General features: G+C 38.7%; 1 protein-coding gene across 1 annotated transcript; it reads left to right on the top strand.

The window, feature by feature from the left end:
• The first annotated feature begins 26,847 nt into the window (after nucleotides 1-26,847).
• Nucleotides 26,848-39,440, top strand: UFM1 (ubiquitin fold modifier 1). Its single transcript, XM_056126289.1, has 6 exons — nucleotides 26,848-26,924; nucleotides 27,004-27,060; nucleotides 30,007-30,064; nucleotides 31,049-31,088; nucleotides 32,522-32,554; nucleotides 36,873-39,440. Coding segments are annotated over exons 1-6 (258 nt in total). The 5' UTR covers nucleotides 26,848-26,922; the 3' UTR covers nucleotides 36,941-39,440.
• Nucleotides 39,441-72,089: the final 32,649 nt, after the last annotated feature.

Genomic DNA, 72,089 nt, shown 5'->3' with positions numbered 1-72,089 from the left:
ATAGTTCTAATATCTCAGATTGGAATGCTTAAATACAAACTTTAGACTTGAAGTTAAACTAAATTTATCTGTAACAAAGGTAAAGGTAAAGGCCCTCCCATTGATCGTCGATTTTTCTCGAGCGGGCCCAGTAATGTCTCCATTGGAGACTTTGTTGTTACTGTGTTTGGCATATCGAATACTCTCGGTAGCTTGCCAGGCTCTCCGAGAGGGGCGGAGGAATCGAACTCGGGTTGGCCATGCTGGCCACTTGTAAGGCGAACGCCCTACCGCTATGCTACAAATTTCAATAATATTTTCAAAGTGCGGGAGAAATTTTCCAAGTTCAATATCCAGGGCCAGAGAGATAGTGCAGCAGGTAGGGCACTTGCCTTATGCGCCAGACCTGAGTTTGATGCCTGGCACCACAGATGGTCTTGCAAGTCTCCCTGGAGTGATCCCTGTTCCGCAGCCAGGTATAAGCCCTCAGCACAGCCAGACGTGACTCCCAAACAAAAATAATAATAATACTACCCAGAATTCGTAAGATTCATCTTAGACTTTATGTCTGTATTTAAATGTGTCAGAACTTAATCAATTTTAGTCACAATAGAGGAATTCAAAAACAGAATGTTTAAATGTTGTCAAGTATATAATCTTGTCCTGATTCCAAGAGAGCTATGAAGAATGGAAGTTGAATGAGGCATCATGATCAAGGAAGCTACCACTTAATTAGTTCATGTCCTTCATATCCATGAATTTAAATTTGGACTGGACTTTTTTTCTCATATCACTTAGCTCAGATAATTCTCACAAGTTTAAACACCTGCCAGAGGAGTAGAAATATGGCTGGTCAGCTTGGCTAGCTTTTGTGTCTTTGCTCTACATGACTTCCAATTTTCTACAGCATAATATCTGCTTATTCATATGAGTATTTATATTGAATATGATAAAAATAGAAAGAGAGTAATATGGAAATCATCTGCCCCACAGTTAGCGGGAAGGTGTGGGATGAGGGTATACTGGGGTTTTTGGTGGTGGAGAATGGGCACTGGTGAAGGTATGGGTGTTTCATTGTCTGACCGAGACTTAGACCCGAAAGCTTTGTAACTGCTCTCATGGTGATTCAATAAATAAAATTATAAAAAATAAAAAAGAGTAAGGTGGAGTTCATGCCCAATTCAATCAGCTAATCAGTAGCTGAATAAATAGCAGTACTCCTGCATAAAAAAAAAGAGTGGATATTCTAAGAGCATAAAATGATACATGACAATCTCTTTATAATCCAAGTCCAAAAATTATAGGTCTTCAATTTTACAACATTTTATTGTTCAAATCTACTACACAAGGCCAATATAGTAAGTTAATGGAATTTGCAAGATATTTCTCATTAAAGGAAGTAGCAAAAAGGGGCTGGAGCAATAGTACAGCAGGTGTGTGTGTGTGGGGTGGGGGGCATTGCCTTGCACGTGACTGCCCCGATTTTAATTCCCAGCATCCCATATGGTCCCCTGAGCACCACCAGGAGTAATTCCTGAGTTCAGAGCCACAAGTAACCCCTGTGAATTTCCAGGTGTGACCCAAAAATCAAAAAAAAAGAGAGAGAAGTAGCAAATAATTTGTAGTAGTTCCAAAAAGTCTAACAGAGAAGTCCAAAATCAACTCATTCATTTAAAATACAGGTAACCGCTATCAAACTTTAATATTTCTAAATTTTAATATTTCTTCCTGAAGCTTATAGGTTTTGAAAATGTCATGATGAGCTTCCAGTATGAATTTAACTCAGACATCTCCTCATAACTATGTTTCAAGTGAGAATGCAAATAATCTTGCTACAGCTATTTTATGCGTGTGTGTGTGTGTGTGTGTCCTGCAAAAGCTATAAAAAGTTCCTGAAATTCTTAATGATTCTAAAATTTAACCTATAGGTTGTGAATAAATTGTGAATAAATTTTCAGAATGGCATTATTTTAGTCTACTCGGGCTGCTATGACAGAATATTACAAAGTGGGTATCTCAAACAACAGATTTTTATCTCTTATAGATCTGTAGTTTCGGAAGTTGAAATTTTAGGGACTTGGCACATTCAGTATCTGCTGAGAGTATGCCTCCTACTCATCTTTTTACTGTGTCCTCACATGGCAGGGAGCTTTCTGAGGGTTCTATGGTAAGTGCACTTAATGCCATTCATGGGATTTCTAGTCTGTCTGTCAATGCTCAAAGGTCCTAATTTTCAATACCATTACTACCGTGTTGATATTTCAATAGTTGAATTATTATTACAAATTTTCTATCTATCACTTAATCACTTAACTTCCCGTTAGTCGTCGATTTGCTCGAGCGGGCGCCAGTAACGTCTCCATTTGTCCCTGTCGTGTGCTAGTGCAGCCCAATGGCATCTGTTAGCTCTGGGAACATGAAGAGCCTCAAACCAATCATTCATGATCTTGATGAAGAAGTCTGACCATCTGGTAGGTGGGCAGCCACGCAGTCTTTTGACATCCCGTGGAATCCAGTCGGTAACAACTCTAGTCCAGCGGTCGTCTTTAAATCTCATTACGTGACCAACCCATCTGATTCTTGACACCTTGGCAAATGAGACAGTGTTCCTGATTCTCGATCGTCGACGGATGTCAGAACTCCGGATTTTTTCTCTCATTTGAGTGAAACGTGATATTCCAAGCATAGCTCTTTCTATTCTTCTTTGGGAGACCTGAATAGCATTCTCATCCTGTCTGCGTAGGGCCCAGGTCTCTGAGGCATATGTTAATGCAGGAAGAACAGTGGAATCAAAGAGATGTGCCCGGAGCTGGAGGTTCTTCGTCCTCTTAGCCATTTCTTCGACGTTCTTGAAGGCGTTCCAAGCCACTCTCTTCCTCCTGCATAGCTCAGGTGCCAGGTCATGTTGACTTCTAGACCTAGGTACACATAGCTGTTGCATTCGGAGATGGTCGTTCCGCTGAGAGCGAATGGGGCATCAGGAACGAGGCTGTTTCTCATAAACATTGTCTTCATAAGATTCAGCTGTAGTCCTACCTTTCCACACTCACGGTCAAAGTCGGCCAGCATTTGCGCCGCTTGACTGATGTTTGGTGTTATTAAAACAATGTCATCAGCAAAGCGGAGGTGGTGTAGTTGCCGACCATCTATTTTCACTCCCATTCCTTCCCATTCCAGTCGTCGCATGATGTTCTCGAGGGTGGCACTGAAGAGTTTCGGTGAAATGGTATCACCCTGCCGCACCCCTCTCTTGACATCAACGATCACTTCTTTGTAGAATGGTGAGATCCTGGTAGTGAATCCGCAATACAGCTCACGGAGGATCCTGATGTATTGGGCTTGAATGCCCTGATTGGCTAGGGCTTCAATGACCACTTCCGTCTCAACAGAATCAAAGGCCTTCTTTAAATCAATGAACGTTAGACAGAGCGGCATCTTGAACTCCCGAGAAACCTCAATGAGCTTGTACCAGTAACTACAACTGGTTGAACCAGTAACTACAATTGGTCTCATTCACCTGACCCTGAAGGCTTCTATCTATAAGTAACTATAATCAAGCCACATCAGCAATGTTTGAGGGCTTTCATGGCTGCACCCCAGAGTGCTCAGGAGACAGAGATCAAACTGCAGTTGATCACCTGTAAAACATGTACCTTAACTCCTCTTCTATATATTCTGGCACTCAGACCTTCTTTTGTGACTTTTTTTTCTTTTGCTTCTTTATCCCTTTTACTTTGGGTTGTGACATTCACATGGACTCATTCTTGTATTTGCAGTTGATCGAGTCAGAGAAAAAAATAGACAAAATCTGTGCCATTTGATTTCTCTTTCCTAGAAATTGAGAGAGGGATTTTGACCTGATTTAAAACTGATTTGTTCACTCTGACTTGTTTTTCAAAGAGATATAATGCTGTGACTGAGGTTCCTGGTATAAAAGATAAAATTTATTGTCAGATTGAAAATTTATTTTTCTGAGAAAAGCAGGAATGAAAGCCCATTTATAGAAAGAAAAGCTATTTGGAGGAAGGGATCCTTAGAACATTTTTAATTCCTTTTCTATTCCCTCTAGTGAAAGCATTTTTAATAGGGCCACTATAATTCACTAAGGAACTATCAGTTCTCAATGGTTAAGAGGCATCAAAAGAATCTTAGATTTTGCAATGATATTTGGCTTTTTAAAACTCAACAATAAATGGTAAAATCTTTAGTGCTAATATTTTAGAGATGGCTGGAGCGATAGCACAGCAGATAGGGCATTTGCCTTGCACGCAGCCAACATGGCCGACCCAAGTTCAATTCCTCTGCCGCTCGATAATTAACTGGCATCTAAAATACTCCTTATGAGGATCAAAATAAAAATTGGAATTTAGGAGAGATGAAGTCATGAATTTTGCTTATAAATGGATAGACATGGAGAGTATCATGCTAAGTGAAATGAGTCAGAAAGAGAGGGATAGATATAGAAGGACTGCACTCATTTGTGGAGTATAAAACAACATAACATGAGTCTGACACCTAAGGAAAGTAGATACATGGACAGGTAGATTGGTCCATAGCTGGAAGCCTGCCTCATGAGCAAAGGGGAGAAGGCAGCTGGAATAGAGAAGGGATCACTAAGAAAAAGATGGCTGGAGGAATCGGTCGGGATGGGAGATGGGTGCAGAAAATAGATAAAGGACCAAACATGGTAACCTCTCAGGGTCTGTATTGCTAACTATAATTCCCAAAAGTCGAGAGAGATTATGGGGAACCATATCTGCCATAGAGGCAGACAGAGGGTGGGAAAGGGAAGTTAATACCAGGAATATTGGTGGTGGGGAATGTGCACTGGTGGAGGGATGGGTGTTTGATCATTGTGTGATTGTAACCCAAACATGAAGGCTTATAACTATATCATGGTGATTCAATAAAATTTTTAAAAAATTGGAATACACTAAATTAATAATATGCAGTTAATTAACAATAATTATTAACTTAGAGTATATATCAAGTCCATTTCCTGGCACTGGAGATTAAAATAGTTAAGAATAAAACAGGAAATTTATGGTTCCCGGTGAAACCATCAAATTCTGTAAAACATTCTTGATCACTTGATCACTTGGTCACTTGATATCCTGTCACTCATCGATTTGCTCAAGCGGGCGCCAGTAACATTTCCATTCGTCCCTGTCATGTGCTAGTGAATCCCAATGGCGTCTGCTCACTCCAGGAACAACAAGAGCCTCAAACCATCTGTTCAGGGTCTTGACAAAGAAGTCTGACCATCTTGTAGGTGGGCGGCCACGCGTCCTTTTGATGTCCCATGGAATCCAGTCAGTAACAGCTCTAGTCCAGCGCTCATCTTCAAATTGCATTACATGTCCAGTCCATCTGATTTTTGACGCCTTGGCAGAGACAGCATCCCTGGTTCTTGATCGTCGACAGAGGTCAGAACTCCGGATTCCTTCTCTCACTTGAGTGAAGCGTGATACTCCAAGCATAGCTCTTTCAGTTCCTTTTTGGGAGACCTGAATAGCGTTCTCATCCTGTTTTCATAGGGCTCAGGTCTCTGGGGCATATGTTAATGCAGGAAGAACAGTGGAGTCAAAGAGATGTGCCCAGAGCCAGAGATTCTTCGTCCTCTTAGCTATTTTTTGAAGGCGTTCCAAGCCGCTCTCTTCCTCCTGCACAACTCAGGTGCTAGGTCATTGTTTGGGTTAGGAAAAACTTTATGAACAAAGTTTGTTTTGTGCCATATATATATTTAGTCTAAGCTATACTATTTAACCAAATATTTAATCTATTTATAGTCTCGGGACGGAGCGATAGCACAGTGGTAGGGCATTTGCTTTGCACACAACCAACATGGCCAACCCGAGTTTGATTCCTCCACCCCTCTTGGAGAGCCTGGCAAGCTACCGAGAGTATCTCGCCCGCATGGCAGAGCCTGGCAAGCTACCCGTGATGTATTCAATATGCCAAACACAGTAACAACAAATTCTCCAATGGAGACATTACTGGGCCCGCTCAAGCAAATCGATGAACAACGAGAGGACCATGACCGTGACTCTATTTATAGTCTCAGATTTTTTTTTAATATTTGAAGCTATTACCCAACAATTGCCAAACAGCTAGTCAAAAAAAGCAGCTTAGTAGTCGTAAATATTTCAATTATAGAAGTTCACTTAATCACTTAACTTCCCGTTAGTCGTCGATTTGCTCGAGCGGGCGCCAGTAACGTCTCCATTTGTCCCTGTCGCGTGCTAGTGTAGCCCAATGGCATCTCTTCGCTCCGGGAACATGGAGGGCCTCAAACCGATCGTTCATGATCTTGACAAAGAAGTCTGACCATCTGGTAGGTGGGCGGCCACGCGGTCTCTTGACATCCCGTGGAATCCAATCAGTAACAGCTCTAGTCCAACGGTCGTCTTTAAATCTCATTACGTGACCAGCCCATCTGATTTTCGACACCTTGGCAAATGAGACAGCGTCCCTGATCCTTGATCGTCGACGGATGTCAGAACTCCGGATTCGTTCTCTCATTTGAGTGAAACGTGATATTCCAAGCATAGCTCTTTCTATTCTTCTTTGGGAGACCTGAATGGCATTCTCATCTTGTTTGCGTAGGGCCCAGGTCTCTGAGGCATATGTTAATGCAGGAAGAACAGTGGAATCCACTGGATTCAGTGGATTCCACTGTTCTTCATTATAGAAGTTATTCTTTTCAAAACCATTGCCTTAGGGATTTAAACATATGTGGAAAGTGTCCCATCAATGAAACCTTATTTGGGTTAGGAAAAACTAATCTCCACCTGAGGACTGCAGTCTGAGACATATAGTGAGATGTCCCCAGAAAGGCCACCTTTTAAGCTTAATATATTTCTTACTGTGTCTATACAAAATGACTAGAAATATTATTAAGAAGTAAATTTAAGATGACTGTTTAAATGGATTACTAGCTAAGGAGAAAGCAATACACCCGTAGATGGAATTCCACCATTTGGTGGATCTCCTTATAGGGATCTAGAGTGCTTTGTTCATAGATTACATAGATTAGATTTTGTCTTTGAGTAAATCTCTTAGAAGAATTTATCCTGAAGGAAAAGCTTTACATCTCTTTATTGTTTATGCTAATATTCAACCACACCCATGTGTAATTGCTAACCAGAACCCTTCATGATTTCTCTGTAGTTAGGACTGTGAAACTTGAAAAAATAGCCACTTATTAACAACCAGCCTGGTGGCCCTCATTCCTTAGTTCATCCATCGCCACTGGTCAGCTTGGGCATGGTGATTGGTTCCAAATGCACCAGGAAACCTTCAAGTCACCGCTGGCAGACTGGTGTCCCCGTCCCCCACCACCCTTGAAAAGTCACAGATGTTGAATCCTAGTCTCTGGGACTCTCACGGAACATTTGGTTTTGATCGAGTTATGTGGGTGATTCTGACGCACATTCACATACATAAAGGTTTGTAGTGTTTTCTTTTTGTATGTGTTGACCCTTACATAAAACAATAATTTTAGATTATATTACTTCAATATATATACCAAGACCCAGAGACTATAAAAGCCAGCTCCTGGAAGTGACATCTGATTATCTCATTCTTCCTTTGGACAACCTGGCAGGCTACCGAATGTAACCTGCCCACACGGCAGAGTCTGGCAAACTTCCCGTGGTGTACCCAATATGCCAAATACCAGTAACAATTATGAGTCTCATTCTTCTAACCCTGAAAAAGCCTTGAATATGGCACATTTTTAAAATCTCAGGGCTAGGGCGAAGGAGACGTTACTGGTGCCTGCTTGAGGCAATGATGAACAACAGGATGATCATGATGGTGATTACTTCGGTGGTGTCAACTAAAAGCTTATTATGCAGGCTTTTATAAACATTATTGATAAAGAAATTCTCCGTAATGTTTTTATAAACAGGAACATGAAGAGCCTCAAATAGATTGTTCAGGATCTTGATGAAGAAATCTGACCATCTCATAGGTGGGTGGCCATGCAATCTTTGATGTCCTATGGAATCCAGTTGGTAATGGCTCTAGTCCAGCGGTCATCTCCAAATTGCATTTCGTGTCCGGCCCATCTGATTTTCGACGGCTTGGCAAACAAGACAGCGTCTCTGATCATGGATAGAGGTCAGAACTCCGGATTGTGTTTCCCTTAATGCTGCCAAAAGCAACTCCCAAACACTAAAATAAGACCAGCTCCTAAGTACCTGCAACTGTGAAGCCATAACTAAAATGAGGAAGAAGGGAAGGAGAGAGGGGAGAGAGAGAGGGAGGGAGGGAGGGAGGGAGGGAGGGAGGGAGGGAGGGAGGGAGGAAGGTGGAAGAAGGAAGGAAGGAAGGAAGGAAGGAAGGAAGGAAGGAAGGAAGGAAGGAAGGAAGGAAGGAAGAGAGGGAGGCAGGGAGAGAGGGAGGGAGGGAGGGAGGGAGGAAGGGAGGGAGGGAAACAATGTTTGCTACTTTTACAAGCAAACAAGAATTTGGTAGCTCATTATTTAAACAATTACTGTGTGAATTATGAAAATTTGAGTCAATTACTACTGCAGTTATTAAAGACATAAAGTAAGACATGGCCTCTGTTATTATATCATAAATATATGCAAGTTGCTGTAGAAATATAAAGTGTACTGTTGTCTCTTTTTTTTATCAAACGAGTTCAAACTAAATGGCGGTCTTCAATTTAGTTAAGACAAGTCAAGGACTTAAGAGCCAACACAGCGAAAATTGCAAGAAATGGCTGATTCGACTGAAAAATCATCTCTCCTTTTGGGTCTGTATGAGAACTGGGACTCCAGTATAAATTGCCAAAATAAAATACAGTCTCGTTAGTGTGGGACATGGGTTCATTAGAGTTCAGCTCTATGCCTACCCACATGCAGTTCATCCATTAGACAGATGAGATTACTCTATGAACATGAACATAATTTAATATACTCATTCATGAAGAATTAATTCGCCTAGAGTAAGCACACACTTGACTCACCTCTTGTCACAAATGACATATTTTAAAAACACTCTTTTATATATTAAAAAAAAACCTTATAACATTCCAAAGCGACTTGAATATTTTCATCCTTAAGCAGATGTAGAAGTGAAGGTTAATATTCCAGTGAGAGGATCATTCTAAGATGACTTGAAAATGTCTCACTGAATGTTAGGAAAATTTTCACAATGAGATGAGATAAGATAATTTCAAAACTTTTATTATTTCATTATTTGGTCACAAGGAGAGACAAACTTCGAATTTTGTTTACATAATTCTAGATTTTAAAAGTCTTTGGAGAGTGGGAATAAAATTGATGGAGAACACTGAACACTGATGAAGGGACTGGTGGTGGAACATTTTACACCTGAAAATCATACAGATCTTTGTCACTTTCTAATTCATGGTAATTCAATTAAAAAAAAAAACAAAATAAAAATCTGGGAAAAAGTTGCTAGATTTTCAAATGAGGAGGACCACTTGGCAAATCTAAGATTGTTAAAATTGAGTAATTAATTACATTGAGTCAATAACAGAAATGCTGTATATATAAGAATTTTGAATGAAAAACCATTCGTAGCAGGATACACAAGGTAAAACTCTCAGATATTTCCTAAGAGGTAAAGAGAAATAAAATGGCCCATCCAAGAGATAGTAATGGAGCCACAAAAAATCTTGTCACAGAAACAGATGAAACTGATTAAGGTATATTTGGTTAGTGGTGTAAATTGAGAGCAGAGATCAGCATGAGATTGAAATTGACTTTAACTCTCAGGAGTAATGTGAGACAAATATTTCTCCACCTTGCAAGCATTTTGTTTCTAGTTTGGTTGGGGGAAGATACACTTTACATATATTCAGCTGTATTCTGTCTTTGGGTTACAAATAGAATTTACTCTCAATTTCACCCCCAAGTCTTGGCTTCCATCAATGTTTTCAAAAACAGCTACACGAATTGATTTGAACCTTGAAATCTCCTCTTGCAACTCTAGATGTCATCAAAAATGAGATTTTTTTCTTCCTCTGGGATTCGAAGGTTGCAAAGGCATTGTAAATTGTGGTATGTCAGGTATCACCTTGCCACAACATAAAGAAACATTTTCTGAGAATGAATACATTTCAACCCTGCTCTATCCTTCAGTTTTGCAGATTTATTTTAGACAAAAACAGTCTCCATATCATACAACAGAAGACTTAGTAAAACAAATCATTGCTTTACTTCAATAGGAGAGTTTCAACAGAGTAGCTAGAATGAATTATTGATAGTTGTTGAAGAATGAGCCAAAAAACAAAACTAGTAAGCATCTCTAACTCTTTAAAGATTGTACAATAAGTAAGTGAATTTTTTTTTTAGAAAAAAATTATGCTCTGTGAAATTTTAAAGAGCACCATTCTCTTCTTTTGGTTGTGGTAGGGCTGGTGTGGGGGAGGAGGGCGGGGGACGTCTGGAGTGAAGTTTGGGCCTCTCCTAGTGGTGCTCAGTACTTACTCCTGGCTCTGGTTCTGTGCTCAGAAAGTTCCTTTTGGGGTGCTAAGAGGACTATGTAAGTTCTCTTCAAACCAGGGTCAGCAATATGAAAGGCAAGTGCCTTAAAACCTGAATTATCTCTGCACCTTCAAGAATATTTTCCTTAAGAAAATAAATTTAAATAAAGGGAATTGAGAACACTTACAAACTAGAAAGAATTTTATCAAAGCTGCAAGAAAGAAAGAGAGTCAGTGTAATTATGTTTATATTATCTCAAAATGCTTTTTTGAAGGCAGAAGCTTTTGATAGAAAGTTCTAGAACCCTTTTCAGAGTGACAGTCACCTTTCTCAGTATGATTAATGGAAACAATTTCACAACTAAATGTTAACAGAAAAGAAAAATTGCAATTCAGGAAAAGGTGAAATATATTAAAGTGTCAAATAAAAACAACGGGTCCATAATTTTAAAAGCACTGTTTTATTGTTTAGTTTGCCTTTGATTTTCTAATTATTAATGATGTTTTAAGTTTAGGAACCTAAACTTATCTAATAATTTATTTGTTCCAGAAAATAAGCAGCCATTTAATACAAATTTTTAAAGAGTACACAATATAAAAGGCTAAAAACAATAAATAAAATATAAATAAAATAAAAAATAAAAATATATAATATATATTAATACATATACATAAATATAAAATGGTGCCTATGAAGACTGTATAAAATAAAATTATATGTAAGATATATAAGTAAAATAATAGTTATTGAATATAAATAATTTATGTAATTCTTTCTGTCATTCCCTTTTTGCTTGATTTTTGAAACATGTACTTCTCATTCTTTTCATAAGCTAAGTATGACTTATTCAGAGAGTACTAAGCCAAAACTACTCTTTTGTAACTTTAAAATATATTTCACTATGCTAATGGATTCTATTTAATAGTTCAAATTGACTTGTTTTTATAATGTTTAAACTGTATTTTTGAATGTGTGTATATATTTGTGTGTATGTCGGCTCAAGTTCGATTCCTCCACCCCTCTCAGAGAGCCCAGCTAGCTACCGAGAGTATCTCACTCGCACAGCAAAGCCTGGCGAGCTACCTGTGACGTATTCGATATGCCAAACACAGTAACAAGTCTCACAATGTTACTGGGCGTGCTCGAGCAAATCGATGAATAACGGGAGGTCAGTGCTACAGTGCTACATATACAATGCTTTTATTTTATATCTGCCCTCTTCATCTCTTATTACCACATCCTGAATTTATCTCTGAATTGCCAGACTCTACTGTTGGATGAGAAATGGTCACGAGATCATATGAATTAGAGGATCATATGAATTATAGCTCTTAAAATACTAGCTCCCAACCAATTTGAAAGGGTAGATGGTAGAATGAATTATGTCCTGGGATGGTTCTGCCGCAGGAGAGGACCCAAGTATTCCGTTATGAACTCTGTCTAGTCTCTTATCAATCCAAAGTTATTCTTTTCATAAAATATGCACATCAAGTTTTGTGAGCAAAACAGTCTAATGTATACATATATATGTATATATATAATTCAATATATGTTATTTATATGTAATGTATACTATATAATTTCAAGGGCTGGAACGATAGCACAGCGGTAGGGCATTTGCCTTGCACACAGCCAGCCTGGCCAAGCCGGGTTCAATTCCTCCGCCCCTCTCGTAGAGTCCGGCAAGCTACCAAGAGTATCTTGCCTGCACAGCAAAGCCTGGCAAGCTATCCGTGATGTATTCAATATGCCAAACACAGTAACAACAAGTCTCAATGGAGACGTTACTGGGCCCGCTCAAGCAAATCAATGAACAATGGGAGGACAGTGCAGTGCAGTGCTATATAATTTCAAAAAGATTTCAAGCACACTTTATTCTAAAAAACTGATTGACAGAGCTGAGCTCAGCACAGTCAAGAGATTGGGCCACGGGTCATTGAGGCAGTGGTAGAGGGGAGCATACTCTGGTAGGGGTGTGCTGTTGGCATGTTGTATGCATGGAGCCCTATCATTGATAGTGTGAATTATGGCTTTTCAAATTAAAAAAATAATTCAGTTGGGGAAAACATAATTACCTGATTATAACAAAAATCTTTATTAAAGAAAGGGATACCTAGGGTACATTAAATAAATAGAAATACAGATATTATAGTACATAGAAGAACTTATTAGCATAACTTTGAAAATTGGATACACATGACTAACAGAACACAAAAACAAATTGAATTGGATGCCCAACATTCCATGAATGTTATTTTGTAAAGCTTCCATTGTTTAATGTACATTCATATTCCTCAACTTGTGGATTAAACTGTATAGTGCTAAGACAATATCAGTTAAATCATGAATCATTAGGCTTAACTTTGTAGGAATTAAAACAACTCTTTTAATATGATAAATATAAAAATGTGGATTAAATGAATAAATGAATGTGGATTATTTTTGTTATTTTCAGCATTCTAATTTGTTAAAGACTGGGTGCTAATCATTTTCTAAAAATTTAGATTTTGCCTGTAGCTAAGCAGGAAAAAATAATTCATCTGTTTCATTGATGGGACACTTTCCACATATGTTTAAGTCCCTAAGGCAATGGTTTTGAAAAGAATAACTTCTATAATTGAAATATTTAGGACTACTAAGCTGCTTTTCTTGACTAGCTGTTTGGCAATTGTTGGGTAATAGCTTCAAATATTAAAAAAAATCTGAGACTGTAAACAAATTAAAATATTTAGCTAAATAGTATAGCTTAGACTAAATATATATGGCACAAAACAAACTTTGTTCACATTCTTGGATCAATTTGGAAGTGTGATCTATAGAAAAACAGTAAGAATTGTTTCAATCCAATCATACTTAGCACAGAGTACGACTTTTTTCTTTCTAATTTTTTTTATTTGCTTTTTGGATCACACCCGGTGATGCACAAGCGTTACTCCTGGAACTGAACTCAGGAATTATTCCTGGTGGGGCTCAGGGGACCATATGGGATGCTGGGAATCGAACCCATGTAGGCTGTGTGCAAGGCAAATGTCCTCCCTGCTGTGCTATCGCTCCAGCTCCTCCTTCTAATATTTCTTACTTGCATTTCTTTATTTTCATCTTTGCCAAATACTACAGTTAATGTCTTTCTTGATTACTTCTTTTCATTATTATTATTATGGTAACATTTTAATAGTGATATTGATGCCATTGTCCTCCCGTTCATAGATTTGCCTGACCGGGTACTAGTAACGTCTCCATTGTGAGACTTGTTGTTACTGTTTTTGGCATATGGAATATGTCATGGAAAGCTTGCCAGAGTGATAGCACCGGGTAGGGCATTTTCCTTGCACGTGGTCAACCTGGGTTCGATTCCTCCATCCCTCTCTGAGAGCCCGGCAAGCTCCCAAGAGTATCCTGCCTGCATGGCAGAGCCTGGCAAGCCCCCCGTGGTATATTCAATATGCCAAACACAGTAATAACAAGTCTCACAATGGAAACGTTACTGGTGCCCGCAAGAGCAAATCGATGAACAACAGGAGGACAATATTAAAGTGCTATTGATGCTATGACCTTGATATCCACAGTTCAAACCTCACCAAGGATCTCTGCCAATGACCCAGTCTTGTTTCTAATTCACCTGATCCTTCCTACCCTAATTGGTATTCTCTGTTTGGTATTCCAAGACAAAGCGTTTGTCATTATTTGGTTCATTCCCTGTTCTATTTCACTATATTCCACAGATGAGTGATGTCATATTCTACTTGCCCTTCTCCTTCTGTCTTATCTCAATTACTATAGTGCCCTTAAGTTCCATCCAATTTTCAGAAACCAGCATAATTTCATTTTTCTCTTAGCATTCCTGTGTGTGTGTGTATGTGTGCATCACAATTTCTTTATCCATTTATTTGCTGTTGTACATTTGTGTTTCCATACCCTGGGTCCCATATCCATTTTTTACTAAGTAGTATTGCAATGAACAAAGATATGCATAAATCTTTTATAAACAGTATTTTTGGGGTAGATGTCAAGAAGTAGAATAACTGGGTCATACAGAAACTCTTATTTTTTGAGAAAGCTAGATACAACTTTGTAATTAGGCTAAGTCAGAGAATATACATTTTATATCTTAATAATAATCAATGCTCGGGGGCATGGTGCCACCAACAGATCAACCTGTACCTGTGGGGCGAGTGCATCAGCAGCCTGATGTTGCCTTCAAGCTTCCTGATACCCTAACATTGCTGCTGTGCCTTTGACCAGACCCCAACAACTTGGGAAGAAGTTTACCAAGAAATTAAACAGCCAAAAGTTAAGTATGTGGGAGTTGCACCCAAAAACCACTTCAGCTATACAAGCTCACTCAACAGTTGGGATGGGCTACCTCCCCCACTACTCAATAAACATGGAAGAACTGGCAGTCAACCCCATGAACCAACTCCAGTGCCACCCTTTAAACTCTACTATTGGCCTTGTCTCAGAGACCCCTAAATAAATCTTGAAGGAGATCAAAAGCTGCAGTTAATCTCAGACCCTTACATGGCTGAACAGTCTGGAGTTAATTGGAGGGGACAGGTTGGCCTGTGCTCACCCAAGCAGAGTCCCCGGCAGCAACTTGCTTCCACAATCCAAAATTGCCGCCATAGCCCAAGTCTGAATCCACCATCTCAGGATGGACCTCACCGAGGTATAATCTGCTGAAAATTTTGTAATGTGGATCTTAGCGTACCAACAGCCCTAGCCCAGAGACACAGCAGTAAGTCCCAGAAGACACTACAGTGGCAGAGATCTCTCCAGGCCCCATACCGAACCAATATCACTGGAACATGGAGCAGGTGCAGTCTCCCCACCTACTCCAGATGGTATCCCAGTGACCAAGAGCTTCCGAACAAGGCCCAGGTATGTGGGTTCCAGGAGTACATCTCCAGGCAACATGGCGGCAGAGGACCCAGGCTGTCTCTCCCCAGGTGCCTGCCCGCCCAGAAGACTGGCTGTCATCTCCACAATTAGCATCTGGGCACCATATTAGTACACTTGGCCCAGAGACACAGTAGCAAGTCCCAGATGACACCACTGAAACCACAGTGCCAGAGATCTCTCTGGGCCCCATACCAAGCCAATATCACTGGGGGACCCCAGATGGAGCAGGTGCAGTCTCCCTGCCTACTCCAGATGGAATCCCAGTGACCAAGAGCTTCCACAAGCAAGGCCCAGGTATGCAGGTTCCAGGACCACATCTCCAGACCGCATGGCGGCAGAGGACCAGGGATGTCCCTCCCCAGTCCCTCCCCTCCCAGAAGACTGGCTATTATGCCCACAATTCACCTCCAGGCACCATCTTAGCATACCAACAGCCCTGGCCCAGAGACACAGCAGCAAGTCCCAGATGACACCACAGCACCGGAGATCTCTCCGGGCCCCATACCTAGCCAATATCACCGGGATACCCCAGGTGGAGCAGGTGCAGTCTCCCCATCTACTCCAAATGGAATCCTGGTGACCAAGAGATTTCAAAGCAAGGCCCAAGTATGCAGGTTCAGGACTAAATCTCCACGCCGCATGGTGGCAGAGGACCTGGGCTGTCCTTCCCTGAGTCACCACCTGCCCAGAAGACTAGCTGTCACACCCACAATTTGCCTCTACATGCCATCTTAGTGCACCAACATCCCTGGCCCAGAGGCTTTCAATTGGATCCCAAAATGAGTTACTGCCATACAGAGATGTCTCTGGAACCCAACCATTTACAATTTCGAAATTTACATTTACAATAGCGCCTGTGGTGAGCTCTCATGATATCTGAAATGAGCTATGGAAAATGTATTATCTAGTGTCTACCCCTGGCAGGTAGGCTTGAATGGTGGTGGGAAAATTTGAGCAAAAATAATGCCCCAAATTAGAAAGAGAGAGAGAGTATTGGGGAAGTTGTCTGCCATAGAGGCAGGGTGAGGACTACGATGTGTATGTATGTGTGTGTGTGTGTGGGGGGGTGATACTTGAGACATCGTTGGTGAAAAATGTGCACTGGTGGAGGGATAGGTGTTTCATCATTGTATGGTTGAATATCAAACATGAAAGCTTTGTAACTCTATCTCACGGTCACGATCACGGTCACAGTCCTCATCAATTTACTCGAGCGATCCCAGTAACGTCTCCATTGTGAGACTTCTTGTTACTGTGTCTGGCATATTGAATACGTCATGTGTAGCTTGCCAGGCTTTGCCATGCGGGCGAGATACTCTCGGTAGCTTGCCAGGCTCTCCGAGAGGGGCGGAGGAATCGAACCCAACTCAGCTGGATGACCGCACGCAAGGCAAATGCCCTACTGCTGTGCTGTCGCTCCAGCCTATCTCACGGTGACACAATAAAATAAAAAAGTAATGTGGAGTTCATGCCCAATTCAATCAGCTTAATCAATGGCTGAACAAATAGCAGTACTCCTACATTATTAAAATAATAATAATAATAATAATAATAAACTCTAAGAGTTTCTAATGTGGGCGAATTCCAATTTTAAATTTCTTTCCCAAAATTTTGATACCACTTCCCTCTACTTTGTGATTCTAAAGTGTCTCAAAATTTTCACTAAAATAAAATTAATTATTTGTTTATATCTTTGAATAAATTATTTCCTGCTTTTGCTAAGATATGTCACATTACCCTTTAACTATTTTTTGACCAGTTTCCATTCAGTAGTCACTAAACAACACTGGTAATTACACATCAAAGAAGTGTGGTTTTGTCATCAGTAATTGTGTTCTCCTTAGAGAAACCTCTTTAAGTCACTGTAGCACAAGATATCACTATCATTGGCAGTTGGCATTTCTAAAATTAATTCCATTTAAATCTTTATATAACATGTAAAATGTATATGTATGTATAATAATATATGTGTGTTGCATATATTACATATGTTATATATATGTTATAAATATATTAATATGTGTATATTAAGAATAACTTGCAGGAGAATAAAATATAAATAAAATATGGCATTTAAGATAGTATTATGCCTTCAAAAATCTAAGAAAGTAGGTATAAGTCATCAATTACTTATCTTTTTAGGTATTTCATTTTGGATTTTTTAATTGTTGAATTTTTTTTTGCTGTCTAATCAATCAACCATAATTATAAACTTTTTCATTTGAAGTGCTGTAACTTTCATCGAAGTGTTTTATCAAAATGTTTCAATCTCAATGTTATTTCTCTTATCATGATTTTCTATTGATTTTTATACTTATAATTATAAAATATAATTAATGTTACTTTCTGATTTCATTATCTCTGCCAGTTGGTCTTTTTTTATTTTTTTATAAGTTAATTCACAATATTTGATTACATTTAATATTCAAACACCAATACCACCACCATTACACCTTCCCACCACCAAATTCGAGATGTTTCCATCCCAAGCCCCAAGCCCAGTCCCAAAACACAACCAAAATAATATATTTCATATTGTCTGTTATGAAGGACTGATGAACATGCTTACAAAAAAGTGTTCATATAGGAAACAGTGTGAAGATTGTTCTATTTGGGCAGGACTCATTAAGCCATTCTGTAGGATATTACTAACAGGTTAAAGTTTGGCTGATGTGAGCTTTGGTACATATATCTGAAAACATGTATATTGCATATATATATATCCCTCTATGATTTGTTGCCTACTACCTGAACCCCATCAAATATGGTGTGGTAATTATGGAGAATGGATAGGGAATGACTTATGATGCGTTGTGCAACTGCAAAAGCAGCAGTGTGGTCCAGGAATATGATCACTCATATGTGAGGTGAGGATCGAGCGTGTGGGGAGCGGTCTTGGGCATGGCAGCATTTCGGTTGTGGAGGTTTTCGGTTGCCAAGGTTGGGTCCCTTGGGGCGGGGAGGGCTCTCACCCGACCCCCTCTGGGATGTCCTGAGTGAAACAGCCAGGCTTGGAGTCCAGTGTCATGGCTATGGTGGGCGTCATGTTATATTCCCCTCTGGGAGAAGTAGTCGTGTGATCACCAGTTGGTCTGTTTTAAGTTAATGTTTTTTCTCCTAAGCTAAATGGCTGCTGATTATTTCTTTTTATAAATGAATGATGAACATTTTAGTACTGGAATTTTTTTAATGCTTTGGATAGTACAATAGCCAGATAACATAGCATACAATGAAATAATTTGGAATGTGATCTATTTGAGACTAGTAAGGCTTTCTGATGTAGAGAAAGGATAAGCATTTGACCCAGAGTTAACTTAGGTCTATTGCTATGACATAAAACTTAAAAATATTGTACCTGATCACCTGTGTATTAAGGTTTTTCCACTTGGTGGGCAATGACATAAATTTCTGCTTGCTTTTTTGAGCATTGACAACTATTAAGACTTCCTGCTTCTCTATTCCAAAATTGCCCTTCTGCCTCTATCCTTAGCTTTGAGGAATTTTCTCTGCTGCATGTGATGTCCTTGAATGGCTGAATATGGATCCCATTTAGTTATTGTTTGTTTGTTTGCCACATCTGGCCCCTGCCTCTGCTCAGGAATTACTCCTGGCCAGCTCAGGGGACCATAAGGGGTGTGGGAATCAAACCCAGGTCAGCTGCTTGCAAGGTGAGTGCCTTACTGGCTGTCCATCAGGCTCCTAAAAATGAAATATTCCAGAAAGGTGGAAAACAATGCTAATTGTATAATGTTTATAATCAAAACATCTAAATTCATATCTTTTTGCTCTAACAATGTCATTAGTTATAAATAAAATACACTGTTTCTAAAATTTTTTATTTTAGATGTTTAAATTTTGTTATAATAAATTTTTATAAAAAGAATCTCTTTGGAGGGGTCACACTCAGCGATGGTCAGGGGTTACTCCTGGCATTGCTCAGGGGACCATATGGGGACCCAACTGTAGGCTGGCCGCTTCCAAGGCAAACCCTCCTACCCATTGTACTATTGGTCCAGCCCTAAAAAAAGAAAAAAAAAGAAAAGCATCTTTGATTTGCTATTATGCTCACTAAAAGTCAAGCGAGACTGGAAATACAGTACAGTATGTAAGGCACTTGCCTTTCATGTGCCCAACCCTGATTTAATCCCTGGCACCACATATAGCCCCCACAGACACTTTTAGGAGTGATCCCTGAACACAGAGCCAAAACAAGACCAGAATACCACTGGTATGACCCAAAATTCAAAAGCAAAACAAACAAACCAAAGAAAGAAAAGAAGGCAAATGAAAGGATAACTACATTCATGGGCATTCTAGTTAAAGAGACCACAAGCAGGAAAGAAAGCTCAGTTATGCAGCCATGGAGTAGCGCTGTAGCACTGTCCTCCTGTTGTTCATCAATTTGCTTGAGCGGGCACCAGTAACGTCTCCATTGTGAGACTTGTTACTGTTTTTGGAATATCAAATATGCCACAGGGAGTTTGCCAGTCTCTGCTGTGCGAGGGAGATACTCTCAGTGGTTTGCCGGTCTCTTCGTGAGGGGTGGAGGAATTGATCCCTGGTCAGCCACGTGCAAGGCAAACACCCTACCTGCTGTGCTATGGCTCCAGCCCACAGCCATTTAGTAGAAAGAAATATTTTTCTGTAATGTACGTCTGAAGTACATACCAAGTGAAAATTAGGTCCAAGAAAAGAATCTAGGATACGCTAAACCTCTTAAGAGACAATGGCTATTTCTAATAGGAGGAAAATTAAAAAATTTACTGTTAACATTAACTTAGTAACCGTGAAATAATAACATAGGAGGATCAATATTTTACTCTCCTTTAAATGAAACTGATCCACTTCTGTTTAGGGAATATGAGGGTAAAAATCCACCTTTCTTGATAATAGTCTGATAGTATCTGAAAGAAATACCTACCAATGTGACCTGCGCATTTATCATCCCAAGTTCAGCTTTAAATCACTAAGTAAACTAAAACAGTATAAAAATAAAATAAGCCAGAAATCAGCTAAATTTTAATTCCAGAAAGAAAAATAAGAAAATTGTTATGAATTAAAAAATAGGAAAAGGATTTACTTTATATTTTGGATAGAATCAACCCTGCTGAAAAGCTCGGCATTGCAGAAAATAAGTAAAGGGTTACAACAGGCAGCTAATTCCCACTGTAAGATTCCCACAATCACTATGTTTAAATTTTTCAGCAGCTAATAGTTTTCAGACTATCTATAATTGATAATTATGATATTTAGAATAGGTCTTTTAAACTAGACTTTCTAATCAGTGCCTTATGACATAACTCTTAAGGTTTCACAGTGTTAAAATGCAAAATATATAGGAATATACATGTGGTTTTATTGATTAGAGGATCTGCAACTATAAATGCTCTCTGTCCACTATTATTCACACTAAAGTTCATAAACATAAATGACTACAAGGGATCAATAGAAAACATTAAAGTGTAATGAGGACAACAGGTGCTGAACCATTTGTATCTGCAGCGAATGTTACACTCACTTATCTACACTATACACATTAAACCCCAAAGTCCCTGGGCTCATTCATTCTCAATTTTCCACTTCCATTTTACAAACCACTAACATGAACTGCAAGGAAGGCTAATATCAAAGAACAATCCTTCATCTCTAAGTATATACTCCCAGTAGAATCAATAACAAGATGTCTAATGCAAGGTCTCTAATTCAGAAGAAATCTATTACATGAAAGAATGGTAAGGGAACATTTAATGATATTTGTGCTTTTTTAATTTCTATGATTTATTCTTTTGTCATTGGTGGGGAGGGGTTTGGTCACAGAACCTCACAGTTCTCGGGACTTACTCCTGGCTCTGTGCCCACGAATCACTCTAGCAGTACATAGGAGAACATATTGTGGTACAGAGGATAGAACCTGGGTAGAAGGCATGCATGATAAGCTCAAGGTGTTGTATTATCTCTCAGGCACTATGACTTATTAATTTGATAAGAATCTTTAATCTCAGTTCCCATCAGTATGAGCAAATTGAACAAGCAGTAATGCCCTTTGAAAAGATGTCTTAAAACACTAATAATGTGGGCTGGAGAGGAAGGAATTGCCTTGTATGTGACCAACCCTGCTTTAATCCCTACTACCACATATGTTACTCTAATCATCAGCAGAGGAGTGAGTTAATTTTGTGAAAATTTTAAAATGAGCCATTTTTTCCAGAGTGGTTATCCAGTTTTCCCAGATCCATTTATTGTGATGCCATCTTTTTCCCCACTGTGTGTACTTGGCACACTTGCCAAAAAATTCAGGATTCTATTCTATTCCATTAGTTTTTATGACTGCATTGATACTTAGACCATTCTGTTTTGATTACAGGATTTATAAATTAATTTTTTTATCAGAAAGTGCTATATGTTTAGCTTTTCTTTTAAAAAATATGCATTAGTTATTGGAAACTTGTTTTTCTCATACAAATTTGACTTTCATCTATTTATGAGAAAACAACATGAGAATATTGACAGGAATTTGTTTACTCTATAGCTCACTTCAGGTAATATGAGAATTTTAACAATGTCAAGTTTTCTAATATAAGAACAGATATCTTTCCATTTATTTTAACTTTTTCAAATTCTTTCATTGTTTTATATTATTTATTTACAGAGTTCTTATCGACTTGGTTAAATTTATTTATAAGGGTTTTTTTTACTTTGATGCTATTATAAGTGAGACTGCTGGTTTTATTTTCAGATAGTTTGTTATTGATGTAAAGTATATTTAGAGTTATAATCTTTTATAAGGCCTTAGCCTGGCCATACTAAATTCTAATCTCACTTACATTTTACATTTTGTTATCCATGAGAATATAAATACTCTCTTAAACATACAGGCCTCACTTTAGAATCAAATAGCATTTAGTTTTTCCCATGTATTTCTGTCTACCATAAAAAACAACTGTGCATAAGGCTTCTTTTCACTGAAATACAACAGTCGAGGTAAATCACAGTTTTAAGTCTACTTAATAATACACTAAATAATGAATATTATACCTGGCATGGACTGGAGCGATAGCACAGCGGGTAGGGCGTTCGCCTTACAAGCGGCCAACATGGCCGACCCGAGTTCGATTCCTCCGCCCCTCTCGGAGAGCCTGGCAAGCTACCGAGAGTATTTGATATGCCAGACACAGTAACAACAAAGTCTCCAATGGAGACGTTACTGGGCCCGCTCGAGCAAATCGACGATCAACGGGAGGGCCTTTACTTTACTTACTTACTTATACCTGGTATAGATAGGTGTGTGTGTGTGTGTGTGTGTGTGTGTGTGTGTGTGTGTTTTACTATTGTAAGGCCCTCCCCCTATCTGTGTTGGTGACTAACAGCCATTCCTGGCAATAAGTGCCTAACTATACTCCTTGAAGGCAATAAGGCCACTCATCATACTCATTCCTAGAATATGGGAGCCAGTAAGGTACCAGGAATCAAACCTTAGGTCTAACACTCTAGCACTGAAGGGTAATCTGCAACTCCACAATATACATTTTCATAAATTCTGAACCTTTATTCACAAATCACGAATCACGACCATCCTGTTATTCATCGATTGCCTCCAGTAGGCCCCAGTAACGTCTCCTTCATCCTAGCCCTGAGATTATAGTCAAGGCTCTTTAGGAGAATGAGACCCATCATTGTTACTGGTATTTGGCATATTGGGTACACCACGGGGAGTTTGCCAGACTCTGCCGTGTGGGCAGGCTACATTTGATAGCCTGCAAGTTTGTCCAAAGTAGGAATGAGATAATAAGATGTCATAATAAGATGTTCTGGGAGCTGGTTTTTATAGTCTCTGAGTCTTGGCCATTGATGGGATTACACGGCGCCAGGGGGCCAGTTGGTGGGTGTGACCCCCGCCTGCTGGAATTTGGAGGATCTGTGTGGAGGATGCTCGGCCCCAATACAAGTAGGCTTGGAAATCTCGGTCCCGGAACCCGCGTGGCTTTGTCCCTCTGCCAGTACCTTCATGTGTGCGGAGAGTGGTCTCAGCATGGTGGTGGCTGGTCCTGGAGGTCTTCGGCTGCCGGAGCCCTGGTAGGGGCGGGGAGGAAAGCTCAACCCGCTCCCTCCCAAGGGAGGGAACCTTTATTATTTTCATAAATTCTGAAGTTTTTTAATTTTCATTAATGCCTCAATTTTATCAATGTCCCTGCAAGGATTGCAGAAAGAGGAAAAATAATGAGGAGAATGACAAAATTAAATTATTATGAGAGCCAAGGAGACAGTACAGGTATTAAGGTCCTTGACTTGAAGCTGACTATATAGTTCAATTCCCATCACCACATACAGTCCCCTGAGCACCAGTAGAAATGATCCCCGAGTACAGCATTACAAGTCGATTCTGAGCACAGCATAGGATGTCTCAAAAACAAAACAAAAAAATCAAATAATTATGCAGATTTCTTATTGTTATTACTGAGTCAGGCTACCCTTGTTTCCTATAATATAAAGTGTTTGGAGTAGACCATAAGATTTATTCCAGTGTAAAATTTACAGGATTATATAATTTAACTACTGGATGATTTTAACTATTGGTTATATTGTATTATTAGTCATAGTTCAGATGATCAAACACAAAGCTTCACATATGCAATGCACACACTCTAACACTAAGTTACATACTCAGTCCCAGGCGAATTTTTTCATAATCACAAATTCAGTCAAATTAGGAATAAAAAGTCTTGAAGAAGCTAATTACTTTACGTTAAAATCTAATTTGTATTTTACTTGGAAGTGAGTGAAGAAATAATATAAGAAATTTTATGAATGTGTAAGCAAAATTTTTAAGTCTTTATATGCAAATTTATCTGCAATATAATTCATTTCTAAAAATAAGAAATTTGTATGCATTTTCAAATAGCATGATTAGTATGTTTTGCCAGCTTTTAATGAGTATAGTAACACTGTGCAACTTCTACAGTCATTTCTGCCTCTATGTGTTACATTTCTACATGTTACTTTCCAGTCACATTAAGCTATTTATGCTATTTGTTGCATTAAAATGTTACATTTGCCAAGTATCTTTGAGTGCGTTTTGTTTACAAAAGTAATTCAGTTTAATTTTTAATTAAATATGATCTTCTTGTATCATATTTACCATATTTCGTTGATTGCCTTAGCAATGTTAAATAAACAAACCTTAATATTGAGTATAAATTGATTTACCTAGAACAGTTTTCCTTTGAGAGCTCAGCTGACTGGCCCTTCAGCGTGAGACTATATAAGGATGTCGTCTCTGGCCCTGCAGGGCAGACTCCTTCAGCGCCCTCAGCAGAGCTTAGGAAGCTTTCAGGGCTCATCCAACCATGAACAGAGGCCCATGCCATGTGGTGCTGAACTGGATCAGCAGCATGGCAAGTGTACTATCTCTCAGCCCCCTTTGTTCTTGCACCAAAAAGATAATCCAACAACTCTGTTTAAAGAATTATGCTATGATTTTAAGGTGACAGATATGGAAAGAGAACTTGAAGATTAAAGTGAGAGAGAATGCTAAACAACGGGACATTGGCTGGAGCAAAGTTCAGCTGGTCGAACCCTTGCCTTGCATGCTGCCCACCTAGGTTCAGTTTCCCGGGGCATCCATTATGGTTCCCTGAGCACCTCCAGGAATAATTCCTGAGTGCAGAGGCAGGAGTGATTCCTAATCATCTTGAAGTGTGACCCGCACTGATCCCCCCTCCCCCCACGAGCATTGCTAGGATCTTTTAAGGACACACTATTTTTCCCTTGTCATGCCATATGGGTATTATTAAACATAAATACCGAAGAAGCAAAAAAAATGTGAGCACTGAGTAGCACTGTCTGGACTGGACCTATTTCTCTACTCTTTGTACATCCAATAAAAACTCTCTGATCAAAACACCATTTTCTTTTTAGCATTTTTCCAGATGTATTTACACACGAGACAAAACAGTAACTATCAAAATGAAAACGTAGTTTTTAAAAAATATTAGAAATGAAAATTACAGAAGAATACTCTAATATCTTTGTAGTTAAGTAGCTGAAACTATGTATACATAATAATTTTTGCTTCATTACTGTCAAAAAATCTTAGTCATACCAACTAATCCTATAGTTGTCTGTTAATTTTCAAATCTAAGAATATTTTTCTTTCTATATGACAAGAGCAACATTTTGTAAACTGGAGAAGATAAATACTTTCTGGAGAAAACCACAACTTTATTTTCACCCAGTGGGCAACTCTCTTTGGTTGATATCTCCACAAAAAGAAAGGGATTGAAGAAGCCAGTGTTCAGCATTCCTACTACAGTTCTTTCTGATTACTCTCTAAGATATCTCTTTTCTATCATCTAACATATTTTCTAAAGGTGAACTAGATGTTTTAATTAATATTTTAATGCATGTTTCCTATTTTCTTATTTCTGGCAGGATGTCTTGAAGAGGGCATTTTAGATATTGTGAGAGATGTGTTCATTACCCTGACACAGATGCTAAGCTATGTAATAAAATTTGGGTCCTCTCTCAATATACAAGAACTTCCGCTGGATGCTATAGAGGGCTGAATCTATTTGTCTACAGCATTTAGCTAATTCAGTGCCTGGAACCCAAAAATGATTCCAAGTTTGGTGTCAAACGAATAAATCAGGCTGGCAATGAGCAATCTAATTTCATGGTTCAATCCTATTAGACAGTACAAGTTATGGAGATCTAGGTTCATGAGGGTTTTGTTGTTGTTGTTGCTGCTGTTTAAATAACTCCCAAAATCCCCAAGTGTCCCTCACCAATTAACTAATTCTCTCTTTTTTTCTTGTTGTGCCACACCTGGTGATGCTCAGGTCTTAGGGCTTATTCCTGGCTTTGCACTCGGGAATTACTTCTGATGGTGCTCAGAGAACTATATGGGATGCCAGGGACCCGAACCCCTATTGGTCTGTTGCAAAGCGAAGGCCCTACTGGCTGCACTACTGTTCCAGCCCTCTCACTAATTCTCTAATCTGTCAGAATTAAATATTAGAATAAAGGGAGTGGAGAAGAAATATTTTTAAAATCCAACAGAACTTATTTCTGGAAAGGCAGAAAGAATTTTGACTCTAAAGCGGGGATAAGATTCCAGTTCGTTCTGTACAGCAATCAAATTTCCTGTGCGCAGGTTGCCTTAGCAACCCCAGAGAGCGTCCGCCCTCAGCCCCGCCCACATCCCTGGGCTTCGCCACGCCTCGCCCTTACTTCCGCCCCAACTTGCCAGCTGGGACCTAAAGCCGCACGGACCATGCCTCGCGCCGAGATAGCCTGATTAAAAATACGACCGCATAGAACTATATTTAAAGAAATCCTCACTCCGTACGACCCCTACCTCTTTCCTCAGAGATACTAGTGCAAATAGAATATAAATTGTGATTTAATGGTTGCGTGTGGCTTGTGCATCCGAGGCCGGTTTTACCGGCAATGCTTTGGACAGCACCACCGTGGGGCCCTTGCTTGCCCTGGGAGACGTGGACCTAAGTGGGGCGGGGCGGTCCGCAGAGGAAGTGGGGCTACCAGGCCGTGTTAGCTCAGGGCGTCTGGACTGACCGGTTCCACCATGTAAGTTATTTGTTTGACGACCACCCTAACCCCGACCCCACGGCCTGGCCATAACTCTTTCTCCCGCTTTCTTTCTCAGGTCTAAGGTTTCCTTTAAGATCACGCTGACGTCGGACCCGCGGCTACCTTATAAAGTGTGAGTAGCTCCTGCAGGGTGGGCCTCTGGGCATCGGGCAGCCCCGGGCCGGCTTGGATGGGTCCCAGCGTCCCGTGCCCCCCCCTTCCTGTCTCTGATCCCCGCTCCAAACAGCCTTGAGAGGAGAGATCCCGTGGGCCCTGGCTGGAGGGTACACGGGCGCGTGCGCCCCGCACCTAGCTGTGCTACGACCGCAACTCAATGGGTGGGGGAGGGTGCAGGTCTCAAAAACTAAGGTGGTGGCGGTGGGGGGTGGCGGTGGGGGGCGATCCCTGAGCCCACCGAGCCTGCTCAGGACTCGAAATGCCTTACGCTCCCTTTACCAGCTGTTAGGACGCATTCAAGTTTTAGACAGCTCATTCCACATTCTGCAATCACTCGGACGTTGATTTAGGCTTAGGCTCTTGTTGACTTCCAGTGTGTGAGTGACCCAAGCCTGGCGATACAGTGTAATAACTCTTAAATCTTACACTTCCCTGGCTCATCCGGACCTCCCAGTGTTTCTAGTGAAGCGTCCTGAAGGCAGTTCCTGCTGGAAGTTGTATGAAATGTAGCGTCGAACAGGACGTTAGGATTTTGCACATAAGATACTGAGTATTGTGACCTACCCAGCTGAATTGTAACAGCTGCCAGCAGTCTACCTTAGCTGTCAGTGTCCCATGTGACTCTAGTGTTTTACGCTCTTGAACTGTTGATGTCCAGATCAGTTCTGGTACACCAGTCATAGGTATTTGTGGGTATAGACTAGAATCTTAAGAGTTTCCAATAATTGCTTTACCTCTAATGCCGTTTTTAATTACTCTTATGGATGATCGTGTTCTTTTGTTTCTATTGATTTACTCTAATATTTGTCCTATGACTTTTTTTTTTAGATTCATGATTACACTGCTTTTTAATCTGTCACTAATTTCTCTCCCCTACTTCCAATGCCTTACTTTTTTTCTTATCTAGTATAGAAGTATAGGGTTCAGGTCTATCACGGTCTTGAAAATACCCTCAATTCTGTGTCCCCTGTCTTCCATGTCCTTTAAAATCTGCTATCTCAGTAAACTCATTTCTGACTACTTTTACAATGGAAAATGGGACTCCTCTGAACTATTTTCAGTACTTCTCAGAACTCATATCAGTACTTCGGCTCTGGATCTCTGTTAGGTAAAAAAACAAAATTTTAAAAAATAACGTCTTTTTAATTTTTCTTGTTAGTGGTTGGGTGGTGGTTGAGATTCTGTGATTTACAATACTGTCAGTGATGGTTTCTCATGCAGCACATAATTTGAGTTCCATACCCGTACCCATTACCATATATCTCCCTCCCTCTACCAGGGACTCTAATGCCCTTCTCTTTACATGTGGTCTTTCTGTGCTTGAAATGTGATATTTTGATGAACACTTCTTGACAGACAATGTCATTTTTTTTTAAATTTTTATTAGTGAGACACCATGAGGTACAGTTGTAGAGTTACAAATTTTTGTGCTTGTAAGTTGTAGACTTACAAATTTTGATCAATTATACAATGATCAAATACCCATCCCTCCACCAGTGCCCATTTCCCACCACCACGGATCCCAGTATCCCTCCCACCCCTCATACTCCCTATCCCACCCTGTCTCTGTAGCAGGGCATTCCCTTTTGTTCTCTCTCTCTTATTGGGTGTTGTGGTTTGCAAAGAGGCATTGAGTGGCAATCATGTTCGGTCTATAGTCTACTTTCAGCATGCTTCTCCCATCCTGGGAGGATCCTCCCAACACCCTTTATTTGGTGTTCCCTTCTCTATCCGAGCTTCTTTTTCCCCTAGCATATGTGGCTGGCGTCTAAGCCATGGAGCAAAATTCCTGGTAATCAGACAATGTCATTTAATCAAAATTTCTCCTCAGTGGAGTTTAATTGTCCAGGAGTTTATTTCATCATTCGTTTTCCATAGAAAGTTTGTTTCTGTCATTATAATTACACTTGTTAGTTTATATCAGTGGTGTTTTTATGTAAAATGACTTGTTAAAAACTTTTTCCAACCATTTAAGAAAAAGAAAAGGTGTTAGTTTTTAAACTGGAGAAATCACATAAATGGACCGTTTATCTTATTCTTGTCATTGCACAAATGTACTGATACAATCACATGTCATGGTCCAAAAATATTATTTCAAAGTATATCATATCCTTTTTTTTCCTTCTTAGTTTGGTGGGGGACTCTGTGGGATACCAGTGATCAGAAAGTTACTCCTGGCTCTTGCTCAGGGATCCCTTCTAGCCCAGGTTCAGAGAGTCATACATGGGGATAAAATTGCAATCAGCTGTGTGTAATGCCAGCACCTTAACTCTTGCACTGTTTTTTTGGCCCTCCTTTTTCAGACATTGGTGTCAAATGAGTATCCTCTCATGTATGACACTGGTTAACATTCATTATCATCAGCTTGATCTGTCTTAGTACTGAGTTATTAAAAGTACACAGAAAATTGATGAAAAGATTTTATGATTTTTAATGCTTACCAGGTTGTGTTTTAGTGTGGAAATTACAACAACACTTTATCAGATGAAAGAAATCCATCTCTGGAAACGAGCAGCAACCTGTATTGTAGGCCTGTTTGTATCATAGTATAAAAAAAAATAGGTATGGATAAGGGAAATAGCTCAAGTGGTACATTTCTGGGGTCCTGAGTTTGATCACCAGCATCAGATATTTCTATCTTCCTCCTCCTCCCCCAGCACTTCTGTGTTGACCACAAAATGTACACCTATATAGGTATTAATTTTTCAGTAAGGCTGTGGGCACCATCTCAGATACACTACTAAATGCTTTATTTCATTTTATAGTCATTATAACATTTAGTACAAATAGATAAGCTTCAAACCCAAAAGACATCTTGGGCCAGGTCTGCTCTATACCATTAAAAGAAAAAACAACATAAATCAATTTTTTTAAAAAAAATTTTTTTCAATTCTATATCTAGGCTCAGTGTTCCTGAAAGCACACCTTTCACAGCAGTCTTAAAGTTTGCAGCAGAAGAAGTAAGTATAAAAATGGTCATAACTTGTTGAGTGCCGTTTTGTAAAATATCCCCCGAATTTTTATGTTTTACCTGCATTTGTGTCCTTCACTCCACTGCCAGAAAGTTAATACTGAACTACTGATGTAAGTTGAGTGTGTGTGAGTTAAGACTAACAGACAATTACAAGAATGATTTAATGCATTGGTTCCAACATTTATTTTGTACACCAGCCACTTTTCAAACAGACAAACAAAAACTTCGCTTCAGCCCTGCCCTGAAATCTGGCTTCTTTAAGTGGAAATAGTAGGAAGGCCTTCCCCATCCATCTTGGCAAAGTTTGAGGGGGACGGGGCTGGCGGTGGGAAGTGCTTATCACCCACTTAGGGAAAAACTGTAATCAATTAGTATATTTATTTAGTATAATCTTTACGAATTCCTGTCACTGTCATTGTCCTCCCGTTGTTCATCAGTTTGCTTGAGTGGGCCCAGCAACATCTCCATTTTGAGACTTGTTGTTACTATGTTTGGCATATTGAATACGTCATGGGGAGCCTGCCAGGCTTTCCCGTGCGGGTGGGATACTCTCGGTAGCTTGCCAGGCTCTCCGAGAGGGTTACGAATTATAGTAATTTTTATTGAATTAGAGTTTTTACTGAAATTGAAAAGATACTGATTTAAAGTAATGTTTTTGATTTTCTTAAAAATGTATTTCTACTACAAAGAAGGTTTGGAGTGATAGCACAGCAGAGCGTTTGCCTTGCGCGCAGCCAGCCCGGCTGAGCCGGGTTCGATTCCTCCGCCCCTCTTGGAGAGCCTGGCAAGCTACCCGTGACGTATTTGATATGCCAAACACAGTAACAACAAAGTCTCCAATGGAGACGTTACTGGGCCTGCTCGAGCAAATCGACGATCAACAGGAGGGCCTTTACCTTTACCTTATGATTCCATATATAGTTTATAGATATGTATGTGTCTAATTTTTAGTTCTCTTTCTCTCCTTTAGTTTAAAGTTCCAGCAGCAACAAGTGCAATAATAACCAATGGTAAGAATTTGTATTTTTTGCCTATTTTACCTAGGAGCTGAAGAAATCAGTTAGGGCCTAGAATAATAGTCCAGGGATTATTGTGCAATAATTGAATGCTTGGGACCCTGGTTTGATTCTAGTATGATGGGTATAACCCTGATGGCCTCTTTAGCGCTGCTCTGTGTGGCCCTAATGATCTTTTGAGCACCACTATGGTAGGAAGGGCCAGTCAGCACTACATCCTTGATCTCTGACACGGAACTATCAGGCCAGTCAGCCCCAAATTGCTAGTCTCTGGGCCCGTGCATGTTGCTTGGGATGCCCTTCCCAAAAGAAATTACTCAATAAATATCAAGGTAATTAAAATGCACTTAAGTCTATAAAGCGTATAATTATATCAACAATAATGATAATTTTTAAGCGTTTAGTTAAGGTTACTGTCGATAATTGGCTTTTTTTCTGTGTTTGGGGTATAGTTTTGGGTATGTACTCTTAGTAGTATCTCATGTTTTTAACATTTGTCACATTAAAATAATCATTTGAAATAATTTGTTTCAGTGAGTGCTATTAGAATATAGTAAGCCAAGCAAGAATATACCTGTTACTGCTTGTGTTTTCCAAATTGAAAACTGTTTCTTAAAGGCTTATAAAATGAGGATTTTTACTAATGAAATTTCTTAGAAACTTACTAATAATGAAGTTTGATGGAACTCACTCTGTAAAAATATTCAATTAAGAAGTAAAGACTATAAGAAAAGCGTATCTCTCTTAGTTTAGAGAAGATAAATTTCAATCTGAAGCCTTCTGCAATGCTGTGACATTAAAATATTTCTCTGTTTAGAAGAAAGCTAGCCTATTTTCTGGATAGCTTTAGATTCACAAATGAGCTGTTGTTTGGAAAATACTTCATAAACTTCACCATATGTCCGTGAATTAATTAGGAAATTATTAGGTATGGTCTCCTGGCCTTAGGTTTTTATGTATTAGAGCACCGAAAGTACTTTGTGATTTACTTTTTACTCTAGCATAATAGAATAAAAAATTGCTTCCTTTGGGGTGGAGCGATAGCACAGCGGGTAGGACGTTTGCCTTGCACACGGCCCAACCCGGGTTTGATTCCCAGCATCCCATATGGTCCCCCGAGCACGGCCAGGAGTAATCTCTGAGTGCATGAACCAGGAGTAACCCCTGTGCATCGCTGGGTATGACCCAAAAAGAAAAAAAAAATGCTTCCTTAGAATGTATTAAGATCATTGTATTGACAGATACTCTGTAATGTGTGTCATTGGGCAGTCGTGACCATTCAAAAGATACCTGAAAGATTGTCGTTCAGGTTCTAGGATTTCATTTGGGTCACATCCACAAGCACAGTAGCATTATATGCAAAGCTTATGTTATTGTCAAGCATTTTATCTTAACAAATAACTTAGTCAATTCAACTTATTTTCCAGATGGAATAGGAATAAATCCTGCACAAACTGCTGGTGAGTATCTGAAACTCATATAAAGATGTGCATGGGAACATCTTATGTCAAGTGATTCTGAATATTTATTCTAATTAGATATGGTAAGATTTGACTGGGATAATAGCTGTTTTTCAGGCATTACATAGTCTACCATTGTGTCTACGTAATAATTTGTTTTAATATGTATATTAGTGATGTATACTTTTGGTTTCCAGAAAGCTAAATTATGACATATGCATCGAAGATATTACATAAAACAAAATACTGAAATTAAAATTGTTTCCTATGAGAATCATCATTTGAGCCCACGCATAAAATAATGGGGAGGTAGCATGTGAAAAGTGCTCACAAGTTTGCTTAACCTGTATTAAGATAAGAGCAGTTTCAAAAATCTGTTCTTTATTTTTTGCATTGCTTTTTCCTGTGTTTTCTCTCCATGCCTTTTCTTCAGGGGAACCTTAGCTTTATTATTATCTCTATGTCAATTGGTTTGCCTTTTTTATTTGGTTTATTCGTTGATTTTTTTTATTGTTATTTTTTTTAAATTTGTTTTTATTGAGTCATCGTGAGATACAGTTACAAAGTTGTTCATGATCAGGTTTCAGTCATAGGATGCTCCAGTCCCCCTCTCTTCACCAGTGTATGTTTCCCACCACCAATGTCCCCAGTTTCCCTCCAGCCTCCACCCCATTTCCCACCCCACCCTGCCTCTAGAGCAGGCAGTTTTCTTCTGTATCCCTCGCTCCCTTTCTCCCTCCTCCCTTTTTCTTTCTCTCTCTCTCTCTCTGTCTCTCCGTATCTTCGTCTCTCCTCTTCTCTCCTCTCCTTCTTTCCTGATGGGCATTATGGTTTGCAGTACAAGTATTGACAGGTTATCATGCGTATCCCTTTACCTATTCACAGCTCTCAATTCTTGTACAGAGTGATAATTTTCAACTATCATCAAAGGGATCTCTTTTTGATCCTAACTGCCCTCCTCCCACACCACTTTTGGCAAGCTCCCAAAGTGAACCAGTACTCTCGGCCCTTGTTTCTACTGTCCTTGGATATTACTCTCATACTGTTGTGTGTGTGTGTTTTTTTTTCCCCGCAATTGAGTGCAATCATTCTCTGTCCCTCTCCTTCTGACTCATTTCATTCAGCATGAAACTCTCCAGGTCCATCCATTTTTACGTAAATTTCATGACATTTTTTCCCCCCTGGTGGCTGCATGGTATTCCATTGTGTAAATGTACCATAATTTTCTTTATCCAGTCGTCTGTTCCCAGGCACTCAGGTTGTCCCCAGATTCTGGTTTTTGTGAATAGTACTGCAGTGAACATAGAGGTATTGGGGATCCCAGGGTATTTTTCCAGATGTAGTATTGCTAGGTCATATGGAAGCTCAATTTTTAGTTTTTTTGAGAAATCACCATATTGTTTTCCAAAAGGGCTGGAAATGCAAATTAAGACCTCAATGAGAAACCACCTCACGTTTATAAGAACCATTTATTTCAAAAACAGCAGCTACCAACTTGTTTTGGAAGTGTGGAGAAAAGGGAACTCTTTCCAGCTGGCATTACTGCCAGCAGTGAATCCGTTCCTCCCTACATCCGTGCCAGCAGCGCTGGTTGTTCTTGTTCATTTTCGTGTGTTCATCAGTTTTATAGCCAGTCTCAATACTCATATGGCAATTATCCAAATTCGTCTTTTATTGTCATCTCTTTGCATAATTTCCTTGAGTTCACTTCATTGCAAATAGCCACCCCACCCCATACCCACCCACCCCCTTTTTTTTTGTAGCTGACTAGTACGTCATTGTATAAATGTACCTCATCTTTTTCCAGTCATAGTCCACAAGCTTTCAGTTGCTTGCTTATTTTAACCATTGTAAATAACTAACACTGCTGGTTAACATGGGCATGGATAGGATTGTTTTGTTAATGCTATTGGTATACTTTGAATTGATAGCCCAAAGTGGGATTGTCGGAATCATGTTATTGATCTATTTTCACCTTCTTGAGGAAGCCCTATAAAGTATTACTAAAGGTTTACATCCCCGGTTTGCATCCCCCCTAAGGTTCTGTTTCTGTGTACTTCCAACACATGTTGTTAATTGCTGCTCTTGAAACAAATGATTCTTGTGAATGTGAGGTAGTGTCTCATTGAGGTCTTCATTTGCATTTCTCTGATACTGGTACATAATGAGCACTTTTTAAAAAAGTTTTTTTGTGGGGGACAACTCCTGGTGGCTTGGGAGTCACTCCTTGTGCTCGGGAGACTGTGTGTGGTGCCAGAGTCAAGTGATATTCTCACGTCATTTTTTTCCCCTTTAGTTATTGGTAAAGTGTAATGTAATTTAATTGATTAATTTACATAGTCATGTGCAAGGCTAGCAGCTTAACCCCTATGCTGTCTTTCGAGCCCAAATAATGAGCATTTTTAAATATGACTACTGGCCATTTACATGTATTTTGGAAGAGTCACGATCATCACGATCACGACCACCCTGTTGTTCGTCGATTGCCTCGAGCAGGTGCCAGTAACGTCTTCTTCGTCCTAGCCCTGAGATTTTTTTTTTTTTAAAGTGCCATATTCAAGGCTTTTTCAGGGTTAGGAGAATGAGACCCATCATTGTTACTGGTATTTGGCATATTGGGTATACCACGGGGAGTTTGCCAGAGTATTTTGGAAGAGTATCTATTCAAATTTATGTTCTTTTTTTTAATTGGGTAATTTGGTTTATTGTTAAGTAGCATGAGTTTAATGAAAAATCAGATTTTCATCATTTTGTATAGTGGGTATGGGTTTAAAGTTTATGAATTTTTAAATGCTAGGGTACTTTTCTTCTACCCCTATTGTGTTGAGAACTTTTATTATAAATGGGTGCTAAATCTTTATCAGCATCTCTATACTATCATGTCACTTTTTCCCCCTTAGCCATTGGTACAGGGTATTTAATTGATTAATTTGCATAGGATAGCCATAATTATGCACGTAGAATAAACATCACTTGCTTGTGGTGTAGATCCTTTTGGTATGTTGTCAGATATTCCTGGTATTTTATTGGAAGTTTGAAGTCTATGTCCATCAGGCATTGATCTATAGCACTTTCTTTTTGTCATGTACTTGTTTGCAATTAAGATAATGTTGCTATATTTTTCTCATTTTTCTCATTGTATGTTGTTATTATTTTAAATAAATAGCCATTTCAGTTTCAAGGAGTTTACTCCATTGCTACATATCGACATCTTAACAAACAAGCAGGGTAAAACTGGTTTTAAACTTTCTGACATGTAGTTTTATAATTTTTAAATATACCCTTTAAAATTTATAATCTAATTACAATGTTTTGAAAGAGAACTTTAACATAATGTCACCTCAATCTAAAACAGTTCTCTCTTTTAGTCATTATATTCTAACATTCTTCTGTATCATAATAAAATTATCCTATCCTCATAGGCCTTGGGTAAAAAAACATTTTAAGTTGCATTTTTTTTAAAGTTAATTTGTATTAACACCGTGATTTATTTTTATTTTTATTTTTTGCTTTTTGGGTCACACCTGGCGATTTTCAGGGGTTACTCCTGGCTCATGCACTCAGGAATTGCTCCTGGCGGTGCTCGGGGGACCATATGGGATGCCGGGAATCGAACCTGTATTGGCCATGTTGGTTGCGTGCAAGGCAAACACCCTACCCGCTGTGCTATCGCTCCAGCCCCTTAAGTTGCATTTTTTACTGAAATCAGTGTTCTGGGAGGGAATTGAGGGCCACACCCAACATTGCTCAGGGATTGTCCTGGTTCTGCACTCAGAGATCACTCCTGGCAGATTCAGGACCATGTTTGGTTTTGATTTTCACACTAGGAAGTTGTCATTTATATTAATAAGAATTCCTAAACATGTTGCCAGTTCTCTTACCCTTCAAAGTTAAATTGTAATTGAGATATGAAGAAAATCTCTGTAAATTGAGCCAAATTAGGTGGATTTTTCTAAACTTGTAATTTGAAAGTAATTTAGTTTTTTTTTTTTCTATCCTTGGATATTTCAGTGTACATTAAAAACTTGTGTTGATTAGATTAATTTACATTGTCATTTGCTGGGTATAAGCATTTCTATTTATATTAAAATTAAAATGTTAAGAGTTTTATTAGGTTGTAAAGATAAGATATGACAGGAATAGAAGTAAGCCTGCAAAAAACATGAAGTCCAGACTCTGGATGATGTTGGTGCTTTTTCATACTAACGTTATAGTACTTTGTTATTATATAGAATAATTCATAGGATAGCAGTTAAGATCAAAATGTTAAAAATTGCTTGGTTTTTAAGTACCTAACATTATGTTTTGTTTGTCATAGGAAATGTTTTCCTAAAGCATGGTTCAGAGCTGAGAATCATTCCCAGAGATCGTGTTGGAAGTTGTTAATATATGCTACTTGGAATATGCAATTGCCTTTCAGAATAAATACGGATATTGTTCTAAAATCAAAACCAGACATTTGAATACTGTGGAAACACCAATAGTTGATGAAATGGTGAAAGGTGACTCTCCCTTCTGGCTCGCTCTCTTCACATGAAGAGAGAATGAGTTCTTTTGACTTGAGGGTACCATTGCCATAGAAGATCAGTCTTTCTTTGCTACCTCACAACATACACAGGTAGTTCATTTGGGATAAATGAATTATCCGCTGTGTTTTATAATTGTAGAATGCTTCTGATAATTATTTTGGAGAACATTTTAAAAAGTAAAGGGACTGGAATGTTTGTTAGAAAATATAAAGAATTATGTATCCTACATGGCAGTTTGATGTATTGTTTGTTGACTAACAAGAAGTTGAATTCTTAATTATGTACATTTTCTAATTAAAATATTATTAGATATAAAGGGTACTTGACCATTTAAAGTTTTTTTTTTATCATTAGGCTTCAAATTTCAGGCATTCATCTAATTTTTGATTCAGTATAAAAAGTCAGCAACTACATTTTTGAGCTAGCATTGTAAAATCGATAACCACAGAAAATGATGCTAACTATGAACTGCAGTAATTGTTATGGTGAGAATTGAAAGTAAAGCAGAAGTATCCTTTGCTGAATTATGAGTCCCCTGGTCAGTCTTCTTTAATCTCAATCTGGAAAAGAGGAATTCTCAAAGAAAAATTGTCTTTTTGAGGATATTATTTCTAAATAGTGTTCAGATAAAGACTGGTGTTGGCGGGGAAGGGGCTGAATTTCACAATAAAGCTTAAGGAAATGCTAATTAACTGATTAATGAAGACTCAACAGTTACTATTAAAGAGTAGTTATAGAACCGAAGTGATAGTGCAGTGGGTAGGGCACTTGCTTTGCATGCTGCTGACCTGCGTTTAATCCATCTCATCCCATATGCTCACCTGAACACGGAGCCAATTGTAACCCCTGAGCACTACTGGGTGTGATCCCAAGACAAAATTTTTAAAAAGGAGTGATTAAAATATTGTATTAGAAATACAGGACTGGGTTGATGGAGAACAAGAAAGAAATGGAAAAGTTAAGAACTAAGTTACAGCAGAATGTCACAGTAAAAGTAAAGGCCAATACCGCACATAAAATTGGAGAGGGTTTTTGGGAATACAGTATTTAACGTAGATATACAGAGCAGAAGATTATTGGTGAAAACCAAAGTTCTAGGTATTTTAAACATAGATGTCACAGTGATTCAGAACCAGTGCACACCTTGCTTCATGACTCTAGGCAGACCTATGTTGGTCTTGATCTTTCTAGATCTAAAGAATAAGAACTTTTCAATATCTAGTATCTAATACCTATTATGGATTATTTGTGAATAAAGTATCTTTTGTAATAGTATGTACCCAAGTGTGCTGCGATAGCTTCCCTATCAAAAGTCCTAGGTATTGATAAAAATTGGCAGGACATGGGTGAAAGAGGGAAAATAAATAGAGTCAATATCTGAAGGTGACATTGGTAGTTATGTTTAACAAATTAATCAGGGGGCTGGAATGGTAGTACAGTGGGTAGGGCATTTGCCTTAAATACAGTTAACCCGAGTTCGATCCCCAACATGCCATATGGTCCTCCAAGCACCGCCAGAAATCATTCCTGAGTGCAGAGCTAGGAGTAACCCATGAGCATCGCAGGGTATGATGCAAAAAGCCAAAAAAAAAAGAAAAAGAAATGAACTGGATGTACTTAAGTTTGACAGGAAACAGCTGGATTCTGAATTGAAAAGGAAAAATAATGGTTGAGATAGGAAAATACACTATTGATGTATAGAGGAAATTATATTTTTGTGCACAATTTTATGTTCAAATTCCTGGTCCTTAACAATATTAAGTTTCATCCAAAATTTATAAATACTTATTCCCTGAAATTCTTATTTAGGCACTCTCATAAGCTCTGTTTCATTTCAAAAAAGTTCATCTTGTCCTATATCATGTAGTTTGTATAATTTTTTTTTAGTGTTTGAAAAATGTTTTGTATTTCTCAAAAACAGTTCTTAACCCAGATGTTTTGTTTTTAAATGTAATCTGTACATTCTTTGTGCAGAATGTTTTGAAGTATTGAAATGTGTGACTGAGCAGATAGTTAACATCTTATGAAAATACATTTTCTTATGCAATAATGTTATGTTTCCTTTTTTTTATTGGCGTTATTTGCACACTCGAGTCAATGTTCAACAAATGTAGTACAAAAATGAAAAGGGGAATGCAAAGATGATGAATGATTGTGGGTGACCATAGAAATGAGGTAATATATTTTCAAATGCCAGTTCATATTACAAAAATATAAAGGTTGTATCAATTGGACAGATTAATATTTTCTGAACCTGGGTAACTATCAGTATAACTTAGGGAAATAAAAACACATTTGTAGAAACCACCCTTACAGTATGTCTCATTAAGTCTATAACAGTATATGTCATCTCTGTTTACAAAAAGCATTCCAATTTGTAGCTGTATTTGAGAATAAAACCAAATTGTTGGGTAGCCATCCTTATATCAGACCACATTGATTTCAGAGTGAGGAAGGTCATAAGAGACAGTGAAGGCCATTACTTATTGATCAGAGGATCTGTACAACAGGAAGAACTTACAATAATAAATGTATATGCACCTAATGAGAGACCAGCAAAGTACTTAAAACAACTACTCATAGATTTGGAAAAAGACATCAATAGCAACACAATACTAGTGGGAGACTTCAACACTGCTTTGTCACCTCTTGATAGATCAACCAGACTCAAGCTTAGCAAGGACATACTTCATTTGAGGGAAACAATGGAAGAAAGGGACTTAGTAGATATATACAGGACACTTCATCCACAAAAAGCTGAATACACATTCTTCTCAAGCGTACATGGAACATTCTCCAAGATAGACCACATGCTGAGCCACAAAACATGCCTCCATAAAATTAAGAAGGTAGAGATTGTATCAACAATCTTCTCAGACCATAATGCGCTGAAATTAGAAGTAAATCACACACAAAAACAGAAAACTAAATCAAACACCTGGAAATTAAACAGTGCACTATTGAACAACGAGTGGATTAGACAGGAAATCAAAGAGGAAATCAAAAGATTCCTAGAAACGAATGAAAATGAGAACACGAGTTACCAAAACTTATGGGACACAGCAAAGGCTGTGTTAAGAGGAAAGTTTATAGCTCTACAAGCATTCCTCAGGAAGGAGGAGCGAGCACACATAAGTAACCTAACCTCACAGCTTAAGAGCTTGGAGAAGGACCAAAAAAAGGAGCACAACCCGAACAGGAGAAAGGAAATAATAAAACTCAGAGCAGAGATTAATGAGATGGAAACCCAAAAAACAATCCGAAAGATCAATGAAACCAAGAGCTGGTTCTTTGAGAAAATTAACAAGATCGATAAACCTCTAGCAAAACTCACAAAGAAAGGGAGAGAGAAAACCCTAATAAACCGAATCAGAAATGAAAAGGGGGTCATTACAACAGAAACCACAGAAATTCAGAGGATCCTCAGGGAGTACTTTGAGAAGCTTTATGCCACGGAACATCAAAACCTCGAGGAAATGGATAAATTCCTAGACTCCTACAGACTCCCAAGGCTGAACCAAGAAGACCTGGAATACCTGAACAGACCTATCACCATCAAGGAAATTGAAATGGTAATAAAAAGTCTCCCCAAGCACAAAAGTCCTGGCCCGGATGGATTCACTAGTGAATTCTTCCAAATCTTTAAAGAGGACTTACTCCCAATACTCTTTAAGCTTTTCCACGAAATTGAAATATCAAAAACACTTCCAAACAGTTTCTACGAAGCAAATATCACACTGATACCAAAAGCAGACAGAGATACCACAAAGAAAGAGAATTACAGGCCGATATCCCTGATGAACACAGATGCAAAGATCCTCAACAAACTACTAGCAAATAGAATCCAACTACTCATCAAAAAGATCATACACCATGACCAAGTAGGATTCATCCCAGGGATGCAAGGATGGTTCAACATTCGGAAATCAATCAACATAATCCACCATATCAACAAAAGAAAAGATAAAAAGCATATGATCATATCAATAGATGCAGAGAAAGCATTTGATAAGATCCAGCACCCCTTTATGATGAAAACCCTAGCCAAAATGGGTATAGAGGGGACCTTCCTCAACATAATTAAAGCCATCTACCACAAGCCTACAGCAAGCATCATCCTCAATGGGGAAAAACTGAGAGCCTTCCCTCTAAGATCAGGGACGAGACAGGGATGCCCACTCTCTCCACTGCTGTTCAATATAGTACTGGAAGTACTTGCAATAGCGATTAGGCAGGAAAAAGATATTAAGGGCATTCAGGTAGGAAAGGAAGAAATCAAGCTCTCACTATTCGCAGATGATATGATACTCTACTTAGAGAACCCAATAACTTCCACCAAAAAACTCTTAGAAACAATAGACTCGTATAGTAAAGTTGCAGGTTATAAAATCAATACCCAAAAGTCCATGGCTTTCCTATACGCAAACAGTGAGAGAGAAGAAAGCAACATGAAAAAAACAATCCCATTCACAATTGTGCCCCAGAAAATCAAGTACCTAGGAATCAGCTTAACTAAGGAAGTAAAGGACCTGTACAAAGAAAACTACAAAACGCTACTTCAGGAAATAAAAGAGGACATGAGGAAATGGAAAGATATCCCCTGCTCATGGGTCGGGAGACTTAACATTGTCAAAATGGCAATACTACCGAAAGCATTGTATAAATTCAATGCAATCCCTATAAGGATACCCATGACATTCTTCAAAGAAATGGAGCAAACACTCTTGAAATTTATATGGAACAATAAGCCCCCACGAATAGCTAAAGCAATTCTTGGGAAAAAGAAAATGGGAGGAATCAACCTCCCGAACTTCAAACTGTACTACAAAGCAGTAATAATTAAAACAGCATGGTACTGGAACAAAGGCAGAACTGCAGACCAATGGAACAGGGTTGAATACACTGACATTTCTCCTCAATCATATGCTCATCTAATCTTTGATAAAGGTGCAAGTAATGTGAAGTGGAGTAAGGAAAGCCTCTTTAATAAATTGTGTTGGCATCACTGGACGGCTACATGCAAAAAAATAGGCTCAGAACTCTGCCTAACACCATGTACAAAAGTAAGATCAAAATGGATTAAAGACCTCAACATCAGACCAGAAAGCATAAGGTACATTGAAGACAAAGTTGGCAAAACCCTCCATGACATTGAAGCTAATGGTATCTTCAAAGATGCCACGCCACTGGCCGAGCAAGTGAAAACAGAGATAGATAAATGGGACTATCTTAAACTAAGAAGCTTCTGCACCTCCAAAGAAACAGTGACCAAAATACAAAGACAGTCTACAGAATGGGAAAGGATATTCACCGAATACACATCTGACAAGGGGTTGATATCCAGGATATACAAAATACTGGTTAAACTCCACAAGAAGAAAACATCCAACCCCATCCAAAAATGGGGCAATGAAATGAACAGAAACTTTCTCAAAGAAGAAATCCGAATGGCAAAAAAGCACATGAGAAAATGCTCTACATCATTAATCATCAGGGAGATGCAGATCAAAACCACAATGAGATACCATCTCACACCTCAGAGACTGGCCCAAATTCAAAAGAACAAAAGCAACCGATGCTGGCGTGGATGTGGCGAGAAAGGGACACTCCTTCACTGTTGGTGGGAATGTCCACTGGTTCAGCCCTTCTGGAAAACAGTATGGACGATTCTCAAAAAATTAGAAATTGAGCTCCCATTTGACCCAGCAATACCACTCCTGGGAATATATCCCAGAGAGGCAAAAATGTATAGTCGAAGTGACATCTGCACTTGTTTGTTCATTGCAGCCCTCTTTACAATAGCCAGAAACTGGAAGAAACCTGAATGCCCAAGAACAGATGACTGGTTAAAGAAACTTTGGTACATCTACACAATGGAGTACTATGTAGCTCTTAGAAAAGATGAAGTCATGAACTTTACATACAAGTGGTACAATATGGAAAGTATCATGCTAAGCGAAATGAGTCAGAAAGAGAGGGATAGACATAGAAAGATTGCATTCATCTGGGGGATATAAAGTAACAAAGTATGAGATTAATACCCAAGAATAGCTGAGATCAGCACCAGGAGGATTACTCCATAACTTAGAGGCCAGCCGGGTATCCTGGAGGAAAGGGCTATTCAGATAGAGAAGGGAGCACCAAATAAAGGATGTTTGGAGGATCCTCCCAGGAGGGGAGATGCATGTCGAAAGTAGACTATGGACTGAACATGTTTGCCACTCAATGCCTCTTTTGCAGACCACAACACCCAAAAGGAGAGAGAGAACACAGGGGATTGCCCTGCCACAGAGACGGGGGGATGGGGGGATGGGGGTGGGAGGGATATTATCCATGGTGGTGGAAAATGGGCACTGGTGGAGGGATGGGTATCTGATCATTGTATAATTGAAACCAAAGCACAAAAAATTGTAAATCTACAACTTTAAAAAAAATAAAATAAAATAAAGGGGAAAAAAAAATTAAAAAAAAAAAAAAAGAAATAAAACCAAATTGTTTACTTTGTAGATGAAAAAAACAGTATGAGGGGGTCAGTCCCAAGAGTACGTTCTAGAATCTAGGAAAAGTGCAGAAATGTGTATTATTGAACAGCCTTACTGATAGTAAAGAGACTACCATTTTAAGTGTTTCACATTCGTAATTTCATAGATATGTTTGATCTATCAAAATATTTTAAGAAAAAGTCGGTGAGATGAAAACAGTGCTGTTTTTCTTCTTAAATTAAGGTTAAAAACAGGTACTGTCTTTTGCCCAAGAGGCTTGAAATATTTGTGACTTAGGAACATTGATATCCTTTAATAGAGCAAATTGAAGCTAACTTTGGTATATGATAGTGTTCTCAATGCTATTTATTCTACTGCAAATCATAACAACCAGGTGTTAAATATCTAAATAAATCATGTACTCTGTGAATTGCATATGCAATTCATCTTTAGAAACTTTTATTGATCAAATATGTGTCAGATCTTTGTCTCTGTGTCAAATATGTTGATGGATATGTTAATTTATTCAAAACTATGCCAAATTACCTATATTTTATAGAAGAATGGTTTAAAGAATTTGATGTTTTTAAGGCTAGGGAGGTGTAACCCATTGTTAGTATACATGCTTAACGTGGATATGCTTATCATTTGATTCTCTTTCATCACCAAAAAAGAAAAATACTGTTAAATCATGGTGTGTTTCTTATCTGTGGTAATAGAACACTGGATGAGGAAATGTCCTAAGAGGAAAGCCTAGATTGCCCTTGACCCCAGTGTTTAGAGAGGGCAGAGAAGGAAAAAAATCAAGGGGGAAAGAAGTGAATGTGAACTCATGGGTTACAAGCACTTGGGCTTCAATTATACTGGTGATATGAACACACAAACACACACTCAACAAAACTTGAAATACAAGATCTAAGTTGCCACAACTGAAACTTTGAAATGTACGTGTCACGTTGACAGGCCGGAATGGAGCCGGGGTGGGATTGGGGAGGAAATATAAGAATACTGGTGGAGGGAAATTGATAATGGTGGTGGGGTTGATGTTGAAATATTATATGCGTAAAGCTCAGCTATCAATAACTTTGTAAATCATAGTTCTTTAATTAAACTATAGTAATGGCATATAAAATTGTATTCACTGATTTTGAAACTTTATATCATCCTGGGAGAGTTAGTATATTTTCTGTGCTACACTAGATCTCTTGCATTACCAATTTAAATATACATATATATACATATATGTGAATTTAAATACATTTTTCAGAGTAATAGATACATGTATAATGGTCATAAACCACACTGCATTTGTACGGGAAGTGCATATGATATAGGACATTAAGTTAAAGCTGAAAGCTTATGTAGTGGTAGAGCTTGAAAGCGTAGTACCATGGTTGCATATTTATCACCCCCCATCATACAGTGTTTTTAATTTATATATCTTGGGTTACATAATTACAAGATTAATTCCTTATGAATTACTCTTTCAACTGGTATGTTGCTGAGAAATCCCTCTAATGTACAAATTGTGGAACTACCCTTTGATATTGCTGGCATGGATAAAGCGTTAACTTAAATCAGACTATTTAATTAAACCATAAATTGAAATAAACAGTCTCAAAAGCACAATCTTCCAGTCTATTATCCTCCAAATTGGCAAAGCTAGATATCTGAAACTCATTAAATATTTTCTTTCATGCCATAGGAAACTAATCACATTTTTATTGATTTTACTTCCAAGATATATCTCAGTGATCTCCTCTAATTAAAACCCTCATCATCTTATATGCTATTGTTAAAACCTGCAGTCTTCCATTTATTCTGCCACACTTTATAGTAATGAGCTTTTGACGTGGGAACACTATTTCTATGACTCAAAATCCTTCTGCATAAAAAAATCTATTGATGATCAATGAGACCATTTAAGAATTTGTCTCGGATCAGAATCATCTGTTACCACTCTTTTTCTCCAGTTCGTTTAGTTTCTCAGTGTGTCACATTCTTACACCCCATGCCTTTCCTTTCTCTAAATGTTGATCGAACACCCAACTCACTCAAACTCATGAGCCATGACTCTCACAGGCAGAGTTAAGTACTTAACAACCACAGCATTTTATATATTCATTATAATTATGAAATATAAAACTATAATACTTTAGTCTCATTTCAACTGTATACATTTTAAAAGTATGAGATTCCTGTTTGATGTTGGGTTTTCACATTGTTTTGAATATAGCAGACAATTATTGCAAGACTGCATAGAAGAAAACTTTGAATGTTTAAACTCTTTGTATCATACCTAGTAATTTCTATAGCCTGAAAATTTTATTAACCAATATATCCATATTCATCTTCATAGAGAATTTTTTTGTGTATAATGGGTTAATCATTTCTAAGAGTGCAAGACAGTTTAAAATATATGATAGCTATGACATGAATATTGCCAACTACTGGAGACAGAACATTTTTGTTTGGGGGCCACACCCAGCAATTCTCAGGGCTTCCTCTTGATTCTCTGCTCAGGGATCACTACTGGTGGTGTTCAGGGGTCTATATGTAATGCTGAACCTGGGTCAGCTGCATAGAAGGCAAGTGCCTTCACCTCAGTGCTATCTTTCCATTTCCTAGACGGAATATAAAGATTCAGAGCTTCCTAAAATTATACATTTTAAAAGCAAATATCTATTAATAACATAGTTATATGATAGTAACAATGTGTATCAAACCCATTTTTAAAATGCCAAGTACTGGTGCTGGAGTGATAGTACAGTGAGTAGAGGGTTTGCCCTAAATACAGCCAACCTGGGTTCGATTCCTGATATCTCATATGGTCTCCTGAGTGCCATCAGGAGTAATTCCTGAGTGCAGAGCCAAGAGTAACCCTGAGCACTGCTGGGTGTGATCTATAAAGTCAAAAAAAATAATAAAATTGAATAATATTAAATGCCAAGTACTGTTAGGAACTTTGCATACATTATCTCTAAAATAGCAGTATTAGTTTTGTCTCCTAAAGAAATCAGGCTTTAGTATATTGTGTCCAACATTAAGTAGTTTTGGTTTTGTATGAGACTGGCCCACATCCACAAGAACAAAAGCAACAGGTGCTGGCGCGGATGTGGTGAGAAAGGGACCCTCCTTCACTGCTGGTGGGAATGCAGGCGGTCCAACCCTTTTGGAAAACAGTATGGACGATTCTCAAAAAATTAGAATTCGATCTCCCATTTGACCCAGCTATAGCACTCCTGGGAATATATCCCAGAGAGGCAAAAAGGTATAGTCGAAGTGACATCTGCAATTGTTTGTTCATTGCAGCACTCTTTACAATAGCCAGAATCTGGAAAAAGCCTGAGTGCCCGAGAACAGATGACTGGTTAAAGAAACTTTGGTACATTTACACAATGGAGTACTATGTAGCTGTTAGAAAAGATGAAGTTATGAAATTTACATACAAGTGGTACTACATGGAAAGTATCATGTTAAGCAAAATGAGTCAGAAAGAGCGGGATAGACACAGAAAGATTGCATTCATCTGGGGAACATAAAGCAACAAAACGGGAGACTAACACCCAGGAAGGGCTCAGATTAGTACCAGGAATTTTGCTCCATGACTTGAAGGTCAGCCACATGTGCTAGGTGAGAAGGAAGCTCAGATAGAGAAGAGAGCACCAAATAAAGGGTGTTGTGAAGACCCTCCCAGGGTGGGAGAGACATGCTAAAAGTAGTCTATAGACCAAACATGATTGCCACTCAATGCCTCTCTGGCAAAACACAGTACCCAAAAGAAGAGAGAGAGAACAAGGGGGAATTCCCTGCCACAGAGGCAGGGTGGGATGGGGGGGAGGGATGCTATGACCCATGGTGGGGGAGGATGGGAACTGGTGGAAGGATGGGTACTTGATCATTGTATAACTGAAACCCAAGCACAAAAATTTATAAGTCTATAAATATACCTCATGGTGTTTCACTAATAAAAAAATGATTAAAAAAAATAAAAATTAAATTAAAAAAAATCCATAATGTGAAAAATATGCACGCATTCAATTTTTTAAAGTATTTTTCTAAAATCCAAAATCCTGTGTCTGGAAGGGGAGCATGGCTTACTATTGAACACTTCCGTGGTCTCAATTTGCTTGAAAATTTTAACAGTCAACAATCCACATGTGCACACTTATGCTCTAGCACTATCAGGTTAAAGCACTATCCTCCCCTTGTTCATCGATTTGCTCAAGCAGGCCCAGTAAGGTCTCCATTGTGAGACTTGTTACTGTGTTTGGCATATTGAATACATCACAGGTAGCTTGCCAGGCTTTGCCATGAGGGCAAGATACTCTCGGTAGCTTGCCAGGGTCTCCGAGAGGGGCAGAGGAATCAAATTCAACTCTGCAGGCCAGCCGCGTGCAAGGCAAAAGCCCTACCGCTGTGCTATCGCTCCAGCCCACTTAAAGACTTTTAAAAAAACATATGTATTTATAACAACAAATAGAATTATGAGCAATTCTATGACAACAAATATATGTTGATTTGATTTATGATAAGAATTATAATAAGAATTATAATAGTCGGTTTATGATTGTTTGCTGCTTTGCTATACCCTGTAGGGTACCATGGTAATTTTGTCACTGGATGTAAAACACTGGCCAAGGTTGGCAGACAAATCCAGAGTTAGTTTTTGGCATAAATCTCTTATTTTCTGGCAAAATTTGTTAGCAATGTAAAAGCTGTTATTGAGAGCATATTGTGATGATGCATCATGTCAATATTTGTTTGGCTGAGTAACACTGTGGATTTAATAAATTAATTCTTAAATGCACAATTTACAACTGATGAGCTGTTTTAGAAATAAACCATGTGATATTTGCTGTCTGTGACACAAACATTTTGACATCCTAAGTGAAGATGAAAGCTCTTATTTGCTAGTTAAATGTATGGCTAGATTATAGAGTTTTCTTTTTAATTATTCTTATTTGTACACATCGTGAGAAATGAAAAGTATTTGTTTTACAAATGTCTTCATCCACTGTAACCTCTACAATTTGTCAGTATTATCTGTTGGACTCTTAACTCAACCTTCTCGGTTTGGGCATAATATTAGAAGATGCCTTTAAAATTCTGTCAAATTATTGAGTCATTTTTTGTTTGTCGAACATATAATAAAGATATAAACTTTGAGTTTACATCTTAAATCTAAACATAATCTAGTAAATAATTATTATTCACCTTTTTCTTCTTGAAAAAGCTCTTGTGAGCAAGTAATATATATATATATATTTTTAACCTCAATGAAAATTTATTTTTTTAAATTTTTATTAGTGAAACACCATGAGGTACCGTTGTAGACGTATAAATTTTTGTGCTTGGGTTGGGTATCAAATATACAATGATTAAACACCCATCCCTCCACCAGTGCCCATTTCCCACCAACATGGGTCCCAGTATCCCTCCCACACCCCACCCCATCCCCACACCCTACCCTGCCTCTGTGGCAGGGCATTCCCTTTTGTTCTCTCTCTCCTTTTGGGTGTTGTGGTTTGCAAAAGAGGCATTGAGTGGCAATCATGTTTGGTCTATAGTCTACTTTCAGCATGCTTCTCCCATCCAGGGAGGATCAAATAATATATTTTAATAGGGGCTACACCTTTAGTTCTGAGGAGGGATGGGGCCACTCAGAGTGCCACATGCTGGAGAGGGCATTTAGATATTAGCAGAAGGGCATCTGCCCAACTAGTTGCACTATCTCCCTAGCTTCAGCAACTAATATTGAGCTTTTACTATGTTTTACATTCTTCTTAATCCTCATTGTATTCTATAAGGTAAGGATATGTTTTCAGTTGAGTTTATATTAAAAAATTGGCACTTTCAAAGAGATTGAGTATCTGCATGCAAACACAGTAACAACAAAGTCTCCAATGGAGACGTTATTGGGCCCGCTCGAGCAAATCGACGAACAATGGGAGGGCCTTTGCCTTTGCCATGTAATGAACATCAAAAGCATAATTCAAACCATAACTGGAGCATCAGTCAGGATATACACCCTCAGCTGACATTACATAACCCCTGTGATTAGGGTTCTAATAAATTAACTTAGTTCAAAACCCAGAAGGTTAGTACTTGCCCATTTAACTCCTCCTGCTTCCCTCCACTTTGTTCTACCATCCTGGCCTACTTTATAACCAAACCATACCAATAGCCAAAACCAGTGAGATGAGCAGTTCTCATTATTAGAAATGTTTCCATCCATATTCATTTTCTTCATGCTACTTCAGTGTCTACTTATTTTCTTTTGGTATGGGGACCAATCCTGGTGGGGCTTGGGATTTACTCCTGGATCTGCACTAAGGGATCACTTCTGATATGGCGTGGGGAATCCTATTGTGTGCCAGAATTTAAACCCGGGTCAACCATGTGCAAGGCAACTGCCCTACCTTCTGTATTGTCTCTCTGGCGCCTCAATATCTATTTTTTAAAAAATTCTTCCATTTCTTTATTTGGATATAGATTTGATTTCATTTCATTTTTCATTTCATCATCCTGTTATTCGTCGATTGCCTCGAGCAGGCCCCAGTAACGTCTCTTTCATCCTAGACCTGAGATTATATTCAAGGCTCTTTAGGAGAATGAGACCCATCATTGTTACTGGTATTTGGCATATTTGGTAAGCCACGGGGAGTTTGCCAGACTCTGCCCTGTGGGCAGGCTACATTCGATAGCCTGCAAGTTTGTCCAAAGTAGGAATGAGATAATAAGATGTTATAAAAAGATGTTCTGATAAGATGTCGCGCGGCCGCATTTACGGCCGCGCGGTTCCAGGAACTGGATTTTATAGTCTCTAAGTCTTGTCCGTTGATGGGATTTGATGGTGATGTTAAACTAATAAAACTTTCTCACTGCTCTTTAGAGTTAAAAATCAAGGATTCTACATCTTGGAGAGCAGGGTGGGATAGCCACGATTCTTAACCACCGTTGTATGTAATTTTTGTTTGTTTTCAGTGATTTCAAGGGATTGCTCATGGTTCTGCACCCAGAGATCACTCCTTGCAGGGATCAGAGAACATATTAGATGCTGGGGATGGTACCAGGGATGGAACCCAGATTGGCTGAATGCAAGACAGGAGCACTATCCTCTGTACTCTCTCTTGGGCCCCACTGTTGTAAACTTACTGGATTTTTTTTAAATCACTATTTAAAGCCCACAATAATCCCTAAACATCACCGCTTCCTGTTCAAGAATTTTTAGCTGACCTTAGATAATTTAAGTGGTCTCTTGTAAAGAACAAAGGAGCCCTAAAGCCAAGGCCAACAAATCCGGAGATAGGTTGAGAACCCTTAAGTAAAGCCGAACAAAACCAAACTAGAAAATAGACCAAATGAGAGAAACACTAATGGTAGTGTTTAGGATGTTTAGAATTCAGGAATTAGGATTAAACTAAAAATTCTAAACCAGAAAACTAACCAGCAACACAAATGTATTATAAAAAGATCAAGATGTGGTGGGTATATAGGGGTACATGATGGCAAGAGAGGGTGGCATGAGGTGAGTAAATTAGTGTAGGTGTGTCTTACTGATGTTCACAAATCAAAAATGTAATTTCACACAATTACTGTCCAGTCAAGAAGTAGAAGGAAATGTGAAGTTGGTGATCTATTCAATATCTAAATATTCAATCCATTTCAGTCTTGCATGAGCTAAAGAATCATAAAAGGAAGATGCTTAAATAGATGTGTCAGTTAATATATACACATGCAGGCAAAAAACAAATATGCATTTTATGGGGAGATGAAATGAATAGAAACTTTCATAAAGAAGAAATCCGAATGGCTAAAAGGCACATGAGAAAATCCTCCACATCATTAATCATCAGGGAGATGCAGATCAAAACAACAATGAGATATCATTTCACACCACAGAGACTGGCCCATATCCACAAGAACAAAAGCAACCGGTGCTGGCACGGATGTGGCGAGAAAGGGACCCTCCTTCACTGTTGGTGGGAATGCCGACTGGTTCAGCCCTTTTGGAAAACAGTATGGACGATTCTCAAAAAATTAGAAATTGAGCTCCCATTTGACCCAGCAATACCACTCCTGGGAATATATCCCAGAGAGGCAAAAAAGTATAGTCGAAGTGACATCTGCAATTATTTGTTCATTGCAGCACCCTTTACAATAACCAGAATCTGGAAAAAACCTGAGTGCCAGAGAATAGATGACTGGTTAAAGAAACTTTGGTACATCTACGCAATGGAGTACTATGTAGCTGTTAGAAAAGACGAAATTGTGAAATTTACATACAAGTGGTCACAGTCACAGTCACAGTCCTCCCGTTGTTCATCGATTTGCTTGAGCGGGCCCAGTAACATCTCCATTGTGAGACTTGTTGTTACTGTGTTTGGCATATTGAACACATCACGGGTAGCTTGCCAGGTTCTGCCGTGCGGGCGAGATACTCTCGGTAGCTTGCCAGGGTATCCAAGAGGGGCGGAGGAATCGAACTCGGGTCGGCCATGTTGGCTGCGTGCAAGGCAAACGCCCTAGCACTGTGCTATCGCTCTAGCCCATACAAGTGGTACTACATGGAAAGTATCATGTTAAGCGAAATGACTCAGAAAGAAAGGGATAGACATAAAAAGATTGCATTCATCTGGGGAACATAAAGTAACAAAATAGGAGACTAACACTCAAGAATGGCTGAGATTAGTACCAGGAATTTTGCTCCATGGCTTGGAGGCCAACCACACATGCTAGGGGAAAAGGGAGCTCTGATAGAGAAGGGAACACCAAATAAAGGTGTTGGGAGGATCCTCCCAGGATGGTAGAAGCATGCTGAAAGTAGACTATAGACCAAACATTATTGTCACCCATTGCCTTTTTTGCAAACCACAACACCAAATAAGAGAGAACAAAAGGGAATGCCCTGCCACAGAGGCAGGGTGGGATGTGGGGGATGGGGGGGGTGGGAGGGATACTGGGATCCATGGTGGTGGGAAATGGGCACTGGTGGAGGGATGGGCATTTGATCATTGTATAACTGAAACCCAAGCACAAAAATTTGTAAGTCTACAATTGTACCTCATATGTCTCACCAATAAAAATATAAAATAAAAATATGCATTTTAGCAACTTCACTGTAAATACACTATGCATATAATAATGGTATATTTAATTTTTCAGCTAAGATTGCTCTTGTACAAAAGGGATGATAAAGTTAACCAGTGAAATAATACAATGCATAAAGAAAGCTACTGCAATTTTAGAGGTAAGCCTGTATGCTAATTCGCTAAGGCCCCTGTAACAAAATACCTCAAACTGTGTCTTACATAACAGAAATGTATTTGTCTTTGACTTCTGGAGACTGAAAGTCTGAAGTTATATTGAATTAGGATCTTAACTTTGCCAATTACACCTACAATGACTCAATTTCCAAGTCAGAACACCTTGTGAGAAATTAGAGGCTAGAATTCCAGTGTATCTTTTCTTTTTAATAAGGGAGACACAGTTTGAGTTATAACAGCCTCTTCTTGTGCTATTATAATTATTGTATTTTCCCAGATTAGGTTATAGGTTAAGAACATGAATTATATATATTTTTTTTTTAGAAAAAGCTTTACATGCGCGAATACAGCACACTAATCCAATCAGAAATTGATGAGTAAGTCCTCATAATTTTTAGAACCTCTATCAAATGTGAGCTGGAGCGATAGCACAGCAAGTAGGGCATTTGCCTTAGACGAGGCTGACCCGGGTTTGATTCCTCCGTCCCTCTCAGAGAGCCCGGCAACCTACCGAGTGTATCCCGCTTGCACGGCAGAGCCTGGCAAGCTCCCCATGGTGTATTGGATATGCCAAAAACAGTAACAGCAAGTCTCACAGAGGAGACGTCACTGGTGCCCGCTCGAGCAAATTGATGAACAATGGGATGACAGTACTACAGTGCATTTGATAAATGCACTAGAATAGATAGATGGAAATTAGAATGCTTTATCAACCCCCAACTTTCACTTAGATCTCTCCCTCTCCCCTACATTTCCTCACATGTTAAGTAGCAACGTAGCATTTTGCATTTAGTTGACTCCTGAGAAAACCGATCAGGGCAGGACTCAAAAGTTAGGAAGCTGGAAGGAATGAAAGTTTGGCTGTTTATTTTATTTTATGGATCCTGAATGAGATTGCATATACCACATACGTAAAATACCCTAATAATTAGTCAACGATCATTAGCTTGAATTTCTAACAATTGTTGAAGGGTTGTGTTGCTCAAACTTCTCAATCTCGGAACTTTTACTGTATCTATAGTACCATACCAAACAAAAGAAAATTTGTTTCCTGTTTAACCTCTAAGCAGCAAGATTGGGTTCTTTATTTTGGGAGGGGAGCGGAGAGTGTATAGTTTGGGCCATGCCAAGTGGTGCCCAGAGCTTACTCCTAGCTCTGTGCTCAAGGGTCATTCCTGGCAGTGCTCAGGGACCACATGCAGTGCACGGGATCCAACCAGGTCTGCCACATTCAAGGCAAGTGCTGTAACTACTGTACTACCTCTCAGGACCCCAAACTACTTTCTATACCAACACTCCTTGCAAAAATCATTGAACTACATTTGATTCAGAAAGGGAAAAAAAGTGTAGAAGCCTCAAGTTGCCTTTAAAATAAGCCATCGTCAAGGATGAGCAGTCCAAGAGACCAACTTAGATGGGAAATGAAGCAACACAGCCAATTATAGGTACATTTCTGCTTCCTGGAAAGACCTTAAAATAGTTTTTGTTCTTTTTTTTTTTTTAATCTGCCTGTGAGGGCTTTCCTTTTGGTAAAATTAAAAAAGAAATATGATAGAAATTCATCATAAGTAAGTTAAAAAGAAATCCATCCTGCCTGGCGAAGTAATTGTTTTCTTCCTCTTACCAGATTCCAGGCACAGGAAAATTGCCTCTCCATGAGGTTTTATTCCAGTGTTTGAAATAAACTGCTCTCAGGCGGCGCACTCCAGAGGCAAACTCCACTGAGCCTTAAAACTATAATTTGTTCCAGAGGCTCTGAACAAAATTTATTCTTCTCCCATCTCTAAACTTGATAATTAGGTGTGTTTAGAGTTAAAAATAAAATGAAGTGGATAGGTATTCAAATACAAGTAATTGACCTGGAGTAATAGCAATGCAGAGGGGCACTTTGGAAAGTAACCTCACATATGGGGAGAGGGGGCATTTGTTCTAAATGCATGACTAAGTGCTTTAGTTAAAGCCTCTCCCTCCCACTTTTTTCTCCCCCAGTGATCCACTTATTTATTTTATGGAGAATGAACAAAATTCCATACATCAAATAAGCAACAGAGTTAGAAATCAAATTCAGGATTCTGTTCCTTCCGCTCAATTCCACCGACTGAAGTGTAGAAAATCCACAGAGCTGGGCAGTCTCACTTCCTAATCTATGTTTGAGATGTTTCACATCCTGGTCCCTGTGTCTATTAGAATACATCTCGGCTAGCCCTGCTTCTCCTCAGTGACCAGAGCCTTTTATGGGCATTCCGATCTCCATCCCTTGGGTCATTCCTTGATCTCACCTGCCGTGTCCGTGGTGACTTTTCATTTGCAAGTTACTTAGCCAGGCACAGTACTATGCTCTCAGGAGTTGATGGAGGGGAGCACAGCTTTTATGGCTGTCAAAAAAGTGGTACCTGCATGATATGCCTGGAAGCGGGAGATGCCTAATATTCTGCAATTCTGTTTGGAAAGCTCCGTGCAACTGAGCATTACTCTGTGCCCATGTCCAGCATCCTGCTGAGAACACTAACCCTGGGATCTTACTCATTCTTTAAGCCGCACAACCTCTGCGAATCTGAAAGTCTGCTCTCATCAGAAATTTAGAAAGACTTCTTTCACCATGCATCTCCCATCCTCGGAGGATCCTCCCAACACCCTTTATTTGGTGCTCCCTTCTCTATCAGAGCTGCCTTTTTTCCTAGTGTGTGCTGCTGGCCTCCAAGTCATGGAATAAACCTCCTGGTACTTATCTTGGCTATTCTTGGGTGTTAGTCTCCTATTTTGTTACTTTATGTTCCACAGATGAATGTAATCTTACTGTGTCTGTCCCTTTCTTTCTGACTCATTTCACTTAACATGATACTTTCCATGTAGTACCACTTGTATGTAAAGTTCATGACTTCATCTTTTCGAACAGCTACATAGTACTCCATTGTGTAGATGTACCAAAGTTTCTTTAACCAGTCATCTGTTCTTGGGCACTCAGTTTTGGTTTTTTTTTTTTTTCAGATTCTAGCTATTGTAAACAGTGCTGCAATGAACAAACAAGTGCAGATGCTACTTCGACTATACTTTTTTGCCTCTCTGGGATAAATTCCCAGGAGTGGTATTGCTGGGTCAAATTGGAGCTCAATTTCTAATTTTTTGAGAATCGTCCATACTGTTTTCCAAAAGGGCTGAACCATTCAGCATTCCCACCAGCAATGAAGGAGGGTCCCTTTCTCAACTCATCCATGCCAACACCCAAGCACAAAAATTTGGAAGTCTTCAACTGTACCTCATGGTGTTTCACTATTAAAAATTTAAAAAAAAATAAAATTTTTTAAAAAAGAAATTTCGAAAGACTTCTTATCTGTTGGTTCGTGTTTAGTGCTAATATAGCTGGAATTCAATTACTTGTTTCCTTTTCTGTCTACATGCATTTTGTCTTTCTAGGAGCTGTACCCTTTTGGAGATAAGTACCACTTTTATGTTTCTTTTGGCACAATCTCTATAGAAAATGTTTATATAATATTTACCTTTATATAATATTTAACTCATATATTTCCCAGCCACTATGTTCTTTATATGTTAACTTATTTGTGCTTATATAATGTTTATATAATATTTACCTTTATATAATATTTAACTCATATATTTCCCAACCACTATGTTCTTTATATGTTAACTTATTTGTGCTTTATATGTTAGCTTATTTGTGCCTCAATAGTATTCTGATGTTTTATTATTCCTTTTTTTAATGGTTTTGGTTTTGAGGCCACACCCGACAGTGCTCAGGCATTACTCTGGCTCTGTATTCAGAAATGGCTCCTGGTAATGCTCAAGGGACCATATGGAATGCCAGAAATCGAACCGAGGTCAGCAGCATGCAAGGCAAGCACACCCTTGCTGCTGTACTATCACTCTGACTCCTGCTTTATTATTCTTAAAAGCTGAAGAACAGAGAGGCTAAGTGGCAAAGAAAATACTTAAGAAACATCATGGCTGCAATTCATACCCAAAATATCTGACTCCAGAGTCTGATGTTTTTAATCACCAATTTAATGAGTGCCTAACAAACATGTTCTGAGTCCCAATTGAACACAGTATTATATGACTATTTTTATTTTTACTTACTTTTAAATTCTTTTAAAACACTAATTTTATTTAAGTTTTGCTTTTTGGGTCACACCTGGCGATGCACAGTGGTTACTCCTGGCTCTGCACTCAGGAATTACTCCTGGCGGTGCTCAGGAGACAATATGGGATGCTGCGAATCAAACCCGGGTTGGCTACGTGCAAGGCAAACGCCCTACCTGCTGTGCTATTGCTCCAGCCCCATCATATGACTGTTTTTAAAGAACATATTAATAAAGTCTGTTCATTATGTTTATGCAGTAATATATGGGAACCCAAAGATGGGTATTAACCCAGATAAATGAGATAACAGAGGCCTCCTAGAAAAATAAGCCCAAGGATTCCTAGAGCCTCAGGCGCAAGGCATAGGACAATGAATAACAGGGCTGGAAAGTCGCAGACACAATGCAGAGGAACCATGTCGATTAGCTCAAACTTCATCTTATAGATAGTAGTAGGTTTTTAGCAAGGGGTGACTAGAACTGGTGAAAGTTTAACAACACTGACCTCAGTCTCTGTGTAAATGATTGAAGAAGAGTAAGGTTAGCAACAGTGACAACTATTAGTAGGCTGTTAATGTAGAGCATGAGATATCTAAAGATGATGACCAGGACATTGAGATGTGGAGGACATCCTTGGCTGAACGAGCATGCCATTCTCTGCCATGCCTTGGTGGAGTGTCCTCTTCAAGTCGCACCACACCTTACACTTTCCTCCTTCAGCACCCACCTAATTTACCCCAATATGGTCTCTTTATTTTGGGTGAGTTGAAATCAAATTAAGCCTATATTTCAAATATCCTAAAAGGTAGGCAACATCCTCTGCTGAGTCAGGACTTATACTAGTTTCTTACTATATGGAGTCAGTTCCAGTGTTGCGTTTGGTGACCCGTGTCTCTACAAGTATATTCCATTACCTGTATAAAAAGGCTACTTTCAAAAATTTCACAAAAGTTAAGAGAGTAAATGTCCTTTCTTTCTTCAAGGATATATCTTGCATGTCTTTTTAACATTAAATGGATATTTTCCAATAGACAGAAAGAGGCGAGAGGATAACCTCCATGTAATCCTTTTGCCTTGGACAAAATTCTTTGTCATGATTATTACTGTTATTTTATCCCAAACAAAACTAGCCAAACTGTGCCATTCTTTCTCATCTTAAGAACCCCCCTGGAAATGGGGACTGATTAGTGATCAGTTGAGCTCGGTTTGTATTCCCCCCGTGGTGAACAAGGCAGGAGGCCAGAGAGAACTTGGGAAGCAAAGTGTTGTATTTGCATGAATGTCTTTAGAACATGAATTTCAAAGGGGCTGCAAGAGGGAAACATCGGATTGAACACAAGTTTCTGTCCTTCTGTTTCCATCCTCACCTGCCAGGCTGCCTTATCTGTGAACAGCAGGAGAAAGGCATCTGTGAAAGGATATTTATAGGGGGAGGGTATGTGCATATGTGTGTGCTCTGTATGTGTATTTGGTATCAGCCAAGTGTGTGTGTGTGTGTGTGTGTGTGTGTGTGTGTGTGTGTGTCTATTTCAGAGCAAAGCAGGAATGGAAGGGAATTCAGAAACAACACAGGCTTCCTTGCTTCCCCAAGGAATCTACACAGTTCACCAGTGTTTCAAGCCTTCCTAAATTTTCCCCTCTGTGAACCGTTTATGCATCTGTACACCTCTGTGTACTATGTGGCAGGAGTGTTTATGTTCTCACTCTGTTCCATAAAGTGTTGGGGATACAGAAAGATAACAGGATTTGCTGAACTGTTCATGATCCAGTCAGAACTAACTCTGGTTGTTAACTTGAAGCTGTCATCTCTTCACATTTTAGTCTGCAATCCCAGAAATGTATTATAAGTAGGCAAAAACTACTCAGAAAAAAGGATTTCTAAAAATACACATGGTAGATATGATGTTAGGGTGCAATAGGAAGGTCTTTGAGATTCAAAAGGAATCTAAAAACAGTTGTTGATGAATTCATAAAAAATGGAATTCAAGTACCTTACAGCTAAATATTCTTATGCTCACCATAAATCAGATGCAAAATACAATGGGATTTTTTTTTGTAGGAGTACTGCTATTTATTCAGCCACTGATTAGCTGATTGAATTGTGCATGAACTCCACCTTACTTTTTTTCCCCCATTTTTTATAATTTTATTTATTGAATCACCGTGAGAGCAGTTACAAAGCTTTTGGGTATAAGTATCAGTCATACAATGAAACACCCGTACCTTCACCAGTGCCCATTCTCCACCACCAAAAATCCCAGTATACCCCCATCCCACACCCTCCCCCTGCCTGTGGGGCAGATGATTTACACATTACTCTCTCTCTCTACTTTGATCACATTCACTATTTTGACACCAGACCCACCATTATTTGAGATTTTACCCCAACACTCAGATCTGCTGAAAAGGCAACAATAGACAATTTGTGTTCTATTGCTGGTTATGAATAATATATGATGTCGTGTGGTTGCAGTAGGGCCATGTGATTTTGAAATTCGGAAATTTTAACACTTAAATCTGGATGGATTTCTGCCAAAAGCCACTGGGTTTAGAGATCTGCTCCTGAGTCTCTGGGATCATGGCCGTTGAGCAGCTTGATGAGGAGCCAGAGAGGCCGTTCGTGGGCGATGAAATGGGGTCTCGTTGGGGTGGGGAGGACAGGCCCAACAAGTTTCGTCACTGCGGGCCCAAGCCTGACTGTCCAATGGCCTCTGGAGGATGACAGCCACCAAGTCGCCAAGAGGGAGTAGGCGGAGGGACAGCACCCATTCCCCCCTGGGGTGGCCGGGTGACAGTAACCTACTGCGGGGTCCGGACACATAATGGGATGTTATTTTATTCACCAAAATTCAAAAGATTAAAATTAAGAGATTAGATCCAGAGCTTCACAAAAAGGCCCTCCCATTGTTCGTCGATTTGCTGGCATATCGAATTCGTCACGAGGAGCTTGCCAGGCTCAGCCGTGCGGGCGAGATACTCTCGGTAGCTTGCCAGTCTCTCTGAGAGGGGCGGAGGAATCGAACTTGGGTCGGCCATGTTGGCTGCGTGCAAGGCAAACGCCCTACCGCTGTGCTCAGTGGCAAGCTACCGAAAGTATCTCGCCCGCACGGCTGAGCCTGGCAAGCTCCCCGTGACGTATTCGATATGCCAGACACAGTAACAACAAAATCTCCAATGGAGACGTTACTGGGCCCGCTCCAGCAAATCGACGAACAACGGGAGGGCCTTTAACCCTTCCATTAGCAGTTATTTATAAAGTAGCAAAAGCAAGAAACCATAAAATAAATAATCTAAAGTTTCAGTATACAAATTTGTGTTCATATTATACAAATAAATTAATGCCTCTTGAAAATATTTATGCTATGATAGTAAAGTCAGATATAAGATTGCATACACTAAATATTATACAAATGTTTAACTTATTATTATTATTATTTTTTTGCTTTTTGGGTCCCACCCAGCGATGCACAGGGGTTACTCCTGACTCTGCACTCAGGAATTATTCCTGGCGGTGGTCAGGGTACCATATGGGATGCTGGGAATCAAACCTGGGTTCGCCGCGTGCAAGGCAAATGCCCTACCCGCTGTGATATCACTCCAGCCCTAAAATGTTTAATTTTTTAACAGTGGTTGTATAATTTTAATATTCACTTTCTCCAAATTTTCTATAAAAAGAATGTGTTTCCTTGCCATATATTTTAACCTTTTACTTTCAACTTTTATTAAATATTCAACACCAAAGGAATAAAGATTGTTGAGAATATATGAAAATTTGGGAATATTAAATGTTTAATATAGTACCTCTAAAAATTTACTCAGGAGGAAAATGTCAATTGTGTTTCCTTTTCTTCTGTCTTTTTCACAGTTCCTAGTGATTTAGTTGCTTGCAAATACTAAATCAGCTGAGGGTTTTCTCTATATTAAATCTGTTCTAGACATATTTGTGTCTTTTTTCAAAAAGTATTTAGATACTTTATACCTTTTGGATGAAATTTGAAATAGAAGTTCTCTTTTTGTGGAAGCCCTCCCCAACAGTGCTTCAGGTTCCCAGGGCCATTCCTGGTGGTGAGGGGCAGATGGTTCTGATGTTTGGACCCAGCTATTGACAAGCTTGTTAAGCTAAGGGCCACCAGGGAACCTTGGAAGTGCTGGGGATCAACAGGGCCATACACAGAGTACTCAGAGTCCAGCTGGGTTACATCAGGTATTTCTTGGAGAGGCATGTGGTGCTGGGGATTGAACTAAGGAGTTCATGCATAACAGTCATGTGCTCTAGTCCTTAGTGAGTGCTATCTTCTTATCCCTTGAGATTTTTTAAAATTTCTTCTTTGTGATAGTTCATTATTAATATATAGAAATAAAATTTATTTTAATATATTATAATATGCAAATGAAAACTTTCTTGCAACTCACCTGAAGTCATTTATTAGTCCTAAACTGGATTTTCTATATATAACATGTCATCTTCAAATTGAGGTCATTTTTGTTGTTGTTGTTGTTGTTTTTTGTTTGGTTACTTTTTACTTCTTGTTCCTTCACTTGAACTGTTGAAGAGAGAGAGTATGGGTGAAATTTTCTGCCATGGAGGTGGGGGGGTGGGATATCCGGGAATAGTAGGAACATTGGTGGTGGAAAATGCACACTGGTGGACGGATGGGAGTTCGATCATTGTATGCCTGAAACTTCAGTTCAGTGTCAGCCTTAAAATGTCAACTTATTCAGCCCAGTAGTACTGGTGGTCCAAGGCCACACATGATTGTTTAGGTGGCAAGGGTGAAATGCAATGCCAGGGAATAAATCTAGCCAGGAATGTGCTCTTGCCCTGGAGATATCTCTCCTGCCCCATTTGCATTTTCAATCATTTACAGTCTTAAAATTTGTGTTGATAGTGCAATGGATATTATGTTTATCTGTGGTCTGAAAAAAAAAAGGAACAGAAAGTAGAGCAACTTGCTAAAGTGGTCCCTACATTTAGTCATGAGTCAAGGTGTGCACCTATGAAGATAGAGTTGTCACTATGAGACACAGTCTCTCTATTCTCCATAGCTCCTGGTCTACAATCCCTTTTAAAAAAGATGGTTTAATAGATTGCTGGCAGGCAGGTGGTCTACTATTCTGACTTACTTTTCTGGCAAGAGCAGTCAGCACAAGAATTTGTTCATGCCCATATGATGGTACCTTACTGCATCACCTGATTTAAAATGAAAACTCCATCTGCTGTGGGAATCATACTGATGAGATATTAAGAGGGGGAGGCACACCTAGAAATGTTGAAGGCTTAACCCTGGTGGGACTTGAAGGACCATATGGGGTGTAGAGGATCAAAACCAGGTCATCATATGCAAGGTAAGTGCCCTATCAACTGTATTATCTTTCCAGCCTAGTTAGATAACATTCTAAAAGCTGAAAGAAATGTGGCTATAAGACTGATAATTCCATAGATAGTCTTATACCTGTAACTATGACCCAAAGATGAGAGTCTTTTGTGTAATGTCTAAGAACAGTATTTTTCCCGTTAGTTATTTGCAAACTGATGACTATATTTATTTATTTATTTATTTATTTATTGGTCTAGGCTAAAGCTTGATAAATGTGTTTGATAATGCATGTTTTTAGAGAGGCTCAGTCTCAGGAGAACAGTTTTCCTAGTGCAAAAGAAGTTTCCATTTCATTATCCTAGAGATGGCTCCTACTGCCAAGAACATCATTTAGTACATCTTTAAGTTCCATTATTTTCATGATCAGAAAGTTTATCAAGGTCGGGGATGTCATTTAGTGATAAGTCCGTGCCTTATATGCATGAGATGAAAGTCCTTTCCCTAGCATCACAAAAAAAAAAAGAAAGAAAGAAAAAGAAAAATAGAAAGAAAAAAGAAAAATAAGACCAGAGATTTAATACAGAGGTAAGGTGCTTGCTTTACATCCTCTCTCTCTCTCTCTCTCTCTCCCCCCCCCCTCACTCACTCTCCCTCTCCCTTTTCTTTTCTCTCTCTCTCTCTCACTCTCTCTTTCTCTCTATCTCCTTTTGGGCATTATGGTTTGCAATACAGGTACATAAAGGTTATTTTTGTCCCTTTACCTACTTTTAGCACTCAGTTCTTGTCCAGAACGATCATTCCCAACTATCGTTGTCATGGTGATCTCTTCTCTATCCCAATTGCCCCCCATAAACACCATCATCACTGGTGATTCTTCACCAATTGTAGCCTCATCAGCATTTTCCTTTAGAGATGTTCTTTAGAGATAAAGACTCAATGAAAATGACAGAACAAATATTTGAGAGAGTGCATATATATATATATATTTCCTTTTTATCACATATGATGTATATGATAATATGAAATATTTGCAGAAGGTAATTTCTTCTAAACTGTTGGGGTCTCCTTCTTCTGGCCTCTGTTCAGAGTGTTCCTTCGTCCAGCAAGAGGCTGCTGTTCTGGGCCCTGAGGACCAGGCCAATCTACCCTTCTTGTAAAGAGAGGGATCTGGGGAAAAGAGCATACCCTATGCTGCTGCTTCCTCAAACAATAAATGAGCACACGAGCATAGTGGGGATCCTATCAAGCAGTTCCACTTTATTAAGCAAACAGTATAACTTATATAGACTGGGAAATGGGGGAGATATGCAAACGGTCAGTACTCACAGTGGTTAGAACAGACATGTGCCTTTTCACAGTTCTATAAATAGGGTTACATTTCTGTCACCTGCACATCTGCCAGATGCATCCTGTCCCTCTGATAGCATTGAGCTGTGATATACATTGCAGCAGGCTTCACTTCAAAGCAGACCAAAGGGGGCTTTTTGTCCCAACACTAAACCTTATGCCAGGTTTTTCTTATTGCAGGAACCCATCATCTTATGGGAAAGCATCAGTCTATTAATTATCCTGTTAAGGTATCCTCAATAATTGCTTCACCTATAGTTTCTTTTATGGTTTTACATCCTGTCAATATTTCATAAAATTGCATGAAACTAGATTATCCAAGTCACTATAATTTTCCATCTAGAAGATATTTTGATTTTCCCTAACTTCAGAGTGGGCAAGTCACTTCTATGATGGTGATAACATACTCAGTCCAAAATACATTTAAAAACAATTTTCTGGGTTAGGAAGTAGTAACCACCCTAATTGCAAGTTCTGCAGCTTTGTATTTGATTGTTTTTTGTAAAAACACCTAGGTAATCTGATTAGTAAAACTTTAAACTACTCTTTTAAAATGAATAATTTCTGTGGTATTTTTGAAAGCCTCTAAATATAAATTAAGAATTTCATAGATTGTATTATATTTTATTTTTGAACAGTAAAATCAAATAATCATTGCCAACTGTCTTACTGTATTTAGAAAAATTTATTTTAATACAATCAAGCACAAACAATATACATGTTCATAAAAAAATTTCCATTATTATTTGAAAGTTGTTGGAATTTTTTTTGTTAAGTGCTCTCTATTGGGATATTTGAACATGTGCTAATTTAATAAGTAACTATAACCATACTATTATTTCTATGCCACATAGCAAGCGCAAACTAGAAATGAAACACAATTGATAAAATCTGCAATTTTCTACCTAAACTAAAATCTAAGAAACACATCCTTTATCATTATATAAGAATCAAGTTTGAATGTGCTAAAATGTTGCTAAATTATTAAAATAATCACATTTAGGAAGAATGACTTCAAATACTGGCTAGTAGAAATCACAAGGACAGTTACCTAATATTCCTCAACCCTACTTCTACTTTCCATGTATCACAAAAAGTAGATGAAGCACTAAGCTTTTTCAAAGATTATGTGAAGGAATATATATGTATATGAAGATTATACAAAGGAATATATATATAGAAGATTATATGAAGGAACACACACATATGTATATATTCATATATATGTATATGCATATATCTCTGTATATATATATACAGAGGTACTGGAGATTGAACAAGTAACAACCACATGTGAGGCAAGTGTCCAACGCCCCCATACTTTCTCTCAGGCCACTGAGACAGAATATTCTTGATTTAGAGAAATTTGGTGTAGAAATAGCCCCTCCTATTATACTATACCCATTTTCTTTCCTTTGCAGATAATTTCACAACTGTTTTGGAAGTTTGAGAGGTTGAGATGAAGTGAAACCACAAAATTATTTTTGTTATAATGAGTATGTAATAAGCTATTGGTCTTTTAGTGGTCAAGCTAAATTTTATCATGCAATTTTTAGGTTAAAGGAAATTTCGTAGTCTGAAGAGAAAGGAAGTTGGGATTAAATATTTACTTGATCTTTATATGAACAAGAGAAATCTTCTGTTGTGATAGCATTGGTACTTCTGATTTCTATTCTTATAGCAGCTACACTGGTTTAATCAATAAAATTATTTCTTCCCTGTATTTAAAATTATTATCCAACTGTACAGTTTCTAAGTCTTACTGTTGGAAAAACTTAATATTAGTGTATTTTTAATAGCTTATCTGTCTTTTCTGTCTATTTTTATAATCCGCTGATGTTCTGTAAGTTTGCTACTCGGCATCAAGTGGTTGATTTTTTTTATTTGTCTTGTTTTGCACTTGCTGTTCTTACTAAACATGTTCATTTCTTTTACAATTCTGTTTGCCTGTCAGATTTTAATTCTTCAAATGTTAGTTTTACTTTATTGTTTGCATCCTCTTTATCTGAGATTCTAGTATTATGAAATTTTGCATTATTTTCCAATTCTTTATACTTTGAGCATTTCCAATCTCTGATCATTTATTCAGCTCTATATTTCAGTTTATCCATATTCTGCTTTTGGACCCATTTAATAAAATTAAATGTCATTTACTATATTCTTATTTCTAATGTAATTGTTCACTTCATCAAATATAGTTCTTGAAAAACTTGTTCCTTGCTTTAAATTTGGTTTCTTTGCATATCTACATTTAATTTATAGAATTTATTATAAAACATTTATTTCTGTCGTTTGTTTCTGTGCCTGTTTTTAATGGGAGGGAGGCTGTTTCCAGTGGTTTGTAGTTTTGGATAGTGGGTTCATGTTGACAAAATTTTATCAGTAGATTTATGTGAAATTCTTACTTTAAGCTCCCTTAGAATTCGGTTCTTTCACTGAACACACAAAATTATGCAAGGATGGGAAAGAAAGGTAGCACAGTAAGAGTTTTATTTAGTGGCTAAAGAATGGATAATATGAGCTGCCCACTCCCCATGAAGGATGTGATGCCCTGTTCTTATAGGATGAGGGAAGGAGTCACAGGACAGCCTTCACTGCTTCTTTCATTTGTGGCTTAAATCATCACACCAGCAAGGAGACTATAGAATTGAAAGCCAAGGGCTCTTTAAGGCCTCAGGATAGCTTCCCCTGGTTGCTCCCTTGACTGACTTCACACTGTGTGTCACCAGCTTCCTGGAAGACTTGGGGCAATTGTGTAAAACTGCAAAACACAGTCAGAGGGTTTATCCCACCAGGTGGCACGTGTAGAAATCCTGTAAAATTTTAAGTACACGGAACAAACTGGCCCTCAGCAGTGACAAAAGCTGGAATGAGGGAGATTTTCTTGGAATGAAACTGATTTTTGCTCTTGTGGTGTTCTCTGGGCTAAAATCCAAAGACTCTTAAAATGCTTCCCTGGTGTCATAAATAATGTAAACTCATGCACTAGGCCAATATGAAAGGCACCCAATTTCACTTCAGTAGATCACTTCTATTTAATTGCAGTAAAATTAAGTTGATTTAAAATAGCATATATATTGGGGCTGGAGCAATAGCACAGCAAGTAGGGCATTTGCCTTGCACGGGCCGACCCGGGTTCGATTCCCAGCATCGCATATGGTACCCTGAGCACCGCTAGGGTAATTCCTTAGAGTAACCCCTGTGCATCACTGGGTGTGACCCAAAAAGCAAAAAAAAAAAAATAGCACATATAGTATACCATCTCATGTCTTTTGTATAGAAATACGTACAAAATCATTTCACTAACTCTTCATACTGGCTAAATCTAAGGCTGTTTGGTGTCACCAACGTGAATGGCACCAACACCCTCAGGGCTTGCTGGAACAATCTAGGGGGTTATAGTAGTCAAGGGGGCAGTTAGGATGTGCCTTCTGTTTGTTTGCTTTTAAAAGGTAGATTTCTTAAGACTAGAGTGATAGTAAAGTGGGTAAAGCATGTGCCTTGCATGCAGCTGACCTGAATTCAATCCCTGACATCACAAATGGATCCTGCAGCCTGGAATGACACCTGAGTACACAGTAAGGAGTAAGCCCCAAGCACTACCCTGAGCAACACCAGAACAAAACAAAAGAAAACAAAAAGGTAGAGCTCTGAGGGGTGCTGTGAGGCTGACTGATTTTTATCTGATAAAGGAGTAGCAGGACTAATAAATTTGGGAGTCCTATCTAATCTAATTCTATCTAATCCTATCTATCTAATGCTATTCTGGGGACCAGAGCCATAGTACAACAGGTAGGGAGTTTGCCTTGCACTCTGCCAACCCTGGTTCAGTCCCTGACATCCCATATGATCCCCCAAGTACCCCAGGAGTAATGCCTGAATGCTCAGCAAGGACTAAGCCCTGAGCATTTCCAGGAGTGGCCCCCAAACAAACAAACAAAAATTAGCACTGCACTGTAGCCCCATTGTTCATTGATTTCCTTGAGCGAGCACCAGTAACATCTCCATTGTGAGACTTGATACTGTTTTTGGCATATTGAACATGCCACGGGAGCTTGCCAGGTTCTGCCGTGCGGGCGGGATACTCTCGGCAGCTTGCCGGGCTCTCCGAGAGGGATGGAGGAATTGAACCCGGATCAACCACGTGCAAGGCAAACGTCCTACCCACTGTGCTATCACTCCAGCCCAAGCCCAAAGAGAGCACCAAATAAAGGGTGTTGGGAGGATCCTCCCAGGATGGGAAAAGCTGAAAGTAGACTATAGACCAAACATGACAGCCACTCAATGCCTCTCTTGCAAAACACAGGACCCAAAAGAAGAGAGAGAGAGAACAAGGGGGAATGCCCTGTCACAGAGGCAGGGTAGGATGGGGGATGGGGGGTGGAACGATGCTGGGACCCGTGGTGGTAGAGGATGGATGCTGGTGGAGGAATGGGTACTTGATCATTGTATAAATGAAACCCAAGCACAAAAATTTTTAAGTCTATAACTGTACCTCATGGTGTTTCACTAATAAAAAAATAAAATAAAAAATAAAAAAATAAGAGAAAGGATGCTCTTCTGGATGCTGTTCTCTCTCTCTCTCTCTCTCTCTCTCTCATTTTTTATTTCCCTCATTTCCTAAAGATTATAAAGTGAATATTCAGTTTAGCACATTAATATCAAGTTTTACAAAAAGTATAGACTGTTTTTAAAGTGAGTATTAAGTTTAACATACTAATATCAATGGTTTAAAAAATAGATTAAGAAAAATTCAGTTTAAGAAGGCAGTAGATAATACAGTTCTACTTATGTAGAAATTCAAAATTCTTAATTAGTACAAGAGTGAGAATTTCACTTTTTTTTTTCAGAGTGAATGTTAAATATCTACGGCAAGAAAAAAGGTAGACTTTCAACTTTATTAGTATGACTAACCAATGATCACTCTGAAGCTGTTAGGTAACCTGAATTTTGCACTAGTTGCCAGGATTGACATTAAAAAAACACTTTTACTAAATGACCTGGCATTGGGATGCATAATTAATTTATTATAGATCCTTTTTAAAATAAATTGCAAACAAACACATATCCTAATGTATTTTATCAAAATGTTGCACTTTCAATGATATACTAGTATTTGGAAGCTGCATTTTAAAACTCAGCCCACAATCTTAGCCCCAAATTAATACCTATTTTAATGTATTACTCAAATATTTGAACATAATTCTCTTATTTACACTTAATTATATTTAAACTGTAAAATACAAATTAATTTTTTTTTTGTAATTGACATTACATGGTTGCAATAGTATTAAGTTTTAATGGTTCCCACATGCAAAGTTACTGCACTGACACACAAAATATTTCTAAAGTTCACAACAAAACAGAAAAGCTTTTTTAAACACACTTAATTGAAAATGACTTAGTACATTGAAGTGCTCTTCGTATAAAAACTCAGTGCTGACTTGAAAACTTGTGTCTTTCTGTGGTGTTTTTTCTTAACTGCATAAAGTAATTTCAGTATAAATCATCAATTTTAACAACCAAAAAATCAATTTTTAAGTAATGACATTATTATTTTACTACTCTAGACTTCAGGAAAACTGCCAAGTTGAGAACCCATGATGACAGCATATGGATCTTTTGAAATGATCCCCATATTGTAGAAATGCAATGAACTAAACATAAAGCCTGAGTTTGTTCTGAGACCAAAAACACTGATACTTCCTAAGTACTTCCTGTTATTGAAGACTCAATTAAAATAATGATTAGAAGTCTATTTTGGGACTTTGATCAAACTGTGATGAGCTGCAATGCAAGGTAAATGCTTTAATACCGTATTCTCTCCAACTCTCACTGTCTTGATTATTATGCTTTGATCCTCTTTTTTCCTAGGTTTGTCCTAGAATTGTCTTTTCTATCCTGGGGTTTTATTACCCCATGTCTGTTTTAACAACAATTGGCCTATGTCTCTAAAAAATGCCCTGAGTATTTTTATAGGGACTATGTGAAATCTGTATAGTGCTTTGGAAGGATGGTCATTTTGGCATCATTAATCCTTATGATCCATGAACAAGGGATGTGTAAAACATTCTAAAGTTGAGGGGGAAAAGAAAAAGAGATTAGCAGGAGGGAGAAAATAATTTATTGTAATGAATTTGGCATGTTTCAAACAAAGAAAATGTGAAATATTCAACTTGGGAGAAAAAGAATCAGGTCTGCTCCAGAGACTTAAAGCATACATAGCATTTTGCCTTTCTATTATGATCATTATTATACTGAACTTCGGTTATTAATAGCCTCCAAACTCTGGTTTGCAAAGAAGACATCTGCTTGACCTTCTTTGGAAAAGTTGTCTGTCCCTAGATTGATTAATCAGAAAACACAACTATATATAAAATAAGGAATAGTTGACTAGCCTTTTTGAGAAATGTCTATTCTACCTAAATGTATTTTTAACTCTAAATATTTTAATTTTTTTTGCTAGTAGTACTTTTTAAATTTTTTTGCTAGTACCACGGCAGAGCAATAGCACAGCAGGTAGGGCATTTGCCTTGCACACGGCTGACCCGGGTTCGATTCCTCCATCCCTTGGAGAGCCCAGCAAGCTGCCCAGAGTATCCTTCCCACACTGCAGAGCCTGGTAAGCTCCCCATAGAATATTCAATTTGCTCGAGCGGGCCCAGTAACGTCTCCATTGGAGACTTTGTTGTTACTGTACCTGGCATATCAAATACTCTCGGTAGCTTGCCGGGCTCTCCGAAGAGTATTCAATGTGCCAAAAAAACAGTAACAAGTCTCACAATGGAGACTCTACTGGTCCCACTCAAACAATAGATGAACAACAGGGAGAACAGTGCTACAGTGCTACAGTGCTACTATTTTTTGTAGCTTTCTCTTTCTACCTTTGAACAACTCAGACATAGTGTATCCTGCTGATTCAATATCCTTATCCTGAGCAAAATTTTTACCATTATGTGGTAAAAGTATTATTTTCTCCCTTGTACGTTGTTTATAAGGGAATAAAGGCCCTCCCGTTGTTCGTCGATTTGCTCGAGCGGGCCCAGTAACGTCTCCATTGGAGACTTTGTTGTTACTGTGTCTGGCATATCGAATACTCTCGGTAGCTTGCCGGGCTCTCCGAGAGGGGCGGAGGAATCGAACTCGGGTCGGCCATGTTGGCCGCTTGTAAGGCGAACGCCCTACCCGCTGTGCTATCGCTCCAGCCCTTCTAAGGGAATATATCTGGAAATAATAACATTAGGATTTTTTTATTTCATAAATATCCTATTTCAACCAATGGAACAGAGTTGCATATTCTGTCACAGACCCCCAAATATATGACCACTTAATCTTTGACAAAGGAGCAAGAAATGTCAAGTGGCACAAGGAAAGCCTCTTCAACAAGTGGTGCTGGGAAAACTGGATAGCTACCTGCAAAAAAAATGAACTCTGACCTCTGTCTAATGCCAGGCACAAAGGTCAGGTTAAAGTGGATTAAAGACCTCAATATCAGGCATGAATCCATAAGGTGCGTAGAGGGAACTGTAGGCAGAACTCTCCACGACATTGAAGCCAAAAGCATCCTTAAGGATGAAACAGCACTGACCATGCAAGTGGAAGCAAACATAAACAAATGGGACTACATCAAACTAAGAAGCTTCTGCACATCAAATGAAACAGTGACCAAAATACAGAAAGAGCCCACAGAATGGTGAAGAATATTTACCCAATACCCAGCTGATAAGGGATTAATATCCAGGATATACGAGACACTAATAGAATTGTACAAGAAAACACCTACACCATAAAAAAATGTGTAGATGAAATGAACAGAAGTTTCCTCAAAGAAGAAATACAAATGGCCAAGAGGCATATGAAAAAATGCTCTACATCGCTAGGCATCAGGGAGATGGAAATCAAAACGACAATGAGATATCATCTCACACCACAGAGACTGGCACACATTCAAAAGACCAAAATCAACCAGTGCTGGCATGGATGTGGGGAAAAAGGGAAACTCTTTCACTGTTGGTGGGAATGTCCACTAATCCAGCCTTTCTGAAAAACAATATGGACAGTCATTCAAGAATTAGAAATTGAGCTTCCACATGACCCTGCAATACCACTTCTGGGAATATATCATGAGAATGCAAAAAAGCACAGTATAAATGACATCTGTACCTATATGTTCATTGCAGCACTGTTCACAATAGCCAAAATCTGGAAACAACCTAAGTGCCCTAGAACAGATGACTGGTTAAAGAAACTTTGGCACATCTACACAATGGAATACTATGCAGCTGTCAGGAGATATGAAGTCATGAACTTTGCTTATAAATGGATAAACATGGAGAGTATCATGCTAAGTGAAAAGAGAGGGACAGACATAGAAGGTCTGCACTCATTTGTGGAGTACAAAAGAACATAACATGAGGCTGACACCTAAGGACAGTAGATACATGGGACAGAGGGATTGCTCCATACCTGGAAGCCTGCCTCATGAACAAAGGG

The sequence above is a fragment of the Sorex fumeus genome, unplaced genomic scaffold (genome assembly GCF_029834395.1).
Source record: "Sorex fumeus unplaced genomic scaffold, SorFum_2.1 ptg000061l, whole genome shotgun sequence".
NCBI lineage: Eukaryota > Metazoa > Chordata > Mammalia > Eulipotyphla > Soricidae > Sorex > Sorex fumeus.
Note: the sequence above shows the minus strand (reverse complement) of the source record. Positions and strands in the feature narration are given on the sequence as shown.

Coding starts and splice junctions, on each gene's coding strand:
- UFM1 (XM_056126289.1), top strand. Junction 27,061..30,006: donor CCGCGGCTACCTTATAAAGT/GTGAGTAGCTCC, acceptor TTCTATATCTAG/GCTCAGTGTTCCTGAAAGCA. Junction 32,555..36,872: donor AAATCCTGCACAAACTGCTG/GTGAGTATCTGA, acceptor TGTTTGTCATAG/GAAATGTTTTCCTAAAGCAT.